Below are 65,925 nucleotides of genomic sequence, written 5' to 3'. Positions count from 1 at the left end.
AGTGCGAACATCCCATATGGGCACATCCCATATGGGCACCAGTTCGAGGCCCGGCTGTTCCACTTTTTTTTTTTTTTTTTTTTTTTTTTTTTACAGGCAGAGTGGACAGTGAGAGAGACAGAGAGAAAGGTCTTCCTTTTGCTGTTGGTTCACCCTCCAATGGCCGCCGCGGCCAGTGCGCTGCAGCCGGCGCATTGCGCTGATCCGAAGGCAGGAGGCAGGTGCTTCTCCTGGTCTCCCATGGGGTGCAGGGCCCAAGCACCTGGGCCATTCTCCAATGCACTCCCTGGCCACAGCAGAGAGCTGGCCTGGAAGAGGGGCAACCGGGACAGAATCCGGCGCCCCGACTGGGACTAGAACCCGGTGTGCCGGCACCGCAAGGCGGAGGATTAGCCTAGTGAGCCACGGCGCCGGCCTTGTTCCACTTCTGATCCAGCTCTCTGCTATGGCCTGGGAAAGCAGTGGAAGATGGCCCAGGTGCTTGGGCCCCTAAACCCATGCGGGAGATCCGGAAGAAGCTCCTGGCTACTGCTTTGGATGGGCACAGCTCTGGCTATTGCAGCCAATTGGGGAGTGAACTAGTGAGGGAAGACCTCTTTCTCTGCCTCTACTTCTCTCTATGTATAATGCTGACTTTCAAATAAATAACTCCTTAAAAAAGAAAATTATGTAACATTTTATTAAAAATTGCCTTTATAATTCACATGAAATTAAAACATTGGAGTAAATTTCCAGAATGCAAACCCAGCAAAAAAAAATAAATAAATAAATGCTCGTTATTCCAGTCAGATCATTGTGGTTTAGGAAATAGGTTCTTGATGCTAAGTTGTCAACATTCCCTCATATACCAGAATTGAAACTCAAGTTGTATGTGATGGAACAAGCACATAAGCTTCAGCCATTCTTGCTCATTGCTCAATCTCTGGGCTGTTCTTTGTGAAATTTCAACTTTCTCATATTGATCTTGCTTATTCCATTTACCAGGGCCACAATAACAGATGAGGAACAGGAGGTGAGAGCTTTCAAAACTGTCAGTGGTCACACAGAAGAGGTGGCCTGGAGAGTGATCACTGAAGTCAGAGGAAAGGCTGGGATCCTTAGGGACTCCTTTTCCTGGCCTGGAGTCCCTGCTGCTATGTCACAGGTCTGCAGCAGAGCATGCCTGTCACCTTCCTCAGCCTGTGACACCTCTATTAACATTGCCCGTGATACGTTAGTCTTGGGGATCACAATGGACTGTTCACTATCTTGACTTGAATGAGATGCACGCTGTTGAACAAGGGAGTCCTTGTACAGGACTATACATTTGGAAGTCTGAGTAACTTCGCAAGATTTGGTTTATGGGACACTTTTTTTTCTACATACTTTGTTAGCATTTTTAGATTCTTAGACTTTGATTAGTGATTGAATAGCTTCCTGAAGGTATGTTGTAGGGAAAATTGCGTCTCCCAAAGGAGGAGATGTCATCACATTGTTCATTACATTCTTCACCAGAGAGAGCGATTTGTTATGCAAAGGAGTGATGAACAATTCTGATAACATCAGACTAAACACCCTCTAGAAAACAATCAGATATTTTCTAATTGCACTCAGATTCCTGCCCCATGGTTTGGGCTGAGGAGATGGGAGAGGGACACACACCTCCTTTGCAACACCAAGCACTGGGCTCTAACTCCTTTGCTGAAGGAGCTGTGATTCCCAAGCTTCCTACAAATACAGACACCATTTTCTCCTTCACCTCTCTCTCTTCCCTCCTTTCTCATTCTAGCAAACCCAATGTTTTTATTGGAAACATCTATCTATCTTTAAACTTTTCATGATAAAAAAAAAATCAGTACATTGACTGCAAACTCATCCAATCACATCTTTATTCTTGCTTGGATTAACATGTAACTATGAGTACAATAAACCTAAATTATCTGTCTACCATCTTCTCTATTTAACATTTCATGAATCTGGCCTTTTATGGAAAAGCTATTTGTAGGTTTCCAAGCCATATGATCACAAACATTAGTTGCCTTCTCTCTCCAAGGAAAATGAGTACATTAGACTAAATTGTCTTATATATTTTCTTGAATGTTTGTTCTTTTGTCTGAGCATCCTTCTGGTGTATTGGAACCTCAACTACTTCTCAAGACACATTCTTTGCATCACTAGATAAAAGAGCAAGGTTGAGAATTTATTTGATAAGCTAGGCACTCCGATATGGGACAAGATATCTTAACTGCTAGGCCAAATGCTGAACGCAAGGAAGTGTTCTTAAAGAGTAAGAACATGCACTTCTTTTTTTAAAAAGATTTTTTTTTTAATTTGAAAGAGATACACAAGAAGAGAGAGAGAAAGAGAGAGAGAGAAGTCTTCCATTCACTGGTTCACTCCCCAATTAGCCGCATTGAAGCCAGGAACCAGGAGCTTCTTCTGGGTCTCCCATGTGGTTGCAGGGACCCAAGGACTGGGACTATCTTCTACTGCTTTCCCAGGCCATGGCAGAGAGCTGGATTGGAAATAGAGCAACCAGGACTTGAACTGGCACCCATATGGATGCCAGCACTGCAGGTGGTGGCTTTACCCGCTATGCCACAGCACTAGCCCCGGAATATGCACTTCTTATTTGTTGTTGTCCTCCTAGCTGGGATGGAGAGTTGGTGACTGGAGCTGCGGGACGCATTTTGTACCATGTGGAACCTTAGGGATGGGGTGACAAGGAAGAAGGAGCCTGAATCTGCTAATATGAAGAACCATGCCTGTCCTATAATGAGTATGTTTATATCCTTAAATGTAAGAGTGAAGGAAGTGGTAAGCTACAGTTTTTGTTTTAAAAAGACTTATTATTTATTTGAAAGTCAGCATCACAAAGAGAGAAGGACAGTAAGACAGAGAGAGGAGAAGAGCATCTGCTGGTTCACTACTCAAATTGCTACAACTGCCAGGCCTGACCAGGCTAAAGCCATGAGCCAGGAGCTTCATCCAGGTTCCCAAGAGGATGCAGGGGCCCAAGCACTTGGGCCATCCTCCACTGACTTCCCAGTTGTATTATTAGGGTGCTGGATGAGCAGTAGAGCAGCCAGTACTGGAACTGGCACCATTATGGATGCCGGAGTCATAGAATGTGGCTTAACCCACTACACTACAATGTCAGCCCAAGTTATACCTTAAAATATTTATTTTTGCTTGCTATTAATAGCTGAAATAAACTCTAATTAACATACACAATGCTGACTATAACCCACTAAGACAAGCAATGTGATGAGCTCCATGGGCAGTTGAAGAAAATGAGGCCACAAGAACCTGAATACCTTTCTCAGGCCCACACAGCCAAGTGGTTAAGCTATATTTCCTCTGCCCCCTTTTAGGCACTATACTACATTCACAAAATGTAAGTCTAACCAAATAGAAGAAATCCCAGTGGTCTTGTGTCCTTAGGTAGGACACCTTGTAGTAACACAAAATTGTGAATCTAACTCTATAGTGGCCCATTAACTGTCCATGGGTAGTTTAGTTTAAAATCCTTCCCACAAACACCTTGCAGAAAATACATGCTGTTTTGCTGAAGGTGGCTTTGACTTCAAGTCACTAAAAGCCCAACTCAAACTGGGTTGAAGAATGAGGAGATCCAGATACAGAGTGGTCCTGGGGTTGATGAATTTGGTTGCTGAGTGATGTTATTGGGAACATGGGTTCTTTTTACCTCTGCACTAGCATTATGCAAAAGTTGGTTCTCTTTTTGGCAACAGGAATGATGTCTTGGAGCAAGCAATTGAGATTACCCACTCTTATTTACAGCAAGCAAAAAGAGAAATGAGTTTTCTTCTGTTTTTAAAAAACTGAGGTGGGGTTGGGTGCTTAAGATGCCTCAGAACACTTGCAACCCAAACAGAAGTGCCTAGGTTCAAGTCCTCTTAGCACTTCCAATTCCAACTTCCTTCTAATGTGTTCTGCCAATGTGCAACCTGGGAGGCAGAAAGTGATGGCTCAGATAGTTGAATCCCTGCCACCCATGAAGGAAACCAGATTAAGTTCTTTACTCCCAACCTCAGCCTGGCCCAAACATAATCATTGCATTGGATGAAAGATCTCTGTCTTTCAAATAAATATTTAAGTGCATGAATAAATTAAGTAATAAAACCAAGGTAGAAAGTGTGTGGTGCCATGTGTTAAGCCATCAATTAGTATGGCCACAGCCCATATTAGAGGATCTGCAATCAAGTCCCACCTCTGCTTCCATTGAGCTTCTTCTTAATGCACCCGGGAGGCAACAGGTGATGGCCTAAGTATGAGAGTTCCTGCCACTCATGTGGGAGACTAGAGTGGAGTTCCTACCCTCAACTTGGCCAAACCCTGGCTTTGCAGACAATTGGGGAATGAACCAGTAAATGGAAGATCTCTCCTTGTTCTCTGTCACTCTTTCAAATAAATAAACCTTAAAAAAAATCTAGGAAGAATTTTCTCACCAAACATCTCTTGTCCAATAGCAATGGTTGGAACTGTATTCTGAAGTAAGACATTAACAGACAACTGGACATCAAGACCAAGGAAGTGGGTACACGGCAGGGCTGCTTGTGGCAGACAAGACTATGTTTTAAGAGGAATACTATCTCTGGACTAAATACTCAGAGATACTCTCTGCACCCTTCCTTCCCTGCCCTTGAGGTAGGCTTCAATAATGGCTAAATGCCCCTGCCCCAGGATACTGCTTTCAAAACTGTCAGTGGCCACAGAGAAGAGGTGGCCTGGAGAGTGGTCACTGAAGTCAGAGGAAAGGCTGGGATCCTTAGGGACTCCTTTTTCTGGCCTGGAGTCCCTGCTGCTATGTCACAGGTCTGCAGCAGAGCATGCCTGTCACCTTCCTCAGCCTGTGACACCTCTATTAAAATTGCCCATGATATGTTAGTCTTGGGGATCACAATGGACTGTTCACTATCTTGACTTGAATTCCTAGATTTCCCACTAAGTCAACTCCACAGTGTGTCCCTCCCAGACAATGAGGTTGGGAAGAAAGCTCCCAGCTGGTCAGCGGTTTCTAACCTGACCTGTGTTTAGTGGGGTGTGGCCTGTCCCTATCTGTGATGCCTGTTCCCCCAGTTGCAGCTCTATGGGAGGCTGCCATGTTTAGCTCCTGGCCCAATTCTTGCTGTCTGGAAGGATTCACCAATTAAGCCTCTGGTGTGAGTGGTGGTGGGGTACCGGTTAGGTGGTGGCTGTCCCCATTAAAATGTAGTAGTGGAAAAACTGTCCCCAGGCACTTCTGGGTGAGCTCTGCACTTGTTCTGCCCTCTTCTCCAAGGAATCATCCAGGATGTACCACTTCTCATGGGCCCCTCTGACTTTTTCTTTTTTAAAATATTTTATTCATTTATTTGAGAGTTAGAGCCACAGACAGAGAGAGGCAGAAACAGAGAAGGAGATCTTTCATCCACTGGTTCATTCCCCAAATGGCTGCAATGGCTGGAGCTGCACCCATCTGAAGCCAGGAGCCAGGAGCTTCATCCAGCCCTCCCACAATTAAAATAAGAAACATAGAAAGATATCATATAGAGAGTGAGGCCAGTGCTGTGGCATAGCAGGTAAAGTCCCAGCCTGCAGTGCTGGCATCCCATATGGGTGCTGGTTCAAGTCCTGGCTACTTCTCTTCTAATCCAGCTGTCTGCTATGGGCTGGGAAAGCAGTAGAAGATGGCCCAACTCCTTGGGCCTCTGCACTCACGTGGAATACCTGAAAGAAGCTCATGACTTTGGACAAGCTCAGCTCTGGCTGTTGCAGTCTTTTGGGGAGTGAACAAGCAGAATGGAAGACCTCTCTCTCTCTCTTGCTCTCACTCTACCTCTACCTCTCTGTAACTTTCAAATAAGTAAAATAAATCCTTTAAAAAAAATGACTAACTCCACCTTGACTTAATTACTGATCTCCCAGTTGGACATTAATACATAATTTTCAATCTAACACTTTCTCTTCAGCGCTAAAATACTGCTGTGCCTGGCTTCTGCATAAAACTCCCTTGAGTGACCTGCCGAATTCCCTACTTCTTTACCAAGGCATCCCTGATACCAGCACATCTGGCACCTGCATTAGCGTTTCTGCTTAGCAAGTAACTATGCACTTGGATTGCAACAGGTCTTTTAAATATTCAAAAATTTTTATGCCATTTATTAAGTTTAATCATTTATTATAATCATTCTTATTAGTTTAGAATTTTTAGAAAGCTTTTATTTAATAAATATAAATTTCATAGGTACAACTTTTGTAATATAGCAGTTCTTCCCCCCATACCCACCCTCCCACTCCCAAACCATCCCATCTCCTACTCCCTCTCCCATCCCATTCTTCATTAAGATTCATTTTTAATTATCTTTATATACAGAATAACAACTCTATACTAAGTAAAGATTTCAACAGTTTGCACCCACAGACACACAAAGTATAAAGTATTGTTTGAAGACAAGTTTTGCCATTAATTGCAGTAGGTTAAGCATGTGATGTTGGAATTCAATATCAGAGTACAGTTGAAGTCCCAGCTGCTCCACTTCTAATCCAGCTTCCTGTTAGTGTACCTGTGAAGGCAGAGGAAGAGGTTTCAACTGCTAGAGCCACTACTACTCATGTGGGAGACTCAGATGGAATTCTGGTCCTAAGCTTCATCCTGGCCCAGACCTGGCTATTCCAGACATTTTGGGAGTGAAGCAGTAAATGGAATATCTGTATCTTCTCACTCCCAACCCCCAATATAATTGCTGTTCAAATAAATAAAAGGTTTTAAAATTTTTTTTTGAATTCCATGTACCATTTTTGCATAACATACATTTCCATGAAGTTTTTGAGAACTGTTTACATGTATAGTTTCAAAATTTGTTGTACAAAATAAAGACCTTTTAATTCAATTTTCCACAAGGTTTTGAAAACCCTTCATATTTGCTTTTATTTCTATTTTTCTATAAATAATATATATTTGCATTTCTTGAAAAACATTGATTGTATTTCCTTCTTCATTTTGTCCCTACTGATATCACTCTAGTTTGATTTTCATTTCTTATCTGCACAATTGTACTCTTGCAATTTCTTCTCATCTCAGTCTATCCTATGTGAAGTGATCAGATCAAACTTCTTGGAGAACAGTTTTTATCTTGTTACTCTCTTGTACAGAAGTGGTTACGAAAACAAAAAGGCTGTTCATATATCATTAAGAATAAAATATAAAATCTTTAATCAAATGATTATGGATATCATAAATCCAATGGCCTGTTAAATTTTCTTTTAAAAAAGACTTACTTATTTGAAAGGCAAAGTGACAGGGAGGGAGATAGAGGAGGGAGGGAGGGAAGGAAAAGGAGGGGGAGAGAGAGAGGGAAGGAGAGGGTGAGAGTGAGTGAGAGAGCATGCAACCTGGGGTTGGGGGGGAAGGGTTCATCTGATGATTCACTCACCAAATGCCCACAACAGGTGGGGTTGGGTCAGGCTGAAGTAAGGAACAAGGAATTCCATCCAGATCTCCCACTGGGTGATAGAAACCTAAGTACTTGGGCCATCATCCGGTGCCATCCATGCACATTAATGGGAAGCTGGGTCAGAAGCAGAAGCAGGGTTCAGTCCCAGGCATTCTGATACGTGTTGTAGGCATCCCAAGTGGTAGCTTAACCCACTGCACCATAATGCCATCACTGGAAGTTTATTTGACATTTCTTTGATATTTATATTTCTCTGGCATTTTGAATTGTTTTACCTAGCTGGTATTGTGATACAGAAGGTTAATCTGTTGCCAGTGATGCTGGCATCCCATATGAGCACCATCTTGAGTCTCGGGTGCTACATTTCCCATCCAGCTCCCTGATGATGCACTGGAAAGAAGCAGAAGATGATCCAAGTCATTGAGTCCCTGCCATCCACATGGGAAACCTGGATGGAGTTCCAGGTCCTGAGTTTGGCCTGACCCAGTCCCAGCCAATGTGGCCATTTGGGGAGTAAGCCAGCAGATGGGAGATGGATCTCTCTCTCACACTCTGCATTTCAAATAAGTAAGTAAATCTTTAAAAAATAATTTTTTTCATTTTTTTCTTTAGCTTCTAGAATAGCATTCTCCCTTGGTGCTACTGCTACCTGTTGACTTGTGTTTCTCAGTCTCTTAATGGAGCACAACACATCTCCCAAAGCATGACATCCTGTCACAGATGTTTGGCCTCTTCTGTTCTCTAAATTACAGACTCTTGAGCACCTAAATAACTCTCATGCATAACCTTGCCTATACATCCCTGAGGACTCCAAAATCTTAGATTTCAGGTCTGACTTAACTTTCATTTTCAAATGACTGATGAAAAAACATTCTGGAAGACAGCATTTAGCCTGTGGTTAAGATGCCAGTGTCCCACATTGGAGTTTCTGGGTGTGATCCCCAGTTCTGGCAGAGACCATGCCACCATGTTGGGTTAGGCCGTGGCTGTGCTGCGTGTGACTTCCTGTGCAGAGACCATGCTACTATATTGGGTTAGGCTGTGGTTATGCTGTCGTGACTTCCTGTGCAGAGGCCATGCCACCATGTTGGGTTAGGCTGTTGTGATTTCCTGCGCAGAGACTATGTCACTATGTTGGGTTAGGCTGTGGCTGTGCTGTGTGACTTCCTGTGCAGACAACATGCTGCTGTGTTGTGTTAGGCTGTTGTGATTTCCTGTGCAAAAACCATGCCACCATGTTTGGTTAGGCTGTGGCTGTGCTGTGCATAACTTCCTGTGCAGAGGCCATGCTGCCATGTTGGGTTAGGCTGTTGTGATTTCCTACGCAGAGACTATGTCACTGTGTTGGGTTAGGCTGTGGCTGTGCTGTGTGACTTCCGGTGCAGACACCAAAGCCTGAGGTGAGGATGCAGGCAGATCTGTCTTCCAAGAGGGCCCTCGTCTGCTTCTGCTACATCCTGCGGGGGCAGGGAAGGGAGGAATGGATCCAGCCTTGCTTCTTCTAAGGGCACCAGTCCCATCAATGGGGCTCCACACTCATGACCTCATCACACTGTTTACCTCCCAAAGGCCCCCCTCCTGGTGCAATTGCACCAGGGTTTTGATTTGCATACGAATTCTGGGGAAATAGGTGGGGGTGGGATGGGGAGTGCAATCATACGCCTTTACTGTATTTGCTATTCCCAGCAATCTCAACAAGGAGTAGGCACCCCCTTCTCATCTTCAGTAGTGCCTCAAGCCAGCACGAAAGGCCAGCAAATGAGTGCTGCCTGGCCCAGGCAGCTCGATGGCCAGTTCTCTGCCCAGTAGTCCCTGTGCCCATCCCAACAGCTACCACATGCTCCCTCGTGTAGAAGTTCCAGGTCAGTGCCGCTAAGCTCTTACCTGTGAAGCCCTGAGAAGTGGGCATTCAGCATCTCACCTTCCAGGAGGGACCGGTGAAGAGGGTCTGTGATCTGAAGCTGGCTGTGCTGCTTGCTTGGGTGGGACAGTTGGCTTCTCCAAGCTCCACAGGGAGGCTGTGCACTTGGCATGTGTCCAGCATTGGTCCGCAGAGGCTGTTGCTCTTAGGAAAGGCAGGCTTTCGTGTTTGGTGTAGGCAGCTGCTCCCTGGCTGTAGGGCCCCTCCTGGCTCCATGCCCATATGCAGTGCCACTCTGTCCAGTGTAGGCTCTTGAACCACCAACTATGATGACATGCACAGGTACGGCCAATGTCTCATTGCTAGGAGGGCCTCTGTGGTGTTCTTGCCACAGTGCTTGTCAAAACTCACCTGGCAGTAAGCTGAGGGTGGTCTGCACCCACAGCCCATGAGGAGCAGAATACTGTCAGTGGCCATGGGCTCCGGGAAACACGTCCTTTCCCAGTGGAGCCTTCACGTAAGACCCCACCCCTCCTGCCACCAAGCTCTCAGCCTTCGAGGCACTCGAAAGCAGAGTTCTGAACTGAGCCTGCCAGCACTGCTGACTTGCAGAGCCCCGAGGTCAGACAGGTGCTGGGCTCACTGCTCACGGAGCAGTGGACAGCTCACAGTGTTCTTAGAAGCCAGGATTGCATGTGTGAACTCAGCCGAAAGCACGCACTGAACGTGTACCATGAGAAGCCCCATGTCTGTGTAAGTTCATAGAAGCATTTCTATGGGTGCTGTTTCACTCGGTCTTCACAGCACACCTGTGAGAGGGGCAGGGTGAGGTGCACTCAGGCTGCAGGTGGAGAAAGATTCAGGGAAATCCACCGTAAATGGTCCAAAACTGCTGGCAGCTCAAAGGCAGCACATGGTGGTATTTGCATTCTATCCAAATGTTTTATTTTAAGATTTTATTTATTTTAGAGGCAGAGCTAGAGACAGGGAGAGATTGTCCATCTGCTGGTTCACTCTCCAAATGGCCACAATGGCCAGAACCAGGCTAATTTGAATCCGGGAGCCAGGAGCTTCTTCCATGTCTCCCACATGGCCAGAGCTGGGTCAATTGGAAGCCAGGAGCAGGGGACTCCATCCAGGTTTCCCACATGGGTGCAGGGGCCCAAGGGCTTGGGCCATCTTCTACTACATTCCCAGGCCACAAGCAGAGAGCTGGATCTGAAGAGGAGCAGTCAGGACAGGAACTGGTGCCCTCCTGGGATGCTGGTGCTGTAGGTGAAGACCTAGCCTAGTATGCCACAGCGTACTTTTTTTAAAAAAAAATAAATTTTGGGTTAACCTGTAGGACTTGTGTATTTCAAGGGGAGCGGTACAGCATTTCAACATGTGCGTGGCTTAAACTGGCCATCCAGGCCACCAGCCTGTGTGTTCCCTTACCTTGTGTTGGTGTCTGAAGCCTTGCAGCTCCTTTGTCTGTTCTTTGTACAGAGTATCTGTGAGCTGTTTGGGGATCCCTTCTTTATGGAAGTCAGCATGTGTGTCTGCTGCCAGCGTTCAACCCCTAAGACAAGCATGAAGGTCAGTGGTGGACAGAACCAACAGGAGCAGCAGTTGGGGAAGTCAGCAGCCTTCTTGCCTTTTGGGTTCTTGTGCACCCTAGGGTTCCAAGTCAGAGATGGCTGCGTGGTGTGGCCCCAGCTGTGCTACAGACAGAAACACTGATGTGTTATGTGCATTGTTTGAGAGGTTTTCCTGAGGAATTGATGGACTTCTTGGAGTTGAAAGCATTGCTTCATCACTCATTTTATTGAAGCGAATTCAATTGGTTCAGTCATCACCCCAGTTTTTAAGCCCTATATTGACCACAGCAACACCGTGGGGGTGGGAGTGGGGGGGGCTCGGCTGTGAGGCTTTGATTTTGCTTTTCCTGGTCTAGAATGTGTCAAGCTGACAAAACCAAAGTTAAAAAGAAAAAAACAGCAAGCTCCTGAAATTGCTTCCGAGGATAGATAAGAGTGTTGTGAGCAGGTGAGGTTGGTCTGCATCTTGAATGTTCCATTGGGGAGAGTCAGGCCACTGAGAGCCATGTGACCAGTGCAGCTCATGGTGTGGAGTGTCTGCTCAGAGGCCTGATTGCTGGGGCACACGGATCCCAGCAATTGGGCTTGCTAACTCCTCCATACCTGGGGTTCTCCTCTGAAGCGGGGAGGATGGCTACAGTGGCTGACAGGTGTAGTGAGAAGTGAATCAGTGCCTCTTGAAGCAGTAGGCCAGCATGTGCCATACATCATTGGCCGGCCGTGCTGGGAGCTGTTTCAGGAATCTTCACTCCTAGAACCCGGAAACAGAAGTGTCCACATGGACCACCACTTGGAAGAGCAAGTTCAATTCACTGACCTTTAGGAAGTTTCCAGATCCAGTCCCAAATCCCAGGGCCACTCTAAGCACTGCAGACAAATCAGAGCATGCCAGTGCCTCTTCAGGAAGTGTTGTACCCACACCCATCTTCCTCCAGCAGGTATCCCAGCGCAAGAGGAATGGATGGAGATTTAAAACCAAGCTACACCACCCACCAGCCATGAGCTGGAGCTGCACCTGAGGCCATTCAGTAGGCCCTGCATCCAAAAGAAGCCTCTTCCCACTGCTCATGCCACCATCCCTTTATTTCCTGCACTGGAGTTCTGAATGGTGGCGCTCTCAGCTCAGCCTCACAGAGCAGAAGGCAGCTCTGCCCCAGGCCGTGAGTCCCGAGGGTCCTGTGACATTAAGGCTTAAGCCCTGGCTACCCTCTTGCAAGGTGTGGTAGACTGGCAAAGCCTCTGCACCCCAGAGCCTCATGCCCACCCCTGTCTCCATGCAGCACAGGAAGTGTCGGCCCTGGGCCAGCCCCACACACTGCAGGGGTGCTCAGGAGAGGGTTTTCCTTGAGAAAGCCGGTAACGAGATCTGGGTGCATTCACCAAACGGTATGGCTGCTCCCTGGGCTTTCAGTGTCACCCTGTGGTCAGAGGGAGGGACACCCCCAACCCACAGAGCCAGAGGCTCTGCATGCAGCTCTTTCCATCTGGGGCCCCGGGAAGGCAGGGAGTCAGTGAGGAGGAAGCTGAGACAGAGGGAGCTGGATGTGCACAATGCCGAAGGTAGTTTTTCCTCTGGCTTAGAGCCAGCAGCTTTATTATGGGTGCTCACACCTGTTCTAGGCGGGATTGTAGGTCATTTATAACTGCCTGCAATGCAGAAGCCCAGACAAATTTCAAATAAGTGACAACAGCAAACACTTCCCTTGCAGCGTGTGCCGTCCATGGGGCCTCGGCCTTAGCACCTCTCACAGACCCCTCCTCTCTGCGTCCCTGCAGGGCAGGCTCTGTGATGACCTCTGCTCTGCAGAGGGGGAAACCGAGTCACACAGCAGGCAGGATACTGGTTCACGCCTCTCACATTGGTTCAGATACTGAACTGCGCCATGTGAAATTGCACGCTTCATGTTAATCCATGATTTTTAAGTTAATTTTTAAATGATTCTGAAAGGGAAAAAAGCCTGCCGAGGCCACCACTGGCACTGGCAGAGCTGGGACTCCAGCCAGGGCTGTTCTCAAAGTGCCCAGAGAAAGAGTCACGGTGAAGCCAGGAGGGAGAGGCTGCCACCACTTCTTTCCCACCATGTCAGTGTCCACTCTTGCATTGGACAGCTGTTGGCTGAGCGCCACCCCCTCTCTGTAGCAGGTGCTCCGTATCCAGGCCCATGTACAGGAGGAGAGGCAGGAGAGGAAGGGGGAGGCTGAGTCAGGTGCAGGATCCATCCCATGAGGAGTAACGGACAGAGGGAGGAAGAGGTGGCCTTTGACCCTGGAATGCAGGGAGACATGAGCTGTGTGAGGAGGGCCCCCGGGCTGGATCTGGGAGAGAACTGGGTACAGTAGGGTCACAGAGGAAAACAAGGCCTCTGGCAATGATTATGTCCACCAGAACAGCAGCTCTGGGCTTGGAAGATGGTGCTTCTGACCCTCCTCTCTGCAGCAAAGGTGAGGGCAGGTCCATTCCCCGGTGCACCTCTGTCAGGGAGACAGGCGAGGCCAGGTCTGTTCCCCGGTGCACTTCTGCCATGGAGACAGATGGTAAAGGCACTGATAAGCTCTTCAGTGGCAACCAAAGAAAAAGTTCTCTTGACCAGAACAGTGGAGGCACACAAGTGCCCACGCATCATAAAAAGAATGAGACAGGGACTCGGCCCAGAGTCAGCAGCAGCGCAGGGAGAGAAGAGCATGAGCTTTGAGCTCCCCGTTTACACAATCAGCTTTCCACTGAGCAGGAGGCATGAGGACAGCGCTCGTGCTGGCGCCGGAGCCACCCTGGCTGTCCCCAGGGCAGTCGAGATGCCAGCAGCATTGGAGAGGGTGATACGCACGTGTTTCTTAGTTTCTGTGAAAACTGAATCCCGCTGAACTTGGACTGATTTCTCATTGTCTCCAGTCAGCCACCCCGTGCTCACCTGGCTGCCTCAAACAGGACCTCCATCACGGCTTTTGCCGAGATCATGAAAGAGTTAAATAAAGTCGAACTCCAGCTTCAGATGGGATGAAGTCACCCGCGTTCCTCCTCCAACCCCACGGTGCCTTTGGCACATTGTGATGCTTGTGTTGTCGTGGTGGCACCACGAGATGTGGAAGGAGAGGTGGTGAGCGGAACCTGGAGAGCACAGAGCCCACACTGGCTGTCCTACTGCAGAGTCCCTGGCACCAATGGGTGGGAGAGTGAAAAAGAAAAAGCTGTGGGGACTCGAGCATTTCTGTGCGTGCCCCTGAGGGCAGGCGCAGGCTGCACTGGGACATCGGCCTGGAGCACAGCCACCTTCGCAAATAACTAACGACACTGAGCACCGTCACAGATGTCCCAAGTCTTGTTTGGACGTGCATGTCAAGGACAAGCTGCTCTGATGAGTGGCTCTTGGGTCAGCCATATCCCAGAACCGTAGTGGACTTGTATCCTCTGTTGTGCCATTCCCTGCACATGGGGGAGCCTGCTGGTTGTGGCCTGACCAAATAGGCTCTTCCTGGGCTGTCCACACAGCATTGAGTCCAGGGAGTAGGGCGGGGCTGGCTTGGGGGCTCCACAAAGCCACCAGGTTCTCATCCTGACCTGTCTCCCTGTTCCCAAGCTGACAGCCATACCTGAAGTCACCTGTGTCCCAGGGAGAACAAGTGGGGAAGGTCTGTGGCTAAGGTGAAGGCTGGCGTCTTGGGGGCAGAAAATCAACAGCTTTCCTAGGAGCCAGGCCATGGCACCCATGCATGTCCCCAGACTGCCTGCAGCCCACAGGAAGGACCTTGAGGGATGGTATTTATGCTTGGCTCTTTGCCCTCCTGAATAACTGGGGCCCTGTTAATTAGGACCAAGGAAAACGCGAGCTGGAGCAGCAGTCTTAAGAGCCACCCAGCACACAAAGCGGCTTCTTTCCAGCTTTGGCCTGGGCCCTACTGTGGGGTGACTTTGCAGCCAGGCCAGAAAAGCTCAAAAACAAAGGCATGGCCATGTTCCATGCCCAAGAGGATGGCCGCTAGCCACTACATGGTAGTGCTGCATGCCCCCAGAGGATGGCTATCAGTCACTACATTAACCAGCTTGGGCTTTGCCCACCTCCCTGCCTTCTTTTTTTTAAGATTTATTTATTTGAAAGTTGGAGTTACACAGAGAGAAGGAGAGACAGAGAGAAAGAGAGAGAGAGATACAGAGAGAAAGAGAGAGAGAGAGAGAGAGAGAGAGAGAGAGAGAGGGGTCTTCCATCTAGTGGTTCACTCCCCAAGTGGCCACAATGGCTGGAGCTGGGATAATCCGAAGCCAGGAGCCAGGAGCTTCTTCTGGGTCTCCCACGTGGTTTCCAGGAGCTTCTTCTGGGTCTCCCATGTGGTCACAGGGGCCCAAGGGCTTGGGCCTCTTCCACTGCTTTGCCAGGCCACAGTAGAGAGCTGGATTGGAAGCGGAGCAGCTGGGACTTAAACCAGCACCTATATGGGATGCCGGCACTGCAAGCGGTGGCTTTACTCACTACACCACAGCACCTGCCCCCTTCCAGCCTTCTTATCCATCACTCAGTGAGGTCTGAGGTTGGCTTTCTGGAGACTCGGTCACCAAGCCCATCTCCTTCAGTGAAATCCATATAAAGAAGGATGTTTTTATAAATGAATGTTTTAATGCTGGTAAAATGTGAGTAAATTTCCCATTCAGCCACAACAGTGGCATTGACTACAATTGCATCCTTGTTTGGTCACAATCAGCAACAGCTTCCAGAACTTTTTCATCACCCCCAGCTGATACTGTGTCTCCCACTGCATCCCAGCTTCCTGCTGCACCCTCTGGGCCCCTCTTTTCCTGCTCTGTGAACTGGACCATGCTAGGGACCTCATGCAAATACAGTTACACAATGTTTCCCTTTTAAAAGAGGATTGTGGAGGCTTTCCCAGTAATGAGGGACAGATGATGCACCTGAAGTCTGCTTAAGAGATAACAAATGCAGCAGAAGAGTCTGGTCTTGGGAGTGGTTGGGTCCTGCAGAGATGAGCTGTCCTGCAGGGACGAGCCTTCTCATCGTCCTGAGCCCACTCCATTGGAAGCAGACGTTCCTGTCCCAGCTCCAGATCTTCATCCTCTAGGTGTGAATCAATTGAGGAAGCCAGAGCCTCTTCCTCCTGTTTCACAGTCACTAACACCCTCGTGGGAGCCCCACCTTCGTGAGCTCATGCAGCACTGGTCACTTCCCAGAGGCTCCACCTCTGCATTCAGTAACCTGGGACACACAACACCTGCCCTGTCCACGGGTAGCCATCAGCAGATAGAGACTTGAGGAATAAGCCTCAACACCGCCATCAGCACGTGAATGAGATGGAGGCACAGATGGGGCCAGCCTTCACATACAATCCCTGGCTTCCGCAGAGCAGGGCCAGCCCCCCTGGGGATGTGGCAGACAGCAGCCCACCACCTCTCCTCCCCAAGGAAGCCTTGCTGAGGGCTGTCTTCAGTGGAAATGAGATCCTTCCATGAGATCCTGACTCAGCCTTGGGTGGTTACAACAAGCCACACTGCTGTGAGTCATGAGGGCCTGACTGGTTGACCATCATCAGAGATGGGCCAGTGCTGTGGCCACCATCCAAGGGTTGCACCTCCTTCAGGGGTCCTGAGACTTCCCACTGTTGTGCGTCCAGCTCATTGGCATTGTCGTGATCTGACTGATCCCTAAGACTTTTGCGCTGGCACACCACCCCTCCAAGAGTTTGGTGGGGGATGACAGCTCACAGCAGAGGTGACTGACAGCATGTGGCAGGTGGAACTGGTGTCTCACTCTTCATCGCATTTTCCAGGTTTACTTATGGTGTGGCCTGTGTCATGCTTCATCCAGCTCCTGGACAGCAGAGTTGGAAGGCAGGTCCTGGTTCCAGAGACCCACACTTGATGATAGTGGTAGTGGTGATGATGATGATTTTGATGAGGGATTTTCAGTAGTGCTCGGAGAAAGCTGTTCAGAGCACAGTAAGAAATTCCCTTCTTGCCTTCTGTTTCTCATGGAGTTGGTCTTACAGAGAGACAGTATGACATACTGTGAGGCCTCATCCCTTCCCCTTGCCACTGCATCCACTAGGCTGCTCTCTCTGGATTGGCTATCCTGGGCATTTCCCTCAGTGGGATTGTACAGCAAGTGGCATTCTGTGATGGGCATGTCTCCCTCAGCATCACGTGTTCCAGGCATCGTCATTGGTGTCGCCTGCCTTGTGCTCCTCTCCTGTTAGTGTGTTTAAAGCCTTCCTTCCCCGTGCTCTTAGTCCCACCCTGTACTGCAGTGCACCCTCACTGCTGTCCTGGGGCTATAGCCGCAGCTCAGCTCTGAGCCACGGAGGCAGAGTGTCGCCCCTTCCCCGAGTCAGGGCCCATTCCTCTGCCATGGTTCCTTGGAACCAAAGCCATGCTGCCATGAAGTCTCTGACTGAAGCTGTGGAGGGCTGTCCTGTCCTCAGGTCCTGGGCACATCCTTCTTAGAAATGGTTGGGCCCATAAAGGGATTGGCCTGGGCTTCTCCACCCTACAGCGAGCCTCTGGATGGCCAGCAGCGGCCGTGGGCTGCCCTTCTCACTCCCATGACCCAGGTGGCCACTGCACAGCCTCACCACCAGCCGTGCTCTCGGCTGCCTGGACCCAGGCCCACAGCAGCCTTTCCTCCATGCCGTCCACTCTGGTCACCACAGCAGGGTTCCTGAGTGCTGCTGTTGTTTAGGTTAGAGTGTATGTGAGGGCCAAGTGCTCGCTCTTCCTACTTAAATAAATATATCTCAACAGGAAATGTTATGTCAGAACTTACTGTGAAAACTCAGCCTCATTTTCTATAAGTAGATGGTAGGCATGAAAGGAAACAATTAAGCTGCTTGCCGGGGGCCCACTTCTCCTGTGCCAGTAGTCCCTCCCAGGTCTCCGAATGCCCTGAGAGCTAACGTCATAATCCTCTTTTTTTTTTTTTTTTTAAAGATTTATTTATTTATTTTTTTGAAAGTCAGAGTTACGCAGAGAGAGGAGAGGCAGAGAGAAATTGGTCTTCCATCTGATGGTTCACTCCCCAATTGGCTGCAACAGCCAGAGCTGCGCCGATCCAAAGCCAGGAGACTGGAGCTTCTTCCAGGTCTCCCACACGGGTGCAGGGGCCCTAGGACTTGGGCCATCCTCCACTGCTTCCCCAGGCCACAGCAGAGAGCTGGATCAGCAGTGCTATGATGTTGTTCTGGAGTATAACCCATGGTTTCCTGAGGAATGGATGTTGGATGTGACAGCGTGGGAGCAGGTTCAAGTTCACGTGATGAAGGCATATCGGCAAGGGGAGAAGATCCCTTTTCAGTGGTGGGGTACATGGGTTGTGGTCAAAATAGTCATTCAGCAGCTAGAAGCAAAAGAGATGATTGATGTAGGAAAGGAAACCACTAAATCAATTCATGAATATGAACTTTCAAAGACCTGCCTAAGGTCCGAGCCCAGAAAGAAATAATGATTGGGCAAACACCAGGGCTGACTCCAGTTCCTACGGCATTGTTACCACCACCTCCACCTCCAACTCCTGGGGGCTCATGGCTTCAAAATAATACAGATGAGCCCCAGTAGCCATCCTCTGGGCATGCAAGACTCTTCCCACTGCTGCAACTAATTGCCTTAGCCGTGTCTTTCCACGGGAGCTCCCGGCTGCTTTGACTTTCGCTTTTGCTGTAAATTTTTATGCTGATGGGGAAATGGGACACAATGCCTGGACAGGAATGGGTTTTAAAGTTATTACTAATTTTTAAAAAGTATGCCCTATGTACAGCCCTACCTCATAGTATTGCATTGAGTTCTTGCATGCCTTGGTGGAAGATTGGCTTCCTCATGATTTTAAACGTGCTCACCAAAATTTTATTCTCAAACCAACAAGTCCTTCAGTGGCAAATGTGATTGGGGGATGCAAGAATGGTCCTAAAGAACAGGAGGTGTACAGTAATCCAGTGCATTTAACATAGAAAATCCTAATGGAAACTGGGGCTGTGGCTCAATTGGCAGATCTCCTCGCTCACATTCAGCACCCCATGATCTATTGGATTGAACAGGTTGCTATAGAAGCTTGGACAAAAGTAGATAGCAGCACTGCTGGTAGCTCATTTACTAAGATTATACAAGGACCAGGAAACAAATATAACCAGTTTATAGGACGGCTACAGAATGTGGGTGAAAAGATTATTTCAAATAAAGATCTAGCTGCTATCGTGCTAAGGCACACATTTTGAAAATGCCAGTGAGGATTGTCAGGCCGTTATCCTCCCTATTAAAGCATCAGGCAATGTGTTGGATTATATGAAAGCATGTCAGATATAGGCTGGATTAAACATAAGGCCCAAGGTGCTGCCATGAAGACCTTTCAGTACAAAAAGACGCACGAACAAAGTGTTACAATTTCAGAAAGCCTGGTCACTTCCAAAAAGAAAGCAGGGCCCCAAAGCTAAAATCCGAACAAAAAGGCAAGCACTCTAACCGGGGTTATACCCCAGATGTAAGAAAGGAAAGCACTAAGCTAATGAATGTAAATCTAAATGTAATAAAGAAGGACAACTACTTACAGTTAACAAGTCAAGAAATAATAGGGGGTGTTCCTTCAGCCCCAAAGGAAATGAAGGAGATAAGACTCCTAATATCATGCAATTAAGTGCAGCTACAAAAGGAAGTACTGCCTTGGATATTCCTTGTCCCTACTCTCTCACACTAAATTTCCTTAAAAATCCTCATAAAATCAATACAGGATATTTTGGCCCTGTCCCTCCGGGAACTGTTGGTCTCATTCTGGGCCACAGTAGTCTGGCCCTGGGAATTACGGTGCATACTGGGGTAATTGATGAAGATTATCAAGGGGAAATTGCAGTAATCCTTACTGTTCATCATTAAATGACATTTATTTAAACAAGAAGATTACATAGCCCAGTTATTGCTATTGCTCTATAAACCCCCTGACAATTCATTGCCTAACCCCAGGACTGGTGGGTTCAACAGTACAGACTTAACTACATGATTATCCACTACTCTAAAAGAAAACAATAAACCTATTTTAACACCCTAAATAAATGAAAAACACTTTGTGTGAATGTTAGATATCGAAGCAGATGTTTATCATTAAAAGTATTAAATGGCCTAATTCGTGGGTTAAGAAACCAACTTCTACTAGCCTAATTGGGATAGGAAGGTCAGATCAAGGACAAACATATGTTAGCATTCACTATCTCACAGTCACAGGCTCTGATAAAATTGAAGCGTTTATACAACCTTTCATTACAGAGTTACCTATATATAAACTTGTGGGGACGAGACTTCTTACAGCAAATTCCAGATTAGTGGTTAATGAGCCTTTTATATAGGGGCCATCATGGAGACTTTGCCTCTGAAAATAACCTGGAAATCCTTTGAGCCCATCTGGACTGCCCAATGGCCCCTTGCTAAAGTAAAACTAGAGACAACCCACTTAAGAGATGGGCCAAGGACCTCAATAGACATTTTTCAAAAGAGGAAATCCAAATGGCCAACAGGCACATGAAAAAATGTTCAGGATCACTAGCAATCAGGGAAATGCAAATCAAAACCACAATGAGGTTCCACCTCACCCCGGTTAGAATGGCTCACATACAGAAATCTACCAACAACAAATGCTGGCGAGGATGTGGGGGAAAAGGGACACTAACCCATTGTTGGTGGGAATGCAAACTGGTCAAGCCACTATGGAAGTCAGTCTGGAGATTCCTCAGAAACCTGAAGATAACCCTACCATTCAACCCAGCCATCCCAGTCCTTGGAATTTACCCAAAGGAAATTAAATTGGCAAACAAAAAAAACCAGTCTGCTCCTTACTGTTTATTGCAGCTCAATTCACAATAGCTAAGACCTGGAATCAGCCTAAATGCCCATCAACAGTAGACTGGATAAAGAAATTATGGGATATGTACTCTATAGAATACTATACAGCAGTAGAAAAACAATGAAATCCGTCATTTGCAACAAAATGGAGGAATCTGGAAAACATTATGCTGAGTGAAATAAGCTAGTCCCAGAGGGACAAATATCATATGTTCTCCCTGATCAGTGACAACTAACCGAGCACCAAAAAGGAAACCTGTTAAAGTGAAATGAACACTATGAGAAACGGTGACTTGATCAGCCCTTGCCCTGACTGTTGATGAACAAGTTAATACGTTATCCCTCTTAGTATTTTTTTTTTGTTTGTTCTACTTAATACTATTGGTTGAATTCTGTAATTAACACACAGTTATTCTTAAGTATTGAAACTTAACTGAAAAGTGATCCCTGTTAAATATGAGTGGGAATAAGAGAGGGAAGAGATGTACAATCTGGGACATGCTCAAGCTGACTTGCCCTAAACGGTAGAGTTGGAAACATACCAGGAGATTCCAATTCAATCCCATCAAGGTGGCATGCAGCAATGCCATCTCACTAGTCCAAGTGATCAATTTCGGTTCACAATTGATCATAATGATAGGACTAAGAGTAAAAGGGAGCACATAAACAAGACTAATGTCTGCAAATACTAACCGATAGAACAAAAAAGGGAGAGAACGATCCAACATGGGAAGCGAGATACACAGCAGACTCATAGAATGGCGGATGTCCTAAACAGCACTCTGGCCTCAGAATCAGCCCTTAGGGCATTCAGATCCGGCTGAAGAGCCCATGAGAGTATTTCAGGCATGGAAAGCCAAGACACTCTGGCAAAAAAAAAAAAAAAAAAAAAAAGAAAAACCTAAATGAAAGATCTCCATGAGTGAGATCCCAGTGGAAAGAATGGGCCATCAAAGAAGGAGGTACCTTTCTCTGAAGGGAGGCGAGAACTTCCACTTTGATTATGACCTTGTCTAAATATGATAAGAGTCGGTGAACTCAAAAGGCTTCCATAGCCTTGGCCACTCATGACTGGAGCCTAGGGAGATTACTGATGCCATAAACAAGAGTGTCAAATTATTAAGTCAACAACAGGAGTCACTGTGCACTTACTCCTCATGTAGGATCTCTGTCCTTAATGTGCTGTACATTGTGATTTAATGCTATAACTAGTACTCAAACAGTATTTTTCACTTTGTGTTTCTATGTGTCCAGCAGAGAGCTGGACTGGTTAGCGGTTGGGGTTGGGGTGAGGGTTAGGGTTTGGGTTCAGGTTCCGGTTAGGGTTAGGATTAAGACAGTTGAGAGCCTGTGAGCATGAGCTAGAATGGTACAAACTCCCCTCGTACTTACCCCAAGCACCTCTCTTAGCTCTCCTTAGTGCTGGAACCAGAGGAACAGCTGAGAACCCTGTAACTCCTCATCTACCTTCTATCTCCCTGCAACTGTGACAGCCTCCACCACCTCCTACAGTTCCTCTCCATCGTGGCCAGGCATGCTGATGACAATATCAGCCAAGATGGACAAGAAGTAAGACACCTATCCACGTTGTGACTCTTTCTTTGTCCTGCTTTCAAAGGAAAAAGCCACCGAGATAGCCAAACATTTCACCAGGAGAAAATGACAGCTCTTCTTCCCTGACCTATTCCTTTTTTTTTTTTTTTTTTTTTGACAGACAGAGTTAGACAGTGAGAGAGAGACAGAGAGAAAGGTCTTCCTTCTGTTGGTTCACCCTCCAAATGGTTGCTACAGCCGATCTGAAGCCAGGAGCCATGTGCTTCCTCCTGGTCTCCCATGCGGGTGCAGGGCCCAAGCACTTGGGCCATCCTCCACTGCCTTCCGGGGCCACAGCAGAGAGCTGGACTGGAAGAGGAGCAACTGGGACTAGAACCCAGAGTGCTGGCACCGCAGGTGGAGGATTAGCCTAGTGAGCCATGACGCCGGCTCCCCTGGCCAAATCTAAGGTCTTGGGTTCTGGTTCTCTTTGGTCACTCTCACAGGCTTCAAGATTTTTTTCCAGCTTTTCCCATGGACAAAAGAGACACTGGCCTCCATTTGGAGAGGCCAGGATGGAACTTTGCCAAGGTAGCCGTGTATTTCAATAGTTAATTATAATTAATGAAATACCTCCTGGCTTCGGGTTTCACACTAGGGTGCTGACACCTCATTTCGGCAATGACGGATCGTATATGCTTATGTTGTAATCTTCATAATTGTTAGGTACGATGTGTCTGCACATCAGCCTTTATCAACTCCAGAGACAACAGCTGCTATGAGGCTGTCTGCCCAATGCACAAAGGAATACAAAAGTCAACCGAACTCTTCGTTGACTTTTTAAGAAAATTTCAGACATTTCTTCCTGCCCAATGCTAAACGAGACTCCGTTGCCTATCCCCCCCCCCACCAAAAAAGAAGAAAATATTCTTGAAAAGCTACAAAGGAAGCTTAGCATGCTGGGAGATTCTCTACCCTTTGTCTCTTCTGTCTCACCAGTCATAGGGAAAACGGCTGCTCCCGTTGTAAATGTTTCCATGTACGAACGGTCTTGGTATTTGAGTCATGTGTGTCCCGAGCGCCTACCCTGAGTCGCTCTAAACCAATGTTGGTTCAGGAATCTTTTGGGGAAAATAGCAGCATTGTATTGGATTGTGGTGTTTTGATATCTGATGTTTTTTGTTTTATTCTGTTTTGCTCAGTTGGCTGTTTGTTCCTTTAGGGAAAAGGAATTCCCAAATATAAGCGACTTCATTTCTCCTAGAAAGAATATAGCAGGAAGAAAATTAAGAGCTCTTGAACAGTGGTGTTTCGGAGAATCTCGGAACACCTGGCATTGCTTGGAAAACGTGGTGTGAGGACAGACTATTCTGGTTAAGGCTGTAGCTGCATCGGTTCACGGAGTCTGTGAGGAAGGATAGGAAGGAAGGAAGGGAGGGAGGGAGGGATGGAGGAAGGAAGGAAGCAAGTAGGGACATAGGGACGTAGGGAGGGAGGAAGGAGGAAGGAAGGAAGGACAGACATAGAGCCCTTATTACTGGTCACTGCAGGGCATCGGCCTTTAAGGTTGGTAGGTTGGCTCTGACACTTGGCAGGGTCAGTGCCTTACTCACCTCAGCCTCTTCTGGCCCCTCTGGAAAGCCCCTGTCCCCATCTCCCCATTCCATGGCTCAATCTGTCAAGCAAGAGTGAACAGGAGGAGGTGCATCCCCCAGGGAAGAAAGGAGGGCTCTGGGTATCACCTCCACAGTCTAAAAGTAAGAACAGCCACTGTTGCTTCCTGGACTTATAATGAGAAGGAGTTAGCAGAGCCTATGGAGAGTACCTGGCCCAGTATATGTCCATGCTAGACTTGGAGTAAATGTGAACGATTCATATGAAGCTTCAAAATGATCCAAGAGGCTTACATAGTGAGTATAAAAGTTTTCCTTGAATTGGATGGCTAATTGAATAATGTTCTGTTGGCCTGCCTTGGCTATACCTCATGTTACCTAGACAGCACCATCTGGAGGTATGATGATATGCTAAAACATAGAGAACCAAGGTGGAAGTTTCCTGAGTGAAAATCTCAAGAAAAAAGCAATAAAAATCACAAAAGTGTTAATAAACCACAGCATCTTGGTCTGCAGCTGGAATCTGTGTGTAGTTATACAGATTGTATTGCATTCTCAGAACAGCAACCAGAGAAGGAGCAGAAACAGAGCTCAGGATTGTCCTTATTCTAAACATTCTTTTACAAGAAAACAAAAGCTTCTACTTGTTAATGTCTGCCTCTTAGAGGTGTTTGGGGAGTAAACCAGTGGATGGAAGATCTCTGTCCCTCTGACATTCAGATGAATATAAATAAATACATAATTTTTAAAGAAAATAAGTATATAGATACGTCTGCTCATGGGCAAGTGTTGGAATGGCTGATACTTGGCAGTGGTGGGATTATGGGCATTTCTTCTCCATGCTTTTCTGTCTTTTTTTAGTTATTAATATGTTAAATGTGATGGGTGCTGGGTTCTTGACCTGGTTGCCCCTCTTCCAGTCCAGCTCTCTGCTGTGGCCCAGGAAGGCAGTGGAGGATGGCCCAAGTGCTTGGGCCCTGCACCCACATGGGAGACCAGGAGGAAGCACATGGCTCCTGGCTTCAGTTCGGTGCAGCACGCTGGCTGTAGCAGCCATTTGGGGAGTGACCCAACGGGAGGAAGACCTTTCTCTCTGTCTCTCTCTCTCACTAACTCTGCCTGTCAAAAAAAAAAAAAAAAAAACTTACAATAGAATGAAAATGACAGTGGATCCTGACACAGATGATGACATCCTGTGTCAGAAAGAAGATGGAAACAAACAAAAAAAGTCATTGACGATCAAATCCCTTAACCAAAGCAAAGCTAAGAGCAGGCCTTGCATTCTCTTCTCCCATAGGTCCCTGGGAATACAATGATGTCTCTGAACTTGGCCACCATCTTTGGAACCAAACTGCTGCACAAGGATAAGTCATCAAAGAATTTTCAGTCCAGAGCTCGGCCCGGGCCGAGGAGAGCGTGGTCATCATCACGGTGGTGCAGAAGACGATTGAGAACTACGAAGCCTTGTTCATTGTAGGTGGTCCTGCTCTGGGGTGGAATGTCCTAGAAAACTGCTATGGTTGTCTCTGGTGCCAGAAAGAAACTCTTGTCCAACACCTTCCAGCCTAGGGTGCTAGCCATTGACTGAATTCATCGGAAGCCAGTGAATCTAGTTGCCTATTTTAAATCATGAATAGTTTATCTACATTTATGCAATGCCTTATCCTAGATTGATTTCCATGCTGGTTTTATTCCAAGTGTGTTTGTAAATTCGAGAGCCAGCAGTTTAGAATATTTGTCCTCTGAGTTTTACCTATGTTATTGTGACAAGGAAGTCAATACTCAAGAAGCATTAGCTTCAGCTCCTATGAAATAGGAAAAATTAAAAATAGGACCTAAACACTGCCCAAACCTAGAAGGGGCATCCATCATGTCCACTCAGATCCCATTGACCAGAACTTATCCACAAGCTACACTTAGCTGCAAGAGAGTCTAGGAAGAGAACATGGATTTACCACAGTGAATATGGGCTAAGTTAATGAATGACTCAGTGGTAGTTCTGTGACACATGATTTGCATATTACCCATCCATACTTTTATATATATATGAAAAAGTTTAGGCATGGAAGAATTAAGAATATCTTTCTCAGAGTAATTTAATCATTAACTGATCATTCTTGATCTCTTCGGGATTATGGCAATATGTTGAGAAAAGAACAGTGGAGTGGGGGGGGGGGGGATGCAGGTCCCACACCTCGGTCTGTAAGAAGAAACTCTCTAGGACCAGAAAACTTCCCTATAGCCCTGCGTTGGCCATACATTAGCTGCATGACCTCGTCTTATATTTCTCTCTTTATCCAAGGACCGTATTTAAGGAAGTGCTACCCAGGATGGCTGAATTCTAAAACATGCATGGTTCAATCTCCTAGCATTAACGTCCCCTCTTTTCTTTCTTAAAGCACCTGAGAAAATTAATCTAATTTTACAGTATCTTGCTGTTTCAGATTCCAGTTGGTTATACTAAGGCTGGGTTGTTGACTGACAATCCTGTTCTTGTACATGGACAAGAAGTCGATCACGTATATAGATCTTTCATTTTATCTTGCTTGGCTTTTTAAAGATTTCAGAAGGATTAAAGGGCAGAAAAGAACGTGGCTTTTGTCCTGTGGAACATAAAACCACCTAGAGGCCGACACATAATTCAAGAGTTGAGCCAGGAAAGGCTTTGGCATGGGCTGTTTGGTTTTGATTTAGAAATCCTACAGCTAGATCCCAGTCACAGCCATCATGACCCCTGAATCAAAAACACCAAGCCATCAGATTATAACATTGGTTCTCAAACTGGAGTGGGCAGAAGGGTCACCAGGAATCTCATCGTACATTCAGATTCCCAGGCAACACTTGAACAGATCTGGCTGGAAAACACAGGAATGGGACCCAGGATTCTGAAGTTAACACCTCCAGGAGGTCCGGGTCGTTTCCTACCCATATCCTGGGAAATCACATCTTGGGGAAACACTGGTAGGTTGGGAAGACCATAAGCTTTGGAAATTTAAATTTCTCGAAACAGTTTCCATGTATTCCCTACGTACAGATTGAGGAACATAGTCATCCTTCCCACCCTCTCCTGCCCATGCTCCTACCCTTCCTCCACCTCCTGCTCTGATTCTCTCTCTTAATTTTTACAGATTTACATTTACAAATGCATTAACCCTGCACTAAGGAAAGATTTCAACAAATAGTAAGAAGGAAAAAAAAAATTGTTCCTCAGCTGTAGAGCTAAGGGCCTTAGGCAATGGTTGACTCTCAAAATGTCAATTTCGCTCAAATACATTATGTTCTTTTAAAAGATTTTATTTATTTGAGAGTTAGAGTTACATAAGGTGAGAGAGAAAGAGAGGGAGAGAGAAAGAGGCAGAGAGTGAAAGAGAGACAAAGAGAGAGAGAAAGAGAGAGACAGTGAGAGAGGAGAGAGAGAGAAAGAGAGAAAGAGAGAGGTCTTAGAATTCTTAAGAACTTCAGAACTGAGTGGAGAACACTGTTAGCTCCTTCTAAGGCTTTTTTGGGGGCCAGGCAAGGAGGAGAAGACAACGCATGTGTAGGCTGAGAAGTCCCAAGAACAGTGGCAGACATGGGAAAGCCTGCAAGTTCCCACCCCACTGGTCCAGTTCAGCGCATGTGGGAAATTTCCAACGAGCGCTTTTGGAGTGAGGATCAGAGGCTGTGATGCGGATTCAAGCTAAGAGATCAAGCTTTGTGCTCTCTTCCTTCCCCAGTGCACATTGCATTTTCTTTTTCTTTATTTTATTTATTTAAGAAGCAGAGAGAGAGGGAGGTAGGGAAAGAGGGAGAGGGAGAGAGAGCGGGAGGGAGAGAGAGAGAGGGAGAAGGAGGGAGAGAGGGAGAGAGAGATGGAGAGGGAGAGGGAGAGAGGGAAAGGGGGAGATAGATGGAGAGAGAGATGAAGAGAGGGAGAGAAGGAAGAGGAGTGGGAGAGAGAGAGGGAGAGGGAGATGAAGAGGCAGGGGGAGAGAGAGAGGAAGAGGGAGAGGAAGAGATGAAGAGAGGGAGAGGGAAAGGGAGGGAAGGGGAGGGGGAGGGGGAGAGAGGGAGAGTGAGGGAAGGGGAGAGGGAGAGAGGGAGGGAGGGAAGGGGAGGGGGAAAGACGGGGGAGGGAGGGAAGGAGAGGGGGAGGGACAGGGGGAGGGAGGGAAGGGAGGGGAAGAGACAGAGGAGGAGGGAGGAAAGGGAGGGGAAGAGAGAGCGGGAGGGAGGAAAGGGAGAGAGGGAAGGGGAGGCAGGAGAGAGAGAGAGAGAGAGGGAGGGAGAAAGAATCAGCAACCAGAGCCAGGCATTGAGCCCAGGCTCTCTGAGTTAGGTGTAAACATCCCAACCAGCATCTTAACTGCTAGACTAAATCCTCACCTCTCGGTTTTCTCAAAACTTCTCTTGCACGCCAGGTATGAAAGAGTCAACCAGGTCATCAGATGAGAAGCTGCTCCTACCAAGATATCCCCATAACCAGATAGCTCTGTATGTTGTTTTTTTTTTTTTTTTTTTTTGACTGGCAGAGTTAGACAGTGAGAGAGAGAGAAAGGTCTTCCTTCCGTTGTTTCACCCCCCAAATGGCCGCTACGGCCGGCGCACTGCGACAAGCTTCCTCCTGGTCTCCCATGCGGGTGCAGGGCCCAAGCACTTGGGCCATCCTCCACTGTTCTCCCAGGCCACAGCAGAGAGCTGGACTGGAAGAGGGGCAACCGGGACTATAACCCATCGTCCCTCTCTCTGGAATCGTCCCTGTTGATGCCTCCACATTCGGCTTCTCCAGGTCCCTCCCGATCTCCAGAACGAGGTGTTCGTCAGCCTGCTGGAGACCGATCCTGACGTCATGAACTATTTACTCGGAAGGAAAGCTTCCCAATCCTCTTGAATAGGCCTTGATGCTGCCTTCCATCTGCAGGGGTTGGCTGCCCCCTGCTGGCTGTCGTTGGCAACTACTAGACAGGGCTCCAGTCATTCCCGTGCCCTAGTTCTACCTGGTTCATGTGTTGGGTTCTTCTCCCATCTAATGGCTGTTATTTATGTGGAACTGCCTGCCCTAGTTCTACCTGGTTCCATGTGTTAGGTTCTTCTACCATCTAGTGGCCGTTATATGGAACTGCTCCCACCTTTTCTACAAAGTTGGGTAGGATCATTTTGATCCTATTGTGTGTCTCTGGGCCCTAACCCGCTCACACACCTCTAACTATTCTCGTTGTGCCAGCAGCCCTGACATGCTACCGTCAGGAATTTCCTTCTGCACGGAAGGAAGGCACTCATCCACAGACTCCCACAAAGCCTCCACCGGAGACGTCTCCCCCTACAACAACTTCCCGGTGCAGTCTGAATGCTCCCTGCCGTCCGAGCCCAAGACCAGAGAAAGTTTTCCTGGACGCAGGCTTGGAAAAGGTAACGGGACCAAGGCCAGTGCTGGACCAATCCAATGACTCTGTTCTTAATGCATTATGGCATGGTTCAGGGCACATCCAGGTCCTCTCCACATCCATCTCCTCTTTGGTGCCTTGGTCACTCCATGAGCATTTATAGGGTCCCTGCTGAATACAGCCCCATTGCTCAGATGTCTGGGGGCTCACGTGCCCCCAAGGAGCGGCCCGGATTCCCAGCTGATTTCTCATCCCTCCATCAGCTCTGGCTACTGTACCCTGACCAGTGGCTTGAGCGACATATTTGCTATGTCTCTAAGATCACCCCATATGGCTAAGTACCCTATTATTATGTGTGTTGTAAAATGTTCTCTATTCCATCCAGTTTAACTGCAAAACTATTTTTGACCAGCAGGGAGCGATATGTTTCAGTATTGGAATTTTTTTTTATGGCTAATATTGCTTGGATAGTGTGTGGCTGAACCAGCCACACCCAGGGGCTGTCCAGAGTGTCCACCTATTGTCCAGCCCAGAGTCCGAAGAGAGCCCATTCCCTCCCACTATGCTTTTTTTTTTTCCTAGACGTCTCACAGGAGCTTTTCAATCTCTGGGGAACTTGGCATTCAACCTTAAAAAGCGGGTCCAAGGACTCCGTGTCACACGTGGGCGGCAGCAGCGCACCCGAGTCATCCTTGGCCTTGGATAGTGCACGAGACCTCGCGCAGAGCGAGCCGCACGTGGCCCGGCTGCGGACAAAATGCTCCAACCAGAGACCTCGGGAAAGCTGCTGGGTTGGCCAGTGACCCCCTCCTCCGTCCCCGGGCCCGGGGATTCCGCCTAGGAGCCCTGGCCGCAGAAGCCCGAGGAGGCCAGTGACCAGAGGGCCTCGGGGCGGCCACTTGGCTTGACTGGCAGCATAAGTGGTGGCAAATCTGGGAGCTGCTGTCCACCAATGGCTCCGACGCCCTGCCCGAGACGCTGGTATGAGAGCGGGGCCTGAGTCAGAGAACCCTCCCGATGTCTGAGATGGAGTCGTCCAAGATTGAGCCCCCTCCCAACGTCCAAGATGCAGTCGTCCAAGACAGAGCCCCCTCTTGACGTCCAAGATGGAGTCGTCCAAGATGGAGGCCCCCCCAACGTCCAAGACACAGCCCCCTTCCCCCTCCCAAGACAGAGCCCCCCTCCCACGTCCGAGACAAGGCCCCCTCCCACGTCCTCTTTCCAAGGTGGTGATGGACAACTGGCCACTTTTTCTTCCTTCCTTTCACCATTTAAGAAAGCAGCACGATCCCCAGTCCACAGCCACCCACGTGCGCCTACCATACAGCTCTCTCTTCCGTGTAGCTTAACTGTATTTACGGGTCTCTGATGTCTATGACTGTATATTCTGTAATGGATGATGTGTGATAAATATATGATAGCTTCACAATTTTTAAAATCACTTCACTGATGTTAGCCAATGAGAGGCCATAGAATCTAGAATTGAATGTTCTAGAACATGCACAAGTGGGTGTCTGTGCTTTTGGCCATAGCCTGGCAAATATCTTAACAATTTTTAAAATCACTTCACTAACGTTAGCCCACGAGAGGCCATAGAATGTTCTAGAATATGCACAAGCGGCTTTCTGTGCTTTTTGGCCATAGCTCGGTGACTGGGCACAGCCTTTCATTCAATGCCTAAGAAAAACACTAACAAAGCCAGAGTACGAGAAGCCATATTTTTCTATATTTGTGAGATGCCAAAAAAAAATAGTCACAGAAAATGATTTTTCATACCAAAAACAAGGGAACTGTTACATTTGATACATTATGAAGTCTATTTTTAGAACCTGTTTAGCAAGGATTTGGTCAAAGAAACCAAAATGGCCATGTCTAAGAAAGAAGAATTAAGAAATTCTCTGTCCTGTGTTGAGGTCGAAATCAATTTTATGTAGACCTTCTAGAATATGTATTTATAAATGTCTAATTTTATGTATTTTTCAAAACAACAAACTGGCATCCAAGGGGAAAGTGTTGAAGAGTGTAAGTATGCAAATTATAGAAGAACCGGATTTTTCCTGTTGCCACTTCCATCCAGCTTTTTTTTAACTGCAAAACTATTTTTGACCAGCAGGGTTGATATGTTTCAGTATTGGATTTTTTGTTTGTTTTTTTCACTTCAGAAGGGAAAAGTGTATTAAAGAATTTTTTTTTTATAAAACATGCTACTCTTCATTTTCATGTAGGCAGTGAAATGTTCAGTGGTTATTTCCCCAAGTTAAATCTTGCGCCGTGATGAATAAAATGTTACGCAGAGGCTCTGTTCCCTGGTTCTAAGTGTGATGATGAACTCACACCTGTTCCAGACATGCACTTCACTCTCCACAACCCCAAGGGTACAAAGCAACGGAAATTCTATTTTATATATATATTATATATATATGATATCAGATATCTTGGGACCATCAACTCGGTGCCCCCGAAGCATTTAGAAACTTATAATTTATAATTATTTGTTAAAAGTGAAGGGTGAGGGCTGGCGCCATGGCTCACTTGGTTAATCCTCCACCTGAGGCGCCGGCATCCCACATGGGTGCCAGGTTCTAGTCCCGGCTGCTCCTCTTCCAGTCCAGCTCTCTGCTGTGCCCCAGGAAGGCAGTGGAGGATGGCCCAAGTGCTTGTACCTCATGATCCCTGTATTACCTCACGGTCCCTGTATTACCTCACGATCCCTGCTGTTTCTAGACAGAAGACTTAGCTTCATTTTACCATATACAAATATTTTGATGTAGAGTTTAAGGCTGTTGGATTTTTTTTTAAAAAACTCCACACCAAACCAATGCCACCAGGAAATCCAGACCAAATTAAGTGTTCGGATGATGAAGTCCATTCACTAATCTCACACAACAATATTCAGAATAAATGAAAGGATTTAATATTACCAACACTGTTTTGAAGTTCCTGGGACATCATGAGTGCAGTTCGGTTTGGGGGAAATAATGTGCCTCCCAGGAAAAAAAAATAGTTTCCGTCTCAAACGGAACAGTGCTTACGAAGTCCAGCGCCACCAAGCAACTTTCATTCTGTCCCACACAGCCGAGAATGAATCCAGGGCAGGCCGGACGTCCAGGATGGTGAACTGGTAATCCTTGTTGACTTCGCCACCGTCATAGTAGTCAATCACGTATCGAACTTCCGTCCCACAGCGGTCGATGATCCAATCGTGCCGGTCGAAAGGCAACTCATACCTGATACGAAGATACAGTGGTCAGTTACTGGCTGTGCCTTCCACCCCAGCTTAATCACTGAGGAAGACTGATCTATAATGGCCCGGGAGGGCAGTGGAGGATGGCCCAAGTGCTTGGCCCCTGCACCCGCGTGGGAGACCAGGAGGAAGCACCTGGCTCTTGGCTTCAGATTGGCACAGTGCGCCAGCCATGGTGGCCATTTTAGGGGTGAACCAACAGAAGGAAGACCTTTCTCTTTGTCTCTCTCTCTCTCACTAACTCTGCCTGTCAAGTTAAAAAAAAAAAAAAATTGCACCAAAACTTACCCCATCCAGGAACGAATCCTTGCCCTCGGTGAATACTCTTTGGCCTTCCCTCCAAACCGGATCAAGGAGGGACCACAAGGACACTCTCTAGAAAAACCCCATATGAGACAAGACTGTTAAGATATTATCTTTAGCAAAGATGACGTTCCAGTCTGACGTACTTTTCTCTGTCTGCATTTCACACGGAGTCGTATCACATTTACTTCTCAAATGATTCAAAGACATCAGTGCCCCAAATCATTGGAACGACACATTCAGACTCAGGAAATCAGAGAGGTGCTAGAAGGACTAAGAGCTCCAACGTACGCTGCGTGAAGGACTTCCCACTTCAGAATCTCCTTCCAGGCCTGCTCGTTGTTCTGATTGTGGATTCTAATGATGTTGTGCATGTCTCTCTGACTGATGTCTTCATCCTTCCATTTCCACCTAGGAAAGAACAGGAGGTGAGATGGGATGACTCCCATTCCTAGGGACGAAAAGTTAACCCACGTATTTGTAAGACAATTGATTAAACATGATTCTTTAGGAAAGAACTAAGAATGTTCATTTTCACCAAACTGAATGGATCCAAAATTCCTTTTTAACTATAAATCTAATATATATTCTATTTATATTATATAAATAAAATTTATATTATAGTGTTTATATTTATTTATGTACTTATTTTATGTTTTATTTTATATTTTTATTTCTCATTTTCCTGAGTCAGCAAAACACAGACTCATAGAAATACTAAGAAACCACCTATTTTTTATTCCACATTTTTTCAGTGAGTACCACTTCTTAATAATTCTCTCACTTTTTTCCAAGCCTTTTATATAACATTTTTTGTTTTTTTTAAATGATGACAAGCTCTGACAGTTCTGAAAAAGCCATTAATTACTCTGAACGGATTAACTCATACACTCTTCCTGTATGTTTGGGGGTTAAAACCTCTTAACAATTCTGAGATAAATGTGGTGAACCCGTTGATATTCTAAACGACATGCTCGCTCACTTACCCCTTCCTTAACATTGCGTTCCAAAACATCTGTTCCGAGGGATAAACCCACTTTTTCTCGGAACCTGCTCTAGGAATGGACGACTCCTCCCTGGCAGTAGACAATGCAAAAGGCTGATCTGGGGCTGGTGTTTGGTTCGCTGGTGGCATCTACATAAAACAAGCACATTTTTTTTTTTTTTTTGACAGGCAGAGTTAGACAGTGAGAGAGAGAGAGAGAAAGGTCTTCCTTCCATTGGTTCACCCCCCAAATGGCCACTATGGCTGGCCGCTGCACTGATCCAAAGCCAGAAGCCAGGTACTTATCCTGGTCTCCCATGCGAGTGCAGGAGCCCAAGCGCTGGGGCCATCCTCCACTGCACTCCTGGGCCACAGCAGAGAGGTGGACTGGAAGAGAAGCAACCGGGACAGAACCAGCACCCCAAATCATTGGAACTAGAACCCGGGGTTCCGGTACCGCAGGCAGAGGATTAGCCAAGTGAGCCGCGGCGCTGGCCTCTCACTGATCACGAGAATCCATCTCTGAATATGTCCCATAAAGGCTGGGTTACCAGATTGGAAGGATCCAGGTCGTCCTTGGCCTTGAACTGGGCACCCGTGATGGGACACACCACATACTCGTATGCGCGTTCCTGGTGAGCAGGCACGGAATAGGTTTTCTTCTCATACTGTGAGTCGGACAGTCCTGCGGTCATCGGACAACCTGAAATCACCAAGTCCACAACCAGCGTGAGCATCAAGGACACGTAGCTTTCTAACTGCATCTCTCTCTCAAGAGCTGAATCTCTGGGGATTTCACACACACACACACACACACACACACACACACACACACACCAAATGGAATCAAAGGATATGTTGGATGCAAGAGAAAATTTTCTTAAATCCATGCACATGAGGAATCTTCAAAAAAAAAAAAAACTTCATGGACTCTAACTCTGCCTGTGGGAAAAAACAAACAAACAAACAAACAAAAACCCAAAACACCTCATGGACTCTCACTAACTCTGCCTGTCAAAAAAAAAAAACTTCATGGAAATTTTTCCTTGGTCGACAAAGGGTCAGTGACCTGTGGCTTTCCCGTCATGCATCGGGCACCGGGAAGGCGGGGACTCAGTCTGCTGCCCAGAAGCTTTCGCCGTCTCCGCCGCCGGAGTCGATGTAGACGCGCCCATGACTGGAATCCAGGTTGATTCCACACAGTTCTCAACCCGCAGCTGCCGAAACAAAGAGACAGATTAACGCGGACGCCTAGGCCGGGTTCCGGGTGGCGGGGATGTGGGCGAGGAGAAATCACGTCATAGCGAGGCGACTGCGTAGGGGTGGGGTCTCCGCACCTCAGGCCTCCGCCGGGCTGCTCCCCGACGCCGGCGCCGCCTCGAAACCGAGCCCAGAGGGCCGCTCCCTGCCGGCCGCGGCAGCCACTTTCTCTTTCGCTCGGTCACCGCTGTCAGCCGGGTCACCGCCGGCCCTGGCGCGCGCGCGCGCCTCTACTTCCGTTTTCCGAAGGCGGGGCTTCCGGGCGCAGCGCGCCTGCTGATAAAAAGCGGCGTCCATCACTCAGGGAGCGTGGGGCGGGGCGAGGGCGGTTCCCACCCGCCCTCTTCTCTCTTTGACCTGTAAGAGCGAGGCCCTGCTGCTTAGCCCCGCCTCCTGGCCGGGCGCCCTTTTCAACTGGTAATAGCTGTACTCGCGACATTGCCACCACGGGCCGGGGCTGGGCCAGACCGGAGCCTGGAGCCAGGAGCCGGGAGCTTCTTCTAGGTCTCCCACACAGTTGTAAAATGTTAATCAAGAGGCATATGTCTTTTCTCTCAAAGTGGTTTATATTTTCTGGGAAAATTCACCAGTGTTTCACAAATCCTTCTCTTTCCCACAATTCCATGTTCCCTATTAGCATAGTTTCTCCCCTAACAGCATATCTTCTCCCCTATTAGCATATTTTCTTCCCTATTAGCATAGTTTCTTCCCCATTAACGTATTCTCTCCATTACCATATTTTCTCCCCTATTAGCATAGCTTCTCCTCTATTAGCATAATTTCCCCTATCTGCATATTTCTCCCCTATTAGCATACTTTCTCATTAGCATATTTCTCCCCTATCAGCATTTCTTCCCTATTAGCATATTTTCTCCCGTATTAGCATAGTAATTCTGTCCCCTTATAACATCCTTTCACACAATTTCCTTTATCTCCCTTAGTTCTCTCTCCAGTACATCTTTCTCCACTCCTATAATTTGTTTTCTCTCACAACACTTGATCATGCTCTCAATACGCCGTCTCTCACAATTCCTGTCTCTTTGACAATGCTATTTCTCCCACAATTCTCTGATTTTCCCACAGTTCTCTGTTCTTTCCTACAATACCTCTCTCTCTCTCAAGTCCCTGCTTCTCCCACAGCTCTCCATTTATTCCCACAATGCCTTGTTTCTGACAAAGTTCCCTCTACTTTCCCATAGTTCTCTGTCCCACAATTCTTTATTTCTCCCACAATTCTTTATTTGTCCCACAATTCTCGGTTCTTTTTCACATTGCCTTGTTTCTCTAACAATTCTCTGTCCCACAGTTCTCTTTCTCCCACAGTGCTCTGCTTCTCCTACAATTCACTTTTTTCCCCACAACTCCCTGTCCCACAAGTCTCTATTTCTCCCACAATGCCTGCTTCTCTTATCATTCTCTCTTCTTTCCCACATTACTCTGTTTCTCTTACATTTTTCTATTCCTTCCCACAATTCTCTACTTCTCTCACAATGACCCACTCCTCCCACAATTCTCTGTTCTTTCCTACATTGCCCTATTTCACAGTTCTCTCTTCTTTCCCTAATTCTCTGCCCAACAGTTCTCTACTTCTCCCACAATTCCCCGCTTCCCCCACAATTCTCTTCCTTCTTGTATTTCCCATAATTCCACAAAACTTTGTTCTCTCACATCTCTCTACTCCCACAATTCTCCATTGTCTCACAACACTCCATTGTATTTCACAATTCTTCTGTCATTTCCCCATCCATCTCGCCATGTTCAAGTCTCTCCCACAAGTCTTAACTCTCCCTCACGATTTCTCAGAGACCTGGACTTCTCTGTCCTGCATCTCCATGGTTTCTCAAGCTCTGTCTCAGAGGAAGATATCGTACGGGCCCATGGCCAGAGCTCAAGAAGCCAGTAAAAACATTTTTTTTGCTTTGTCTGTTTTCAAAAGGAACTTTTGTCCTTTCTAGACATCATTTCTTTCTATAATAATTAGTTTCTATTTAAGAGACAACATTCATTGCCGTGCTCAGTTGCCTTTTGGATGAGCCATCTGTCAAAAGTATATAGAAGGAGTTTAGAAATTTTAACCATGCTTGAAAAGTTGATCAAGATTTGAAATCGAAAAGTCAGATGCAAAGGAATGAATGGGCTAACCAAAAAAAAAAGTGAGATTTAAGAAAAGAGGACAGAAATGTAAGCTGCAAGTCATGCCCTCATTTCAAAGCCTCAGAGGAAAAAAAAAAAAAGAACAGATAAGAAATGGTCAGAGAGGAAGTAGAATTTTAGTAAAATCCTGTCCTGGAAGAAATGGGCAAAGAACATGAACAGGCATTTTTTCAAAACAGGAAATTCAAATGGCTGACACGTGCAAATGAGTGTGGTTTGGGTTATTTAGTGTTTGTAATACAATATAAAGGAAACACCATTGTTTTATAGGTTAAAAAATATGAAAGCAAATTTCCAAATTCTGAAAGCAAAAAGAATCACCATGATAGGCAATGACTACCTGGTCATTGACACATTTTGAAAAAGGATAATGATGATAAAACACAAAACCACAAATATTTAGTCAAACAACACTGCCAGGTCTCTCACAAGGACATAACAGGTGCACGGAGCCCTAAGAAACCCCCAGGACCTACATCTGGGTCTCTCACAAGACTATAACAGGTACACGGGGGCCCTGAGCCCACCCCCAGGACCTCCATCTGGGTCTCCAGCAGGTGCATGGGGCCCTGATCCACCCCAGTCCTACCTCCACCCTGGTCTCCAGCAGGTGCATGAGCCCGCCCCAGGAACTCCATCTGGGTCTTTCACAAGGATACAACAGGTGCACAGGGGCCCTAATTCACCCCCAGAACCTCCATCCCCCCAAGAACCATGCCACCCACACTCCCTTCAAGAAGTAGAAGCTTTTTCTTCTCCCCAAAGCCATCTAATCACAGCCTGTTGCCAGGCGATTTCTGAAGCCACCATCCAATCACAGCCTGTCACTGGGCAGACTCCGTGGTCATGTGGTTTCTGAAGCCATCCAATCACAGCCTGTTGCCAGAAAGAGAGAGGTCGTCCATCCACTGGTTCACTCCCCAAATGGCATAGTGGCTGGAGCCGGGCCAGGCAGAAGCCAGGAGCCAGGAGCTTCCTCCAGGTCTCTAAATTGGACATAGGGACCCAAGCACTTGGGCCACCTTCCACTGCTTCCCCAGGCCATAGCAGGGAGCTGGATCAGAAGAGGAGCATCTGGGACTTGAACCAGTGTCCACATGGGCTGTCGGCACTGCAGGCATCTTTACCTGCTATGGCACAGTGCTGGCCCCAATTTTTTGAATTTAAAAAAATATATATTTGGGGTCCAGCACTGTGGTGTAACGGGTAAAGCTACCACTTGTTACTCATGAGGTCAAAAATCCAAAATGAGCTTGACTGAGCTTATGATGTTACCCCCTGGTTTAAAACATGACTGTGAGGGCCAGCATGAGTCTCAGCAGATTAAGCTACTCTTGTGATGCTGACATTTCACACTTTAGTGCCTGTTCAGGTCACCATTGTTCTGTTTCCAACACAGCTCACTGCTTATGTACCTGAAAGGCAGAGAATGATGGACCAAGTAGCTGACCCTTCCATCCATGTGGGAGACTCAAATGGAATTCCAGGCTAATGGCTTTTGCCCATCTCAGCTCTGGCCATTGAGGTCCTTTGAGGAAATCAACCAGTAGATTGATGATCTCTCTGTTTTCTCTCCCTCACTCTGTTATTCTACCTTCCAAAAACATTTTTTGAAAAGCTTTAAAAAACCAACTTGTCACTAGTATAATATATGTAACTAGAAATTTTTTTGATGGGCAGAGTTAGTGAGAGAGAGAGAGAGAGAGAGAGAGAGAGAAAGGTCTTCCTTCCGTTGGTTCACCCCCCAAATGGCCGCTACGGCCGGCGCACTGCGCAGATCCGAAGACAGGAGCCAGGTGCTTCCACCTGGTCTCCCATGGGGGTGCAGGGCCCAAGCACTTGGGCCATCCTCCACTGCACTCCCAGGCCACAGCAGAGAGGTAGACTGGAAGAGGAGCAACCAGGACAGAACCGACACCAACTGGGACTAGAACCCAGGGTGCCGGCACCACAGGTGGAGGATTAGCCTAGTGAGCCATGGCACCGGCCTCCACTGTATGTTTTATTTATCTACTGAATTCTTCATTTCTAATATTTTTTGTTGATTTCTTTTAAAAATCTCAATTTCATGAGAAAATTTTTATGTCATATACCATTTTGTTTAGTTCATGGATTTGCTTTTGATTGCTTTTGAGTAATCCTATGACTAAATTTTTAATTCTATTTCCATCACTTCATCAATCTTTTCATCTTCACATTATAATATTGAAAAATTGTTGTGTTCTTTTAAGGGGGTCACGGTGTCTTACTTATTTTTGTTTTTCAGAATTTCTGCAGTTATCTTTAAGCTCTTGCGGGGTTCATTTTTGCTTTCCTTTCCTCTAATGGCTTTTATCTTTGAGCTATGCCTATGTGGCTTAGTGGATTGTCTTTGCTTTCAGTGAATAGCAAGAGGTATGTTGCGAGTATGGCCAGGGAGCTCTGGTCTGCTCCAAACTGGGGTGATTATTCAGGGTAACAACCAAATTGGGCTTGGTAGCTCTCCTCTTATTAACAGAAGGGGAGGTGGTCACATCTGTTGGTGTAATCGCCCTCTCATCTCCTCTCCTAGAAGCTGAGCAATGCCTGGGTGCTTCTCCCCAGTGGCTTCAACACTCATCTGTGCTGCCATATGAACCACACAAATGATATGAATAGTCTTCTCTGTGAGCATGAGTCCTGCTACCTGTATCTGCCCTGGCAACCAAAGAGTTCTGAGTGCGTGACTCTGCATCTATATAGCTTGACCAGAAACCTGGTTACACCTTGCCTCCTCTAATGCAGGCACAGTGTTTTTGCATTCTAATCACCCAGACCTTCCACAGTCAAGGAATGTAAAAGGGTTCACTCTGTTCTACTAGCCTGCCCTGTCCATAGGAGACTGAGGGGTTCCCAGAGCCACTGCCATGTGTCCCATTCAGGTACATGGAGCCCCCTCCTCCCATCCAGACTGAAAGTTGGTGTGGATCATGAATTTTCCCTCTGGTAAAATCTCTGGATCGTATGTGTGTATAATACCTGCCAGCCCCAGCCCCACTTCTTTATCAGTTGTGCCGGGTGTGTACAAGAGTCCCCTGAGGTAGCACTTCCCTTTGGTTGGGATGGATTCCTCTCCCCACCTATTGCAGGTTGGGCACAGCAGAGCTGCTATTGTTTCCATAATGACAAGGTGTAGACAGTCCCATCAATTTACTTGAACTGCAGTGGTTGCCTCTGCCGACAGTCCTTGTTAGTTTTTGGGTATGCACAGAAGAGCTGGAACAGCTGCTACCTGCTTATGTCCAAAATGGCCCCAGCTCTCCCACAGCTAGCACAGGGCACTGGTGTGGAGGTAGAAGGAAGGGTAGAGAAAGATCATTTTTCCCTCGCATCAATGTGAGCAGTCACCCCTCTCCCACGAAGTTTCCCAATTGGACTCAGAGATAATGTAATCCACTAGTCTTCTGTTGTTACTGAAAGTCTTTATTTAACCTTCATTCATAAATGAGAGCTTTGCAGGGTACAGAGTATTCTGGTTGACAAATTTCTTTCTTTTAAGATTTGGACTACATCTTGCCATGTTTTCTAGTCTGTAGGGTTTCTTAGGAGAAGTAAACTGAGATTCTAATAGGAGATCATCTAAAGATAATCTGGTGTTTCTCTCATGCACATTTTAGAATCTTTTGTTTATGCTTTACTGTGGGAAGTCTGACTACAATGTGTCATGGTGAAGATCTTTTCTGGTCATATCTGTTAGCAGTTCTATGTGCTTCTTATACATGGACCTTCATTTTTTCTACAAGTTAGGGAAGTTTTCTGTAATTATTTGCTAAGTAGACCTTCTAGTCCCTTCTCTTTTTCCACTCCTTCTGGATCTCCTAAGATCCGTATTTTGGGTTGATTGATAGTATCCCATATATCTTCATCACTGTTTTTAAGTTTTCTAATATTCTTCCTCTGTTTTTGGTATGACTGTCAAATTTCCAGAGATTTTTCTTCTAGCTTGAAAATTCTTTCTTCAGCCTCATCGACTCTGTCATTGAGGCTTCTTACTGCATTTTTATTTGATCTATTGAATGCTTCATTTCTAGTATTTCATTTTGATTTCTTTTTTTATTTTTTAAAGATTTTATTTATTTGAGAGATAGAGTTACAATGAGAGGGAGAGACAGAGAAAAAAGTCTTCCATCTGTTGGTTCACTCCCCTAGGTGGCCGCAAGGACTGGAGCCAGCTGTCTGTCAGTGCTTCACTATTGCAGTTTGTGTCTCAGTGTCCATGATGGAATGAGGGGAGAGGAGTGCCTCATGGGCCTAAGTTGGTGCTCCACCCCATGCCAACCCTGCAGGACAGACTTAAAGTCAATGGGGACTACAGATTTATCCCTGTGATGAAATTCCTTGTCATCCCACCACTTGCCCTGGCAAACTAGATGAGATCAGACTCCAGGACCTGCACCATTGTTGATTCTGTGAGAGAAAAGCTTGGTGATCTGTACCTTTTTGAGTTCAGCCAGGATCCCTCAGAACAGCTGAGCAACTTCTCACCCAGGGTTCAGGAGGAAAGGAAAAAAGGCAGAGTGTCTCTCTCTCTTCCCTCCTGCAACAGTAACCTGTAGTCAGTTGCAGGAAGGCTGGCACCACTTTTGGACCTAGGCTACCCCAGATTGTGCGTGCACACCCAGCAATTATTGAGTTCACTATCCACAGTCTGCAGGGGCATCCACAGTTATTCAGAGGCAACTGACAGAGGTGGTCTCCATTGCAGCAGCTGCACTCACTTGGCAACAGGATGGGAGGAGATAAATGCCTGCAAAGGGAAGCTCAGCCTGCCGGTTTCTCCTAAGTGCCCAGCACAATTGAGAAGTTGCCAGGGCTGCAGCTGGTGGGTATTGTGCATGCCTGTGACCCAGATATCATCCTAATATCAGACAAAATAGACATTCTATTCAAAGAGACAAAAGAGGGCATTATGTAATGATTAAGGAATTGACTCAACAGGAAGATGTGATTGTAATGAATGTGTAAGCACCCAGTGGCAGAATGCCTGGCTATTTAAAATTAATATTAATGACTCTACAGGGAAACATAGACTCCAGTAATAATTGAGGACATTTTAAGCAATAAAAACAAAAACAAAGACAGGTGTATCACAGATTTCTGGACATACTGTAGGGCAGGCATAATCACAACTTCCTACTATTGGCACAAAAATAAAAAGGTAGGTCGAAGGAATTGAATTGGAAACCCAGAAATTATTTCATGCCATTACGAACAATCTTTGACAAATGAACTAAACAATATATGGATAAATGAGATTCTGTTCATAAATGATATTGGAGAAATTGATTCTACATGTGCAAGCTATGAAAAAAAGACCACTAACTTACACTTTCTACAGTTATCAACTTACAGTGGATAAAGGATCTAAATCTACAACCTGATGCCATCAAATTACTTGAGGAAAAAAAAAGTGTGTAATGCATTGGTTTAGGCAGACTGCTTGCACAGGCAAGTAAACCAAACATAGACATGAAGGCAAGAAGTGTCTCCACTATAAAGCAAACACTCATCAAAATAAAGATGTAACTGACAGAATGGGTGAAAACATTTACAAGTGATGAATCATACAAAAAGATTAATATCCAAGATCCCCCAAAGAGCTCATGAAACTCAACAACAGCAAAACAAACACTCCAGTTGAGAAATGGGCAAGTGACATGTACAGGCATTTTTCAAAGGATTGAATACAAATAACCATCAGACATGAAAATATGTTCAGGATCAATAGCCATCAGGGAATTATCTAAGAGTAACTGTGTTGATTTATATTTTTTCTTTCAAAAAGCAATATGAGCACACTAATTTCAAATTTCTTTATGTGGGGAAGCATACTGTTTTTGCTATGCATTAAAGCTACAAATTCTTCTTTTGATCTGCATCCTCCTTAGAGGATTAGAAACAAAGGTATGTATATATGTATATACATATATATGTATACATATACATACACACACATATAAAACAAAGGTATATATAGAAACCAAGGGGACATATGTATACTTATGTTTGTAGTGACTGTTGTGAACCATCAGTTGAAAGTATCTGGAATTATTGGAAAAGAACTCACACAAATTGCTTGTATATGAAGTGCTGGTGTCTTTGGCATTGTTTCTATAATACATATAGTTTGTATTCACCCTTTTTTATAATTTATAGCTTTTTAGGCTATTCTTGATGAATAAAGAAAATTAATAACTTGTTTCATATTACTATGCTCTTGGAGATTTTCTTAAAGTTTGGAGGTTGGCTTTTAGATATTCAATTGAAGTTACTATGATGGTTCTGGAAATTCCGAGAAGCTATCATTCACTTGAAGACAGTGAATCTGATAATCATAAGGTGAAGAAAAGAGGTGGTGAGTACTTTAACATTTTTATCACCTTTAAAATATACATGTAACCTCTTAACATCACCTATTTAATTTCATATATGGATACACATATGTATACATTTATACATATTAATATACTCCCTCCCCCCCAACTCACTCATGTACACGCATTAGAAGAATTACAGTTCAAAAAAAGGTATCTTTCTGTAAATTGCTCTTCAAGGAAAGGCTAAAATTTTAACATTTACAGATACAAATTTTTATAAATAAATTTCATATACTCTAAACATAATTCTCAGCAGACCAATAATTTTTAATTTGTTGATGTGAAGAAAGTATAACTTTAGGTTGTTAGAATGGTGATTATGGGGGACCAACAGCATGGCTCACTTGGTTAATCCTCTGCCTGCAGCACCAGCATCCCATATGGGTGCCAGGTTCTAGACTTGGTTGCTCCTCTTCCAATCCAGCTCTCTGCTGTGGCCAGGGAGGGCAGTGGAAGATGGCCCAAGTGCTTGGGCCCCTGCAGCAGCATGGGAGACCAGGAAGAAGCTCCTGGCTCCTGGCTTCAGATCAGCACAGCGGTGGCCATAGCAGCCATTTGGAGAGTGAACCAATGGAAGGAAGACCTTTCTCTGTCTCACTGTCTATAACTCTACCTGTCAAAAAAAAAAAAAAAAAAAAAAAAAAGAATGGTGATTAGGTACAAGGACACCTACAGAATTCCTGTGAAGTGTCTCCTTTTCCCAGGAAACAAAGAAAATAATTATTTATATTGCATCATCATCCTAGAGGATAGTCTCAACAGAGAAGTGTGTAGAGGTTGTAAGAAGAGTGGATTATGTAACACCACCTGGAATCTAAACTCAATTTGGAGTTGAGTTTTAGATTACTGGAATAAGGCCAGCAGATAGCCATATATCCATGACTTCAGTCAATAGATTTGGAAGCAGATAAAGTTAGAATTGTGAAATTGTAGATTATGTGATGATCTTCTGAATTATTTGGATCAATATGAAGCTAAAGGCCGGCGCCGTGACTCACTAGGCTAATCCTCTGCCTTGCGGCGCTGGCACACCTGGTTCTAGTCCCAGTCAGGGTGCCAGATTCTGTCCTGGTGCCCCTATTTCAGGCCAGCTCTCTGCTGTGGCCAGGGAGTGCAGTGGAGGATGGCCCAAGTGCTTGGGCCCTGCACCCCATGGGAGACCAGGAGAAGCATCTGGCTCCTGCCTTCAGATCAGCGCGGTGCGCCAGCCGCAGCGCGCCGGCCGCGGCGGCCACTGGAGGGTGAACCAACGGCAAAGGAAGACCTTTCTCTCTGTCTCTCTCTCTCTCACTGTCCACTCTGCCTGTCAAAAATAAATAAAAAAATAAAAATTAAAAAAAATATGAAGCTAAAAACAATATTGGAGGAGAATGCTTGGGATTAGTAAGCCCTAATCCATTCTAACTGGTGTCCATGTAAGAAGAAGATATTAAGACACACAAAAAGGACCCCAGAGAGTTGTGTAGGCAAAGGTACAACCAGGTGGGGATATAGCAGAAAGCTATTGTTGTGGCCTGAATGTGTCCCTTAAAAGTTGCATGTTGACACCTAACCCCTAATGTGACAGTATTAGGAGATGGGGCCCTAATTATACCAAAGGATGGCACGCTTGTGCATGAGATTAGTGCCCTTGTGAAAGGGACACCAAAGAGCTCTATCATGGTCTTTCTGGCATATGAAGATGCAGGGGAAGCCAGGTATCTGCAACAGCACACAGGTCACCACCTGACCACAGTCCAGTCATGCTGACATTATTGATTTTGGACACCCCATCTCCAGAACTGTGGGAAATGTACTTCTGTTGTTTATAAAAGCCTGGTCTGTGTTACTTTGTTGTATCAGTGCCATACCAAGACAGTGGCCATTTGCAAGTCAAGGAGAGAGGACTAAGATGAAATCAGACCAGTCTGTGGCCATGTCACATTCAACATGACTGTTCTTGTCTGGTCTCAGAAGCCAAGCAAAGTTGTGCTTGGTTCGTACTTGGATGGGAGAAAAAACCAAACCTGAAGACAACTTGTTCTTAGTTTTCAACTTCCAGGACTGTGAAGAATGAGCCCCTTTTGTTTAAGCCACCAGACTGTGGTATTTTGTTATATCAAGTGCAATGAAAATCGGATCTTTCTCCCTCACTAGACTCTGAAGAAATGGTTCAAGGATCATTCAGCCTCACGATTCCTGGCATGTGGTAGGCATTTGGTGGATGTTTATTCAGTAAGTGGATGAGCAAGTTGTTGAGTTGTTTGAACACACAATTTAAACAGAAATTTAAAAACGATTTTTTTTTAGAATCATGGGAGTGCTAATGAAGAGAAGTGATAATTAAAGATATAATCCTGAATCAGCTAAATAATCCTACAAAGAGTCATTTAATGCTATCATAAAACTGTAATTCTGAACTTGTATATAGGGACTATTAATGGCAAAGAAATGAAATATTTCATAAGTTTGTGAAAAAACAAAATTTTATGATATTAAAATAATAATTTTCTACATATTATCATTATGCTCTAGTACACTGAGCAAGAGGAATATGAGGAATATATTCCAAATGAAAATTAAAGAAATTTTTCTCATGAAATATGGTTGTCTAGTACAGGATATCTATCTGAAATGTTATTTCATATATTGGTGAAAATTGTGATTTTGGTGAAAAATGTTATATAGTCTAGTAACTTATAACACAGAAAGTCAAAATCTTCAAATGTTATTAGATTCCCTAAAATTCCCAATAATGTGGAAGGAAAATTTGAAGACTCTCAAACTACAAAATTACACTAAGAAAATTGTCCAAAGAAACCAAAGAAGCAAGTTCTCCTTTCATAGAAGACTTGTTTAAAAAATGACAAATCTACTTGAGTTGTTCAGTTTGGAAGGGGCAAAAGGAATTAAAAATAACTGCAAACATTTCAAAGTGAATTCTCACTTACATGTGAATCAATTTTTATTATTTTTTTTACACAAGAAACAACCAACCAAAATAAAATTCCGCATCATATAAGCTTCAGACAGAGGATCGTATTGTTGCACTGTAACTGAATACAACGGCCATAAGAAAATTTAAAAAAATTAAACTTAAAACAACAGGGGCCATTTTTGCGGATAGAGGCCACCCCCGCGGGCGCCTGGAGAGCGGAGGCGGGCGTTGGGCGGGCCGAAGGCTGCGGCAGGACGGCCTTGGCCACCCGGTTATCACGTCTTTTCCCGGCGTCTCCTCTGCAGAGGGAGCCGAAGTCCCCGAGACAGCCTCCGCGGAGGAGCAGAAGGAAATGGAAGATAAAGTGACTAGTCCGAGAAAGCTGAAGAAGCGAAATTAAAAGCAAGGTGTCCTCATCTGGAACAAAAGCCCGGAGGTTCAGATTTCTTAAGGAAACGGTTGCAGAAAGGGGAAAAATACTTTGATTCTGGAGATTACCACGTGGCAAAAGCAAAAATGAAAAACAAGCAACTTCCTACTGCAGCCCCGGATAAAACGGAGGTCACTGGTGACCACATTCCCACTCCACAGGACCTTCCTCAACGGAAGGCATCCCTTGTTGCTAGCAAGCTGGCTGGCTGATTAAAAGAGCTGAACTGCATGAATCTTCTAATTTCCATTATTTCTCTTACTATGTTATCTAACCACTTCTTACTTCCTTTCATTCTCTGTCATTTGAGACTGACAGCTTTGCAGGTAGCAGTAGGGTGTGCTGCTATTGTAAGGGAATATACATGTTTAGAGTTTTTGATTAAACAGTGCACTGATAAAGACATGATAGAGCGACGTAATTTACTTGGAAAATAATTGTAGATATTACCTAACTCCTAGAGTAGGTTCCAACAAGTAACAAGTTTTACAATTTTTTTTTTTTAAATTTTTTGACAGGCAGAGTGGACAGTGAGAGAGAGAGACAGAGAGAAAGGTCTTCCTTTGCCATTGGTTCACCCTCCAATGGCTGCTGCGGCTGGCGCGCTGGGGCCGGCGCACCGCACTGATCCAATGGCAGGAGGCAGGTACTTCTCCTGGTCTCCCATGGGGTGCAGGGCCCAAGCACTTGGGCCATCCTCCACTGCACTCCCTGGCCACAGCAGAGAGCTGGCCTGGAAGAGGGGCAACTGGGACAGAATCCAGCGCCCCAACCAGGACCAGAACCAGGTGTGCCAGTGCCGCAAGGCGGAGGATTAGCCTAGTGAGCCACAGCACCGGCCAAGTTTTACAATTTTAATGGTTTGGCTTTATGTATTTCATATTAATTATAGCATTATATGTTACTCTTATTTAACATAACCTCTGTTGTATTGATTTTTTTCTTTATTTTCCTTTTGGATTTTGTAAAACAGAAGTTTAAGACCACAAGTTGTAAGAAAAGTTACATAATTCAAACACAACTAGATGGGACTCCGAAAGATTTGTATTTCCGTGTTGACCTTGAATGGCCTTAAACCTATTTTAGCTTTAACAGTAGAATTTTACTTGGGCAATATTTGCCCATTCTGGTCTAACTTATGTGACTCTGGTGCTTAACAGCTGCCGTTGAAGCTTCTGTTCTTACTCAGTTCTATGATGGTAGAATACCTTTTGTTGTTGAAGATGTGACTGACATATGCATGTGCATTGACTGTTGAATTCACTTTGTGCCATTTTTGTAAACACAATAGTTTTGCACAACCTTTCACAAATGTCTGTATTAATTTCACATATTAAAAAGTAGTCAATGTGCCAACCAGAAGCACAAAAGTTACTACACGAATCCTGTCATTACAGCTTTTGTATGATAAAAGTTTATAATCTTGGGCTTACAGAACACCAAACTGAAGTCTTTGTTTAATCTGCCATACTTTGGGTATGCTAGAATAAAAGGCTTTCGTACTTGGCCTTCTGTCCACCTCTATTGTCTGGTAATTTTTTTCTTCTTTGATTCAAATGCTATAGGGCTGTTCAATCTGTATGGAAGCGTAAGTGTCCGTATCCTTACTCTTTAAGAAATTTGCTGTGCTGAATGCTGGATTTTATAACTCAATAATGACTTTTGCTGTCTCATTTCTCAGTTGCTAATTAATCACTCTTAGGATATATCCTGTATTATTACTAATAACTGATAATTGTTTAAATATAATGAAACAAATAGTTGAAAACATTGGCCCAAGAACATATGTCAAGAAGAGCTGAATTCTGGTAAATAACTTAAGTAATTATGGTCAATTAAGAGGAAAGGCTTACTGACAGAATATTTTACATGACAAATTTATTCATATTAAAAATACATAGATATTCTGTCCATGTCACTGTAGTAAGATGTCAATTGGTTTTACATACAGCTTATGTATTTAGAAATTCAGTAGACTATTGGAACAGCATTCACCACTCTTAGCTCTTCCCAGGAATTGTAATGCTGTAGAATGATAATGAGGATTGGTAGCATGAGGTTTATACTGGTTTTCTCTTTGTCTTTGACTTGGATTCAGGCATCTTTTCTGGATCTTGGCAACTCCAAAGGCATTCTTGCTCTTCTGTAATCCCAAATTACAGTAGATGGTGCCTTGAACACAGCTTCTAAAGGCTGATGACCTTCCTGCTTGACCCATGCCAAAAGGCAGAAAGCAGCAAAATCAGTACTGTGTTCATTGTAATTTTAAAGATCAGTTCTGTATAAATATATTTGTAATGATAACAAGTAGGTTATCCTGCAATATATGTATTTCTAGGATTGACTCAAGAATTCTAAAATATTCCAAACTAGAATTCCTATTATATATCTATATTTTTATTTTGTCATGAGTAGTTACAAATTACCATTAAATTCACAAATGAGACAAGATGAGTCCATGTTATTACTGGCCATGATAGGATTCCTGAAGTTTGCAACAAGTGACATGACATCTGCCTGGGTTTTACTTTGTAAAATGCAATTCTAGTATTTAACCTACCTCAGAACTTGATGAGGCTCTGTAAAATGATAAGTGTCCAATATAAAAATATTGTTGATTGTCTTTTTATTAAATGTAAATTTCCTCATTACAAGCCAACTCACCTTTTGTAAAGTCACAGTGCTTACAAACTCAAGATTTTCCAGTGGGAAAGATCTATCATTAAGGATTTGGATGTATTAGATTTGTATCTAATTGCTGAGCCTCCACTGGTACTTGGGATAGATAGTGTTGCCTCAAAGGTCAGTTTCTTTTAGACATTTTTATAGGCTATTTGATCAAAACTTGAGTGAAGATTCTGACTAGATGAGTTTAATTGCCTATTTCTATGATTTCAAAATTGGAGTTTGAATTTAATCATTGTCCTGTTTAGTATAAATTAATGCTGGAGTACACTGAAGTTGGAGACAAATAGTTTGTGAAAACTAGCTAAAGTCAAATTATTTCATAGACTACTTTTTTTTAGTATAGTTTTGAGAAACATTTCTTTCTTGAAGTTGAACTGGATTGGTTAAGGATTGTTGGTTCTTCATGACTTGGAAGTAGCATATTTACAGTTGACAAACTGCTTGAGGACCTTTTGCTGCCAACCTAAAAATATGTCTTAACTTTATCAAAGAAGGCCTGGTATAATCTCTACTTGCTATTCAACAGTTAAAATTAGTTGCTTTTCTTGATATAACAAAACTGTACCTCTGAATATTTATTGATGCTTTCCACAAAATCAGATGCATGCTTGCTCAGTCCAAGCCAGTGATGTTTTATGGACATTGAGATGTGATATCTACTCAAGTTGCATTCTGAAGTCAGTGTGTGGTGGCCAGAAGCAGGGAGCATTTATGAGAAGAGTACTTGTGATGATAACCAACATATGTTTTTCTGGTGGCCTTTCCTTGTTTCTCCAACATCCAAAACTTTCTTCCACTTGGATTTTCCTCCTTTTACCTCATTTTGTTTCACTCTCCCTTCCACACACTCACTCCCTTTGTATTCCTGAAACCTATTGTTGCTCTCATTAAATGGTGTTTAGGGCTGATAAATTATCAGTCCTTAATACCCTTTCCCATATGCCACAATTGAGGACATTCTAAACCACCATTCAGTTCTGGGTAACAACTAATAGGAGTCTCTGTCCCGACTCTAATTCAGCACACACTGCCGATCTTCACCTGAATCTCTTCCCTGATTCCACACCATATCTGGTAGTCCTGGGGTTCCTGGGGTCAAATCTCTGATTGTTAGTCTAAGAATAAAGCTACTGGTTTGAGTAATGTTTTACTTTCAGCCAGTTGTCATGATAGCCAGTAATGTGTATGTCATTTATCAATGAAATTGCAGTGGGAAGGAAACATATTCTTTTAATATTATGCCCTTACATCTGTTACTGTATCTCCAGCATTTGTGATGCAATAATACACTTCACCTGTATTAAAAAGGCAAAAAGTGAATGCTGATTTTGTTTACACATGTCTATAGAGTTGGCAGTTAATACTGAAATTTTTCAAATAGCCCTTCCAAAACTGTGAGATAAAAAATAAATTGACCTATCTAATGTATATTGAAAAAAAATGAAAACAACAAAAAACTATATGCGTAAAAAGGCATATTTGGAAACAGCAGGTACATAACTGAAGAAGTACTGAATCTACTTAATGTGAAACATGTTAAACATTGAGCTGAGCTGAAGAAAAGACTAATGAACTATATTATTAAGCACAGTAGAGTACATTCAAACAAAGTAAAAAGAGTAAATAAATGAGATTTAAAATATAAATCTACATATACAAAGGTTAGACTGAGAAGGAATTAAACTATCTAGTTGTTTCTCTGGACTAAACAGAAGAAATAAAGGACAGTTTTATGAGAATTTTTATTGTATAAATTTTCAAAATTGATCACAAGATAGAAATCTGTGATTGAGAAGTTTATTGGGTCAAAGGTGCAAATTTAACAAAAAATACTTCAATAATACCTGTACTTTGCAACATCAAAGAGGAAGACTTAAATGAGTGATAAAAGAAGGATGATGACTTACAAAGACAAAAACAGGGTTCACACATTTGATATAGTGTCAGAACAGATATAAATATTAAGACACCATAGAGTAACCGCCTTCAACAAACAAAGGTAAATTTAGATTAATTTCTGAGTAAGTAGATCTAGGGATTAGGTACCAAATGTAGTTTCATAGAAGAGCACTACAAAAAGAAATGGAAATATTTTCTTGCGTTAAATTAAGAAAGTACAAGATGAAGAAACTTCAATACACGCAGAACATTGAACTAATAGAGGCAGTGCCCAAGAGAAAAAAAAAACACAAATATTTAGAGGCTAGGCGATGTGGCATAGTGGGTAAAGCTGCCGGCTGCAGTGCATTTCATATGTGCACCGGTTCAAGTCCTTACTGTTCCACTTCCAATCCAGCTCTCTGCTATGGCCTAGGAAAGCAGTAGAAGAGGGCCCAAGTCCTTGGGCCCCTGCACTCCTGTGGGAGACATAGAAGAAGCTCCTGGCTCCAGCTTTGGATTGGCCCAGCTCAGGCCTTTGCTGCCATTTGGGGAGTGAACCAGAAGATGGGAGACCTCTCTCTCTGTCTCTGATTCTGTTTCTGTCTCTGTCTTCTCTGTAACTCTGCCTCTCAAATATATATATATATATATACATATATATATAAATTTTAGATACAAGTTAAAATACAAGTTCTGAATATTTAAATTAGAATTAAAATCCTGGACTTTTTAATATTTAACATGATTGAATTTATGTTTTCAGGTGTGTTTTATAAGCTTGTTAAAATTGATCATGTTTTGCAGAATTCCAATTAGTCTTTTATCAGCCCTAATAAGCACCAAAGAACTGACAGTGGCATCAATATTTCCCACAAGTCTCTGGGCATCCAGAACAACTGGATCATATTTCCACAATATGGTTGAGAAGGATGACATTATGATATCCAAACAGTACATGATCACAAAGAAACTCACCAACAGCAGGACAGTATGGGTGGCCCTTTTTGCTGGGGAGGTTCTTGGGATATCCTTCATGCTGTGAAGGTACTCAGACCTCCTTTGATGGCTAGATAAGAAGATCACTATGTAAGAACTGGAGAAAAGCATGATTCCTACAAAGAAGATATTCCAGGACAATGTGAGTGTGAAAAATATTTCCAGGATGATGGAGTTCATTGAAGAAATTGAGCAGTACTTACTGACATGGAGTAGATTGGTTATGTTGGATAGAGCTGCACTGTAGATGATCATGTTACTAGTGGATGACAGGTTGAAGGACCAAAACCAGGAGAAAAATGGATAATATAATTTGTGAGTTTTTGTTTAAATCTTGACAAATAGAAGGTGCTGTGGCTGTGGTGATGACCTGGATGATGCTAAGGTGGCAGGGTACAGATGGAGAAACCTCTCATCACTCCAGTAAAATAGAATAAAGCCTTGCATTTTAAGTCACTTGGCAAATTCAATGACTTGAAAATGTCTGGAGATAAAGAAATATACAGTGTAGTGAATAGCATCATTATGTGGCCAAAAGTCAGGTGACAGATGGCCACATTAGTGGGCTTAGGCCTAAGATTCTGGCAGATTGTGAAGATGTTGAAGAGAAAGATAAAGACATTGTCTAAGATTCCAATGGCAGCTTGGAAAAAATACATAATTTTTAATGACAATATAAGTGGAAATTTTTTTCATATTAAAAGCATATAAGAAGCCTTTTGAATACCTGTGAAACAAACAAACAAACAAAAAAGCAGATCTCACATCACTAGTGGTCTTTCTTTTTGTCATGAAAATCACCACAAATAATCACTTATATTAAATACACTTATCTTTAAAGAACCTTGATATTGCAAAGATTCTTTTTTTTCAATTTATTACTTAAGGTATACAAACTTCATGCATTTCATAAATATAAATTTAGGACAAAGATTCTTAACAGTAAGACTTTTGCACTACTCTCTATAACAAATCAAGTTTTTCCATTATACCCATTTTCTGACCCCTTTGAAGATTGCTTTATTGGGGGTTTCAAAAATTTTGCAACAAAATTTACTTATTTTATATTTATTTTTTCTTTAAACTCTTTGAAGTACTCTCTTTACACACACACATACACACATACATAATACAAAAATGACTCATATTCAGAAATGAATGTCTAAAGTGGAAAACTCAACAACCACATTACATGCATGAGTTAACAAATGAAACATTGCATAGTTGATTGGATGGTGGCTTAAATTTCTTCAAAGACTTACTATAGTAAAATGAAAACATCTTGTGTATTGAAACTGAATAACTGATTGCCCCATAAGCACGTATCTGTACCCTCAGGATATCCTGTAACCAGGGAAAGCACCAGGATTACATCGACTAGAGCATTAATCTAATTAACTTAATTCTAATTTAAATACTCAGAAATTGTAATGTCAGTTTATATCTAATTTTTTTTACTTTGACAGTGATGATACTCTGCACGTATTGAAATTTCTTCATCTGTGCTTTCTTAATTTAATGCAGCAAATCATTATTTTTCCTTTCTGGAGTGTATGAAACTACTTTGATATGTAATCTCTAGATATTCTTACTTCAGAAATTAATTTAAATTTACCTTTGTTTATTGAATGCAGTTTCTGTATGATGTCTTAATATTTATTTCTGTTCTGACACTATTATGTAGGGAATTTTCTCTTGTCTTTGTAGATCATTATCCTTCTTTTATCTCTTATGTGAGTCTTTTCTTCCTCTTTGATGTTACAAAATATGGATATTATTTATGCTTTTTGACATTTGAAGGATCAAAACCAATTCAATTTCAATAATACATGTAAGCATGAAATCATATTTTGGAATTATTTTGGTATTTATCCATATATTCACTTTGGGATACTCCCTACATTATAAGACATTCAGCAAAGGAGATAACATAATAAAAATAAAATGAAATATAAAAATAAAAATATAAAAAATATAAAAATAAAATGAAAGAGAGTAGGTAAGAATTTAAATATTTTCTCCTCTAATCACAGTAATATGTAGCTGATTCTCCCTAACCCACGTCCCTCATTCTATAAATGCCCACCATGCTCTGAAACAGACTTGATCTTACTGATCATCAATTGCTCTCTTTCCATTGAGGCTCTTGATAATGTACAGTAGGTGAGAAAAAAATGAGTATTAATAGGTGAAGTGCTATCATTTATATAATTTCTTTTCAATCTTTGCCTTAATTTTCAGAATTTAACAATTGATAGTTGTAGACAACATATACATGGACCACAGTATATAATTTATTGCTTATTTTAATTTTAATATTCATTTTGTATCCTGTGATTTTATGTGAGTCATCTGACAATCCCATCATGGAAGCATCACTGAATCTGCAATAATATCTGCTGACATGGCAGAAATGGAACATAAGAAAGCTTGAGCATGGTCATCTATAATTTGGACAGAGTGTGAAGGAGAATTGAGTCCTTTTTTAACAAAGTAAATACTTAAAATTCTGAATTACAGCTCAGTTCTCACTGTAAGATGCGACAATCTGGGGTTACTGGGCTGATGGTGCAGCCTCTGAGCACTCTCAGGAGACAGAAAGTGTAGACCACATTCATCGTCTTTATTCTGGCTTTCACGTTAATCTCCAAAGTATTCGCAATCTTGTATCATGGTGAAGAAATACCACAATTAAATGGAACAACAGTCGAAAGACTGATGATGAAATCCAAGGGAATAAAATAGAAGCAGTGTAATAACAGTGAGAAGCCATCTGCACAAACTTAAGGGCTACTTGATACACAAAGTATGGTGTTAAAAAATATTAGTCAAAAGGTGGGAAGGTAGGCATGCATACAAACATCTAGTGGAATATCTTTGACTCATTGGTTCACTCCCCCAGATGCCCTCAAAAACTGGGGCCAGGCCTGTTCAAAGGCGGTACTGAAGAGCTCTGCTTCAGTCTCCCATATGTGCATCAGGGATCCTCGTGCTTGAGCTGGGCCATCATCTGCTGCTTTCTAGGTGCTTTAGCAGCAGGAGGAAGATGCACCAGAAGCCTGCGGTAACCAGGACTTGAAACAACACTCTGAATTGGGATTTAGTTGTCCCAAGTGGCAGCTTAACCCACTACACCAAATGGTTTCCTCAAGAAAAGCAATTTTGAATAAGCCTCTTTTGTTGTCTCCTTCACAGTATGAATGGTTAATGAATTGGTATATTAGTAGTAAATTATAGTATTATTTTATGAATTAATGCACAGTGATGTTTGCATTCCATGTGGATTTAAGAATATATGACAGAATATGCTATTTCATTATTGTTAATCCCCCATGTTATTTTCATTATAAATTTTATCATATTTATTGATAAGCATTTTAACAACTATGCCATCATTGACAACATTAAGATGATTATGAGCATTTTAGATGAACTGATATGGTACGTTGATAGTGTTCACTGATGGAATTGTGTCAGCTGGTAGATTCAGGTAGATAAACATCTTTTCCATCATGATTAGCTCAATAAAGGAGTTTTTATAAAATCCTCCAATTCCAGAAGAATAAATAGGGCAAGCATCCAATTGTACTGAGTGACTACAATATGTCACCTATTCTTTGGAAACTAAATTAATGAAAATGCATGTAAAAGCACAGAGCTGATGAGGACAGTCATTATTTGACACACTGAATGCCCAGACCCCTGAAAAAAAGTATGTGTTTTATGTTGTCACCACAGAGGTAGGAGACAGAAACTTTAGCAGGAAAATATAAAAAGAATCTTATTCTGTAGATTTGGGGACACCTAAAAATGCTCCCTGAAAGAACATTTATTAAAATACCAGAGTCAAATAGACACCAGGAAGGGATAAATCTGTTTTTTGGAGCTAATAGGATGCTTTCCAGTGCATCACTCTGGTAAGGAGGTGAAAGCCATAACAACACTCTCAAATGGCGAATTTAGAAAAAAAATGACAACTACATCCTGGGCTCCAATTCCCTTATCAGGGCCATGTGGTCCTAGGATACCTGAATATTATCTCCCCTAAGGCATGAATGCAGTTTTAAAATGAAGACTTTAAAACCTAACACTGCAGTATTTAAACATATCAATAGAGGCATCCTGTCAGAATTCTTGAAGGGTCAATGCCTGTACAGCCACAAGTGGAGAATCCCTGTCATTTTGTTCTACTTTACTCACAACAATATCATGTTTACATCCTCCTTTCTTCGATTTTAAATATTCAAAGTCTTTTAGATCAAGTGCCTTACTAGACCAAACTTAATTGAAATAAATGTCATAAGTTTAATTGAGAAATATAATGAGGGAAATCAAATACAAATCTCAAGTGCATCAAAAATCACAAATATAATCTTGCAAACTATTCATATATAAAGGATAAACTTGCATAATTCATAAAGTTTATCCTTTCATGTCTAGGAGTTTTTGTTGCATAAATCATGGAGTAATATCTAAGACTGATATAACAGCAGAGAACATATCACAGGAAAGAGTCCTGTTTCACCCCAGAACCCACCTGCTCTTGGATCTCACTCTGTACATGAAACAGAAAGACACTCACCCAGTTAAGTCTCGGATTTGAATCCATTATGAGATGAATCCCGAAGGTGTGCTTCTAGGGAAAGTATGGCATCAGCTCCTCTCCCTCCAGGCCCATTACTGTCATTTCAGGTGTGGAAACAGGATAGCCTCAGCTTTGGCTCTCAGGGAAAAATAAAATTTCCTGGTTTCTGGAGATGGCGGTGGAGAGCAGCTGGGTTTCACTCTTCTCACCTGTGGATTCTTTTCTCCAAGGAAGGCCTGTCTGGGCAGGTTGCAAGCTCTCAGTTATTGTCAACCAATACAAATACAGCATATGTCTTTACTTCAGAACAAGTACAAGCCACCTCTGTTTTATCAAGCTATCCCCACTGCTCCAGAAGCCACCTGGTGGCATCCCCATATGTTCTCATGTGCTGTCAAGTTCTTGGTGAAACAGCACAGCACCTATAAATCAGGAAGCTGTACCTGATGAATCCTACTCAGGAACAGTGATTTTCCCCAAGGGAACACATCCCCGAGCCAGAGAATCTGCCTTGGTAGCAGAATTCAGGCTGAATTTCCTCTATTTCCCTCTGCTGCAGTGTCATTGCATTTCTGGAGGACAGACAGAAAGGACACCCCCATTTCAGCAACACAGAAGGCACTGTCCCCTGGATAACTTATACACATGTGGACCTCCAGTCTCCTTTGTCCTGCCATTTAACCCTCAGTCCCCTCTGCCAATTTCACTCACAGGGCTTTACACATTCTGAAGTAGAGGAACTAGTTTTTTATCAACTAACAGACTTTCTGTTTCTCTGAAATCTACCAGCCATCCCTTTGCTATGGCTTATCCATATGTGAATCTTTAAGCTAATCAGAACTGCTACATCTCTGTTCCCATTTATGAATCCAGTACCATCTGATTTTGATGTTGTGACATTTATCTTCTCAAGTAGATATGTATGTGGGCAAAACTCTCAGAGTGTTGGGTACATTCTGGTAGGACTTTATGTATCCTCTTTGATCTACTCTGGAACAGTTATCCATCTGCTCTGTGTAAGGCCCACCCTTCATCCCAGAGATGAAAACTACCGAGGAACCAGATCAGCGATGCCTTCACCATCAGGTTCGCTGAATAGAGCTGTTGACTCTCCTTCATTTATACTTGTTCTCACTTGTCCTAGTTCAATTGTCCTTGATCACAGGAAATCTAAGACTCACAATGGGAAACAAATGGAAATATTAACTTGATTGAAATCCAATACTAATCTCTTCTTTATAGTCATTATTTTCCCATTTACTGAGAAAAACTTTCCCTATCCAATGTCATGAAATTCATGTATGTTCTAAATGTCCATTTAATAATATTCCTGTTTAATGTTATATAATTTTTGGACTTCAAGGATGATAGGGCATGTGTCTCATGATTTACCTTAATATGTAAGACTATCCAAGGGCTTATCACTGTTAACTTTTTACTTTTTAATTTTATTTTAATTGATAAGTAATAATTTCATATTTATGGAGTATGGTGTGATGTTTTGACTTATAGTTACATTATAAAAATTCAATCAAAATGGTTATCACATCCCTCATTATCCAATTTACTCATCATGGATGAAATGTGTTCTCTAAAAATGTATGCCTGCATGCATGTATGTATGTATATATGAATGCATGTATGTGTCTGAGAGAAAGAGAAAGAGAGGTTCTGTTTTCTTCCTCACTCCCCAAATATCCACAACAGCAGGGCTAAAGCTGGATGAAGCTGTTATCCAGGAACTCAATCCAGGTTTCCTGCATACTCTAACCTGGGCACTTTGATATGGGATGCATTTATCCTAACCAGGATTTTAACCACCAGACCCAATGCCTTCCCTTAAATATCTATAATTTTAGCAAATTGGAAATGCACTATATATTATTTTAAGATTTTATTTTTATTTATTTGAAAGCCAGGGTTACAGAGAAAGGGAGTGAGGGAGGGAAGGAGAGAGAGAGAGAGAGAGAGAGAGAGATCTTCCATCCACTTGTTCACTCCCCAAATGCCTACAACAGCTGGGGCTGGGCTAGGTTGAGGCCTGGATCCTGGAGCTTCTTCTGGGTCACCTGCATGCGTACAGAGACCCAAGCACTTGTGGCATCTTCCATTGATTTTCCCAGGACATTAGCAAGGATCTGGATAAGAAGTGGAGTAGCTGGGACTTGAACTGGCACCCATATAGGATGCCAGTTTCAAGCAGAGTCTTAACCTGCCATGCTACAACATTGGATCTGAAAATATACAATACATTACCAATAGTGATCACTTTGCAGTGTAATGACTCATTAAAATGTTTGCTTTTATATTCAGTTGAAGTTTGTGTCCTTCAATCAACATCTTTCCTTTCTTCATCCCAACCCCATTCTCCTTGACAATCTGTGGTAGCCTCTATTCTTTTTTATTAATATATCCGATGTGGATGCACCAAAATACACATTTTTCAGCCTGCATGAAGGGAAATCTTCACAGTTTTGCCATTTCCTAGAATCATTGCAAGCAATGAATTTACTTTGCGAATTTGTTTTCAGTAGCTCAAGAAGTCCAAATAGACTTGCTTCCCAGATGTTATCATCTCTGAGATCACAGTTGGGGATGAAATCACCTCAAGTGATAAAATTATTTACACATTATTAATCATATTGTAGGGAGCATGAAGATGGAGAGAAAGTTTGAGAGGGCTAACAGAGGAAAGAAGTCTCAATCAGCAATGACTAATCAATACCTACTTAGTGTAAGTTTATATTTTCAGTAGCAGATATTATTATCAAGTATGCTATATATTTTTTGTATTTATTTATAAACCATTTGTCTTCTCTCATAAACAGAAGTGAGGGCACCCTAACTGAATAAACATGTATCTGTTTTCTTCATCGCTGATTCTCTAGTACCTACTGGTCACACAGTAGGAAAGCTGTCACATGTGCCAAGCCATTGAATGAAAGTATTATGTTAATCAGTAATGAAAGCACTTATCTCTGCCTAGGAAGGTTACATGTGTTGTTCTAGTCTCTGAAAGAAATTTGCATGCATTTTTCTTTCTTAGTTTCAAAGCATCATCAAGTTAACCTATTATGAGACCTCCCACAACTGTGTTTCAGCTTGGCAGAAAAATGGAAAAGAAAGTGGTCATGTAGAGAATAGGCTATGCACATGGGTCCCTTGCTTTATAACTGTAGCATCTTATGAGAACTAACTCATTCTAGACTACAGGCATGAATCAATTGTGGTGCTCCCCAATATTCTAACCATTTGACACTGGAATCCATCTGAAAAATATTCACCATGGCATTATTGCCCCATTGGACAACACATCAACCTCATGAACCTTCAGGGACATTCTTTTTTAAAAATTTATTTTATTTATCTGAAAGATAGAGTTACAGAGACAGGTAGAGACAGAGAGAGAGAGGTCTTCCATCTGCTGGTTCACTCCCCAGATGGCCACAATGGCACTGATCTGAAGCCAGGAGCCAGGAGCTTCTTCCAGGTCTCCCACATGGGTTCAGGGGCCCAAGGAGTTGGGCCATCTTCTGCTTTCCCAGGCCATCGCAGAGAGCTGGATCTGAAGAAGAGCAGCCAGGACTAGAACCAGCGCTCATATGGTATGCCAACGCTTCAGGCTGGGGCTTTAACCTGCTGCGCCACAGCACCAGCCCCCAAGGACATTCTTAGACCAACTTAAAATCATAGTACCATGTGATCCAGCATTCCAATTTCTGGGTATATATCCTAGGATATTAAAATTAATACTTTTATGTTTATTGTAGAATTGTTAACAACATCCAAAAGATGAACTGAAGTGACCAGCAATAATAGAATGAATAAGAAAATATGATAAATTAATAAAAGGGAATGCCACTTGGCCTTTAAATGAAAGGAACTTTGTCATTCATTCCATTAATGGAACTAAAAAAGTTGTAGCAGTTGAAATAAGCCAAATACAGAAAGAAATACAGTGTGAATTCTATTATATGTAGAAGTAAAACAAGTTAATAATCAAGACAAAAGAATTTTTTAATTTATATTTCAAAACCAAAATAAAGGGAAGGAATTAATGAGAAAAAAAATCAAAATTTTGTATGAAAGTAGAACCAGTAAACAAATGGGTGGGGGCTTACAATGGTATATGAGGTTTCAAATGTATAAAATGTAAACAAATGCTTGTTTAAAAATACAATTATACAAGTATAAAAATAAGTAAATTATAAATATCAATTTAGAAAATAAAAAAATACAAGTACAAATTTTAAAATGTTGACATTTAGCACAAAGATAGAAAAAGACACAAAAAAAATTTGAATTATTTCCTGAAACTCATTTATAATGCATTTTACATGGAAATTTTATAGTAAGATTTCAAAAACACTAAGATATGCTTTCTGAGGTTTGTGGCTACTCACACAGCATTCATATTTTAATTTTATGTTCTTTTATTTGTTAAAAGTTTATATAAAGGGAACTAATATCATTATTTTATATATACAGTTTTTTTTTTTTTTTGACAGGCAGAGTGGACAGTGAGAGAGAGAGACAGAGAGAAAGGTCTTCCTTTGCCGTTGGTTCACCCTACAGTAGCCGCCACCAGCCAGTGCACCGTGCTGATCCGATGGCAGGAGTCAGGTACTTATCCTGGTCTCCCATGGGGTGCAGGGCCCAAGCACTTGGGCCATCCTCCACTGCACTCCCTGGCCACAGCAGAGCACTGGCCTGAAAGAGGGGCAACCGGGACAGAATCCGGCGCCCTGACCGGGACTAGAACCTGGTGTGCCGGTGCCGCAAGGCAGAGGATTAGCCTAGAGAGCCGCGGCGCTGGCGTTATATATACAGTTTTAAGAGCATAATATCACTCCCCACTTTCCTTTCCCCTCCTTCCTCCCTTCCTCATTGTGACCCTCCCTCATTTTATCTTTTTTTTTTTTATTTTTTATTTTTTATTTTTTTTTATCTTTTATTTAATGAATATAAATTTCCAAAGTACGACTCATGGGTTACAATGGCTTCCCCCCCCCATACCGTCCCTCCCACCAACAACCCTCCCCTTTCCCACTCCCTCTCCCCTCCATTCACATCAAGATTCATTTTTGATTATCTTAATATACAGAAGATCAGCTTAGTATACCTTAAGTAAGTATTTCAACAGTTTGCTCCCACACAGAAACATAAAGTGAAAAATAATAGATGATTTTTTTAAAATGATGATGAAATCAGATCAGACCTATTGTCATGTTTAATCCCAGTGAGAGTCAAGTTGGGAATTGAAAATTTCTTTCTTTTTTTTTTTTTTTTTTTTTTTTTTTTTACAGAAGATCAGTTTAGTGTACATTAAGTAAAGATTTCAGTCGTTTGCACCCCCATAGAAACACAAAGTGAAATATACTGTTTGAGTACTCGTTATAGCATTAAGCCTCAGTGTACAGCACGTTAAGGACCGAGATCCTACATGAGGAGTAAGTGCACAGTGACTCCTGTTGTTGACTTTACCAATTGACACTCCTGTTTATGGCATCAGTAATCTCCCTATGCACCAGTTATGAGTTTCCAAGGCTATGGAAGCCCCTTGAGTTCTCCGACTCTTATCTTGTTTAGACACGGTCATAGTCAAAGTGGAGGTTCTCTCCTCCCTTCAGAGAAAGGCACCTCCCTCTTTGAAGACCTGTTCTTTCCACTGGGATCTCACTCACAGAGATCTTTTTGCCAGAGTGTCTTGGCTTTCCATGCCTGAAATACTCTCATGGGCTTTTCAGCCAGATCCGAGTGCCTTTAGGGCTGATTCTGAGGCCAGAGTGCTATTTAGGACATCCACCATTCTATGAGTCTGCTGAGTATCTCACTTCCCATGTTGGATCACTCTCCCCTTTATTTATTCTATCGGTTGGTGTTAGCAGATACTAGACTTGTTTATGTGCTCCCTTTGACTCTTAGTCCTTTCATTATGATCAATTGTGAACTGAAATTGATCACTTGGAGTAGTGAGATGGCATTGGCACATGCCACCTTGATGGGATTGAATTGGAATCCCCTGGTATGTTTCCAACTCTACCAATTGGGGCAAGTCAGCCCGAGCATGTCCCAAATTATACATCTCTTCCCTCTCTTATTCCCACTCTTATGTTTAACAGGGATCACATTTCGGTTAATTTTCAACACTTAAGAATAACTGTGTGATAATTACAGAATTAAACCAGTCATATTAAGTAGAACAGACAAAAAAAAAATACTATGAGGGATAATGTATTAAGTTGTCCATTAGCAGTCAGAGCTATGCTGATCAAGTCACCATTTCTCATAGTGTCCATTTCACTTCAGGAGGTTTCCTTTTTGGTGTTGAGTCAGTTGTCACCGATCAGGGAGAACATATGGTATTTGTCCCTTTGGGACTGGCTTACTTCACTCAGCATGATGTGTTCCAGATTCCTCCATTTTGTTGCAAATGACTGGATTTCGTTGTTTCTTACTGCGGTATAGTACTCTAAAGAATACATATCCCATAATTTCTTTATCCAGTCTACCGTTGATGGGCATTTAGGTTGGTTCCAGGTCTTGGCTATTGTGAATTGTGCTGCAATAAACATTAGGGTGCAGACCGCTTTTTTGTTTATCAATTTAAACTCCTTTGGGTAAATTCCAAGGAGTGGGATGGCTGGGTCGAATGGTAGGATTATATTCAGGTTTCTGAGGAATCTCCAGACTGATTTCCATAGTGGCTTGACCAGTTTGCATTCCCACCAACAGTGGGTTAGTGTCCCTTTTTCCCCACATCCTCGCCAGCATCTGTTGTTGGTAGATTTCTGTATGTGAGCCATTCTAACCGGGGTGAGGTGAAACCTCATTGTGGTTTTGATTTGCATTTCCCTGATTGCTAGTGACCTTGAACATTTTTTCATGTGCCTGTTGGCCATTTGGATTTCCTCTTTTGAAAAATGTCTATTGAAGTCCTTGGCCCATCTCTTAAGTGGGTTGTTGGTTTTGTTTTTGTGGAGTTTCTTGATCTCTTTGTAGATTATGGTTATTAACCCTTTATCTGTTGCATAGTTTGCAAATATTTTTTCCCATTCTGTCGGTTGTCTCTTCACTCTCCTGACTGTTTCTTTTGCAGTACAGAAACTTCTCAATTTGATGCAATCCCAATAGTTGATTTTGGCTTTGACTGTCTGTGCCTCCCGGGTCTTTTCCAGAAATTCTTTGCCTGTGCCAATATCTTGAAGGGTTTCTCCAATGTTCTCTAATAACTTAATGGTGTCAGGACGTAGATTTAGGTCTTTAATCCACGTTGAGTGGATTTTTGTGTAAGGTGTAAGGTAGGGGTCTTGCTTCATGATTCTGCACATGGAAATCCAGTTTTCCCAGCACCATTTATTGAATAGACTGTCCTTGCTCCAGGAATTAGTTTTAGATCCTTGATCAAATATAAGTTGGCTGTAGATGTTTGGGTTGATTTCTGGTGTTTCAATTCTGTTCCATTGGTCTATCCATCTGTTTCTGTACCAGTACCATGCTGTTTTGATTACAACTGCCCTGTAGTATGTCCTGAAGTCTGGTATTGTGATGCCTCCGGCTTTGTTTTTGTTGTACAAGATTGCTTTAGCTATTCGAGGTCTCTTGTGCCTCCATATGAATTTCAGCATCATTTTTTCTAGATCTGAGAAGAATGTCTTTGGTATCTTGATTGGGATTGCATTGAATCTATAAATTGCTTTTGGGAGAATGGACATTTTGATGATGTTGATTCTTCCAATCCATGAGCATGGAAGATTTTTCCATTTTTTGGTATCCTCTTCTATTTCTTTCTTTAAGGTTTTGTAATTTTCATCGTAGAGATCTTTAACGTCCTTGGTTAAGTTTATTCCAAGGTATTTGATTGTTTTTGTAGCTATTGTGAATGGGATTGACCTTAGCAGCTCTTTCTCAGTCATGGCATTGCTTGTGTATACAAAGGCTGTTGATTTTTGTGCATTGATTTTATATCCTGCCACTTTGCCAAACTCCTCTATGAGTTCCAATAGTCTCTTAGTAGAGTTCTTTGGATCCTCTAAGTACAGAATCATATCGTCTGCAAAGAGGGATAGTTTGACTTCTTCCTTCTTGATTTGTATTCCTTTGATTTCTTTTTCTTGTCTGATGGCTCTGGCTAAAACTTCCAGAACTATGTTAAATAGCAGTGGTGAGAGTGGGCATCCCTGCCTGGTGCCAGATTTCAGTGGAAATGCTTCCAACTTTTCCCCATTCAATAGGATGCTGGCTGTGGGTTTTTTATAAATTGCTTTGATTATATTGAGGAATGTTCCTTCTATACCCAATTTGCTTAGAGTTTTCATCATGAAAGGGTGTTGAATTTTATCAAATGCTTTCTCTGCATCAATTGAGATAATCATATGGTTTTTCTTCTGCAGTCTGTTAATGTGGTGAATCACATTGATTGATTTGCGAATGTTGAACCATCCCTGCATACCAGGGATGAATCCCACTTGGTCTGGGTGGATGATTTTCCTGATGTGTTGTTGTATTCTATTGGCGAGAATTTTATTGAGGATTTTTGCGTCTATGTTCATCAGGGATATTGGTCTGTAATTTTCTTTCAGTGCTGCATCTTTCTCTGGCTTAGGGATTAAGGTGATGCTGGCTTCATAGAAAGAATTTGGGAGGATTCCCTCTTTTTCGATTGTTCTGAATAGTTTGAGAAGAAATGGGATTAGTTCTTCTTTAAATGTCTGGTAGAATTCAGCGGTGAATCCATCTGGTCCTGGGCTTTTCTTTGTTGGGAGGGCCTTTATTACTGTTTCAATTTCTGTTTCAGTTATGGGTCTATTTAGGTTTTCGATGTCTTCCTGGTTCAATTTAGGTAGGTTGCATGTGTCCAGGAATCTATCCATTTCTGATA

At 43.4% G+C, this 65,925-nt stretch overlaps 1 protein-coding gene and 2 pseudogenes across 2 annotated transcripts; 1 reads left to right on the top strand and 2 right to left on the bottom strand.

Moving 5' to 3' along the window:
* Positions 1-17,787: 17,787 nt before the first annotated feature.
* On the bottom strand, positions 17,788-35,255 carry HCCS (holocytochrome c synthase). 2 transcript variants are annotated; one of them, XM_070054800.1, is made up of 8 exons: positions 35,076-35,254; positions 34,808-34,955; positions 34,290-34,441; positions 33,740-33,888; positions 33,045-33,164; positions 32,739-32,825; positions 32,239-32,433; positions 17,788-18,214 (listed from the first exon to the last, which is right to left on the bottom strand). In XM_070054800.1, exons 2-8 carry the CDS (start codon positions 34,911-34,913, stop codon positions 18,208-18,210), a joined length of 816 nt encoding a protein of 271 aa, XP_069910901.1. In that variant the 5' UTR covers positions 34,914-34,955; positions 35,076-35,254; the 3' UTR covers positions 17,788-18,207. The 2 variants fall into 2 exon arrangements, with proteins under 2 accessions (XP_069910901.1, XP_051693789.1); XM_051837829.2 differs by lacking the exon at positions 17,788-18,214 and having other exon boundaries at positions 32,098-32,433; positions 35,076-35,255.
* Positions 35,256-46,780: 11,525 nt separating this feature from the next.
* On the top strand, positions 46,781-47,125 carry LOC100357959 (cAMP-regulated phosphoprotein 19 pseudogene; annotated as a pseudogene).
* A 5,097-nt stretch (positions 47,126-52,222) lies between these two features.
* LOC127489387 (vomeronasal type-1 receptor 90-like) lies at positions 52,223-53,130 on the bottom strand (annotated as a pseudogene).
* Positions 53,131-65,925: the final 12,795 nt, after the last annotated feature.

This window comes from Oryctolagus cuniculus, chromosome 12, assembly GCF_964237555.1.
Source record: "Oryctolagus cuniculus chromosome 12, mOryCun1.1, whole genome shotgun sequence".
Taxonomy (NCBI): Eukaryota; Metazoa; Chordata; class Mammalia; order Lagomorpha; family Leporidae; genus Oryctolagus; species Oryctolagus cuniculus.
Note: the sequence above shows the minus strand (reverse complement) of the source record. Positions and strands in the feature narration are given on the sequence as shown.

Excerpts from the sequence above, each read along its gene's own strand:
- HCCS (XM_070054800.1), bottom strand. The coding sequence starts at position 34,913 with ATGGGCGCGTCTACATCGACTCCGGCGGCGGAGACGGCGAAAGCTTCT. Across the intron at positions 32,826-33,044 it reads TGGGAAGTCCTTCACGCAGC|AGAGTGTCCTTGTGGTCCCT; the intron begins GTACGTTGGAGC and ends GGGTTTTTCTAG. Across the intron at positions 32,434-32,738 it reads AGGATTCGTTCCTGGATGGG|GTATGAGTTGCCTTTCGACC; the intron begins GTAAGTTTTGGT and ends TCTTCGTATCAG.